The sequence below is a fragment of the Rutidosis leptorrhynchoides genome, chromosome 11, assembly GCF_046630445.1.
Source record: "Rutidosis leptorrhynchoides isolate AG116_Rl617_1_P2 chromosome 11, CSIRO_AGI_Rlap_v1, whole genome shotgun sequence".
NCBI classification, from domain to species: domain Eukaryota; kingdom Viridiplantae; phylum Streptophyta; class Magnoliopsida; order Asterales; family Asteraceae; genus Rutidosis; species Rutidosis leptorrhynchoides.
In genome coordinates this window covers 387,860,101-387,932,189 of record NC_092343.1, presented here as the reverse complement: position 1 = coordinate 387,932,189, position 72,089 = coordinate 387,860,101, and the positions used below count along the sequence as shown (strand labels likewise).

Sequence of the window (72,089 nt, the reverse complement as noted above, 5' to 3'; positions counted from 1 at the left end):
CCAAAGGATAATTATCCTTTACCTGAAATTGACTGGAAGGTTGAATCATTGGCAGGATATCGATTCAAATGTTTCTTAGATGCAGCCAAGGGGTATCATCAAATACCTATGGCCTTAAAAGATGAAGACAAAATGGCTTTTCACACGACGGAAGGCATATTCTGTTACATGAAAATGCCTTTTGGTTTGAAGAATGCAAGAGCAACATATCAACGACTTATTGATATGGCGTTTAAGGATCAAATTGGACGTAATTTGGAAGCTTATATTGATGACATTGTCATCAAAAGTCATACTGAAGAGAAGATGTTGCGAGATATACAAGAGACTTTTGCATCTCTACGAAAAATCAATATGAAATTAAATCCCAAAAAGTGCACGTTTGGTGTGGAAGAGGGAAAATTCTTAGGACATATTGTCACAGAACGTGGTATTAAAGCTAATCCTAAGAAAATTCAAGCAATTGAAGACATGAAGTCACCAACTAGCAAGAAAGATGTTCAACAGTTGCATGGATGTCTAGCAGCATTAACAAGATTCTTGTCCAGAGCAGCTGAAAAGTCGCTTCCATTCATGAGAGTGTTAAAAGGCTGTTTAAATAAAAGGATTTTATGTGGACGGCGGAAACCGAAAATGCATTTCAAGAGGTTAAGCAGTTGCTAAAAACGTTACCTACATTAATAGCACCAAAAGAAGGGGAAACCTTAATTTTGTACTTAGCTGTCTCAAAAGAAGCGATAAGTTCTATCTTAATCGCATAACGAAACGGCGTGCAAATGCCTATTTATTTTGTTAGCAAAGTGTTGCAGCTTAGTGAAACAAATTATCCACCACTTCACCGCATGGTTTATGCCCTTGTGCATACTGCACGGCGTTTACGAAGATATTTTCAAGGTCATCCTATCTTAGTGTTAACAGATCAACCGTTGAAGCAAATACTCTGGCGTCCAGAGTCATCTGGCCATTTAGCAAAATGGGCCATCGAGTTGGGGGAGTATGAAATCAATTTTGCTCCCCGGAATGCAGTTAAAGGACAAATTTTGGCAGATTTCCTCTTAGAAACAAATGAAAAAGTAGAGTATGACAACAAAATGGCACCACAACAGCATGTGTGGGAGTTACACACTGATGGAGCATCCAGTGAAGAGGGAACAGGTGCAGGACTAGTTTTAACAAGTCCAGACGAAGAAGCGTATACCTATGCATTGAAATTTTGTTTTTATACTTCGAACAATGAAGCAGAATATGAGGCATTACTCTCCGACCTCCGCATAGCGGCAGAAATGGGCATAACAAATTTACGAGCATATGTTGATTCTCAAATCATTGCCCAGCAGGTTAATGGAACGTTTGATGCAAGGGATACATCCATGAGACAATATGTAAAGTTGGTGGAGGCAATTTCAAAGAAATTTGATAACCTTGAAGTCGTGCAAATACCTCGAAATAAGAACAAAAAGGCTGATGTCTTGAGCAAGTTAGCTACTTAAACATTTGATCATTTGCACAAACGAGTGTTGGTTGAAGAGCTTAAGGAGAAATCAATACATGAAAAACCAATTATGGCAATAGTTGAAGGTGCTAAGGAAACTTGGATGACTCCATATTTGAGATATTTGCATGACGGATGGTTACCTGTTGATAAGGTGGAAGCAAGAAGAATAAGAGTGACAGCACCAATGTATGAAATTGTTAACGGTGTCCTTTATCGAAGATCTTACAATGGTCTGTTGTTAAGGTGTTTAACCGAAGATGAAGCATTAAAGGTGGTCAAAGAAATGCACGGAGGAGTTTGTTCTCAACACTCCGGCTTCCGTACTGTGGCGTCACGGATCATGCGACAAGGGTATTTTTTGGCCTTCTGTAACATCCCGCGTTTTTCCGTTAAATTTAATTTTAACACCGTCCTTTTTTTTTTAAAACATAATCTTTCGTATTTAAATTAATAGTTTCCGTGAGTAACGTTCATTATATTCCCGCTATTTAATTTTGACATCACCCGTTTACTCGAGCGTTTTAAAAATATTCGATCGGTTAAATCCCGCACCCGCTTTGAAACTCGAGGGACCGGAGTTGCCAAATGGGCAAACTAGTTGACTAGGTCAACTAGTCAACCCATTTCTCCACCATTTCCATCATCTCCCTCTCTCTCTTTCTCTCTAGCAAGAACACACACAAACCCCAACTTCATAGAATCATCATCTAAATTCGGATCGGGAAGCAAACTTCAAAACAAATTACATATTCGTGATCCTCTCATCATCCTCTTCGATTTGGTACCAATTTCATCCATTTTGGGTAACATTTCTAAAACACTAAATTTCTCTAAATTCGTTTTATATACTTGAAATTGTGTTAGTTAGTGTCTATGGCTCGTGTGTAACATGAATATATGTTTTGTTTGCTCGATTTGTGGTTTGGAGTAACTAGTTTGAACATTTGAAATGGGTGTGCTAAATCCTTGATTTTGGATGAGTTAATGTTGATAGATTGTTAAAGTGCATGTTTTAATTGTGTTACTAGTATCTTTAGCTTCGTTTTGATGTATAGGTTGATTAAGGAAACATCAAACTCATGACTATTGATTTTTGTGAATTTTCGTTAGAGTTTGATAGACTTTAAATGAACTTTTGATGATTTGAATGCCATGAAATGTTGTTAGTAAGTGTTTAGTTGTATTACATGTTTCATTACCTTCAAAACGGCATATCATATGTATAAATTGGATTCCCGAAACTTGAATTGCAATTGATGAACTTGAAACCTTGTTTTGGAACGTTTAACGAACTTTCGACGAGATTTTTGTTGTCTAAAATGATAAATTTGATTTAGGAAATGTATCTAGTTGTGTTCCTTGTCGAAAGAGCTTTCCGGTGATATAAAATACATGTCTTGATTGTTTGCGGATCATAAACTAGGATTGATTGAAGTTTGGCTCGTGCCTTGTGTTTTCTGCAAACAGGGTCTGTAAGCCTTTTGGGACGCCGTCCCAACCTCCTAGACGCCGTCCCACCCTTTATATCAGGACGCCGTCCTGGCAATTGGGACGCCGTCCCACTCTTCATATCAGGACGCCGTCCTGGAAATTGGGACGCCGTCCTGATGCACTAAAACTGGCTGTTACTTTGGTCATTTGACATAAAAATGTTTGCTATGCTACGGACCTCCGATTAACATGAAACTTGGCCAACATGCTCATATATGATTATATAACTTAGAAAAATTGTCGGATACCCGACCCCGTTTACTTTTCTGTTGACTTTGACCCGACCAAGTTGACTTTTAATCAAACTTAACCAAATACTTATACAACCTTTCTAACATGCTTTTATACTTGATTCTCGCATGAAACTTGGCAACGTGATTCACATGCTATATTTAATCGAGTCGTAACGAGCCATAGGACTAATTGAACACATTTCACCCGACCTTGTGTCGTAACCGGTTAATTGATATAACTTACTTGTTTAGGTCAAGGCTAAGCAACTTTCATGCACACGTATACTTTGTGAAGTACATTTATACTCGTGCACTCGAGGTGAGATCATAGTCCCACCTTTTCAACAACTTTTATTCTTTTAAATCGTGGGCTGAGAAACATATACATTACATATTTATATACATTTCACATGTATATATACTTTTCATACTTTTATACTTTGAACACAAATACGAATACAAAGATACAGACGAGTTAGAACAAAAGTCCTCAATCCAATTATCATTAGTTCCACTTGCAGGGTGTAAGTGTAAGCGAGTGATTATGTTGTGTGGCCATACGGGTTTAACGAACCCTCATTCAGACGGTTCGCTACCGTTAGTGGATGAAATATAATTTCAACGTGCATAGTGTATGTTCTAACACTATATTCAAAATTCAGAGGGAAGATTCAGTTAAGTTTTGGTAATTGGGTGCTCGTGATACAGACAACATCTTTTGGGATGTATACGCTTGATATTCACTTTATACTAAATCTTGTGGTTTACAAACACATCTTTAGAGATGTATACGCCTTGATACTAAACCTTGTGATTCAAAATATACTTTTACAAATACATTTATGATCTCACCAACGTTTTTCGTTGACAGTTTTCTACATGTTTTTCTCAGGTCTTGCACGATATGTGATACATGCTTCCGCTCATTATTTGATACTTGCATTGGATGTCGAGTATACATGCTTTTCATGGAGCGTCTTTTGACTTTACTTTAAACTGTGTCGCCTAGATTTCAATCGTACTTATAACGTTGTAACTTAACTTTTGGTTGAACAATTCTTGTAAACTTTGAAACAATCTTTATTTTGAAATGAAGGCGACATATTTTGGTCAAACATTATCTTAAAGACTTATAATCAGGTAATGGGACCCACGTAGCCGACGCCGTCACTTGACGATTTTTCGGGGTCGCTACAGTTGGTATCAGAGCCTTGGTTGTAGGGATTTAGAGTTCATTTGTGTCCACCCCGAGTCATAGGGTACATAGGTGAATCTAGACTACAACCGGCATATAGACTGAAGTAGGAATTACTTGACTATTTGTGCATTTATACTCGAACTCTTCTATCATATCTAACTCGTATTCGAACTTGATCTTACGTTGATAAATTTTGTTGATGCGCCACCTTGACTTTATGAAGTAATGTTAAATGCACATGAGAATCAGGGTAATATAATTTCCGGGATTATATTACGGTGATTCACATGGACGTTCCGACATTATGACATAAAGAATTTAGGGCGAGTCAAGGAAAATTTTCTCTCTATCCTTAATCCATACTCCGGTTAGTATTGTTGAAAATACTAACCAACGATATTCTTGTGTCTTGAAGGAACAATGGCTCCTCGTCGCGTACGCCGCAATGAAACTCCCGAACAAGCTCTCGAACGGATGATAGCTACCGCCGTAGATGCGGCCATGGCCGGTCACTCATCCAACAACAATAATAATAACAACCACAACAACAACAACAATGGAGCCGGAAACTCAAACGAGGGGTGCTCCTATAAAGCTTTCATGGGGTGCAAACCTCACACTTTTGATGGAACCGGGGGACCGGTCGTGCTCACCCGATGGTTTGAGCAAACGGAAGCCGTCTTTAGCATAAGCGGTTGTCGGGACCAAGACAAGGTCAAATACTCCACTCACACTTTCTCCGGAATTGCTCTAACATGGTGGAACACCTATGTTCAATCGGTGGGTACCGATGAAGCTCATGCCCTCTCTTGGGCCGATCTAAAGGAAAAGATGATTGTTGAATATTTTCCGCGCGAAGAAACCCGAAAGCTTGAGGGAGAACTAAGAGCTTTGAAAGCGGTCGGAAACGATCTTAAAGCTTATAATCAACGTTTCGCCGAACTATCCTTGATGTGTCCTAATCTTGTTAACCCCGAATCTCAAAGGATTGAACTCTACATGCTCGGTCTTCCAAAAAGCATCAAACAAGGGGTGATTTCATCCAAACCCACTACTCATCAAGCCGCTATGAACATGGCTCGCCAACTAATTGAAACGGTTGACGAAATCGTAGTTCCGGCACCTAAGGCCGAGGATAAATCGGGCGGCAACAAAAGGAAGTGGGAACCCTCTCAATCAAGCAACAACAACTTTGCTAAGAAGCCTTACACCTCCGACGGCAAGAGGGGTTATACCGGACACCTACCGTATTGTAACGAGTGCTACAAACATCATTTAGGCGAATGTGGCAAACCATTTTGCTTGAAGTGTCAAAGAAGTGGCCATGTAGCCCACGATTGTAGGAATACCACTCCCGTCGCTCAAAAGGAGCCCAATGCACCCAAGACGGGTGTTTGTTTTGAATGTGGCCAACCGGGACATTTTAGGAGTGCGTGCCCAAATAAGAAAATCAACCCCAACGCACGCCGTTGAACTTTCAACATCGACACCTAGGATGCCCGAGACGACGATGGACTAGTCACGGGTACGTTTCTTCACAACAAACCGTATATTTCATACTTATTCGATTCGATTACCACTAGATGTTTATTAACCAAGTCTTTGACTCGTGCTCTTTACATTCCACTTTTTCCCCTAGACACTACTTAGGCAATTTAAGTGACCAACGGAAAAATATTGTGTGCCTATAAAAATTTTATTGGAGGATATACGTTAAGACTTTTGACTTGACACCTATAGAACTAGGGAGCTCGAAACCTATTCGTAAAAAAAAAAAAAAAAAAAAAAAAAAAAAAAAAAAATGTTTCCCCATCATCTTGTATAGATTATTGTGAACTGAGTAATTTTCGGTTGGAAACCGATACCCTCTCCCTCGCATCCATGACCTCATGATTTCTTGCATGAATCCCGTGTGTATTCCAAAACGACCTCCGTTCCGGTTATCATCAATTGGGGGTTAAGTGAGACGATGTCTCCTAAGCCATTTCCGAACTCGCAACGTTAGTTGTAAATCTCTCTTAGTACCGTTTGATTTATTTAGGACTCCGTCCGTATTCATGAACCTCCTAAATCACGTATGCAACTTATCTAGACAAATCTGTTATCATATTTATAGATGACGTCTTAACTTATTTAAGTAAAGAAGGAAAACGAACAACATCACCATCTTACGCTCGAACTTTTGAGAAAAGAGCAACTTTATACCAAATTCTCCGAGTGAGAATTTCTGTTGAACGAAGTCCAATTTTCTAGACCAAAATGTTAATGGTCAAGGCATTACAATCAATCTCGAAATCAAGCCACATGTAATCAGGAAACTCTCCCCACTCAGACTTGTATTCGTAAAATCTTAGATCTCGTCTGTTATTACCGAAGATTCATTTCTGACTTTTCTCGTGTTACATGACTTTTAAACTCGTTAACTCACTAAGGAAAACTTTAAACCTCTCCGTGTTCGAGCCTTGAGCGTGATTCTTCACACCAACATTTCTAGTTAAATTCGTTATTTTACACGAAGAAGTCGAATACTAAATTGTGGATCCGATCAATTTTCTCGTCATCACGTACCACACTACATACCTCTGATATTTCACCATTACCGTCTGATATTACTGGAATTTAAGATAACACACAATCCAATGATACTTCACTCTTCTTTGACTTAACGTCCTTGTGTTTCTGATAATCGGCCAACTATTATTCAACCCCGAACTATACAACTACGTGTACTACCTCGTTTCTCTTTCAGACTTCAACTTTTGACAACTAGAGGCACGTTATGGCAACCTCGAGATGTAAGCTCATCCTATTCTAAGTCCTCATTTCACTCCTATCTTTATCGCTCGCATTTTCGTTTAAAGAAACTCCTTGTAACATTTCTCCATGGATAGAGAAACTCCTCATATTTCATAAGTATTCGCCACGAGGGTGAATAGTCCTAACGAACATTTTTCGAACACTAACTAACTTGTTCAAACGTATCTTAAGAGATTCTATTCCAACACGGTGTATCTTTGTCAATTATTCCGTATTGAAATACTCGTTTCACTTCTAATTTTACAAGGAACCTTGGGAACCCGCTTAGACGTGAGTACCGCGTATCTCCCACAACCGATGAACCGAGAAAACGAACGATTTACGTCTTGGAGAGACATGTCACAAGCTCGTATTGTCACCTTTAGTAGATCACTCGCACAACAGTAGTTACCACCCGTGTGCTCACCCGCACTTTCCGAAACCCTATATGACCGCTAATGTCATACCCCTGTTCATTTAACCAAAGCATCAACCACCGAAATCTGAACTCCATCAAGAAACAACAATTGAAATCATTCAAATCCGAGGAGGGCTCGAGACGATCCGTAGTCGCCAAAAGAGTTATACCAAACTTAGATGAAAACCTCACAAATCCCAGTGTGTAACCGCGTAATATTGAGAAACCGCACCTTGGAAAGGTGTAATCCATTTTGGGAAATCGAGAAAGGCTATATTCGCAATATTGAACCTTTTGAAACCTTGGGGCGTATTGGAACCGCTTCCTACCGTTTAGAACTTCCGACTCAATTAAGTTTCCGTTTACCCTACATTTCGTGTAACAAACATAGAAACGTGTCCTGCGAAACAGGAACGTGCAATCCTGCTAGGTACATCAACTATCGATGACAAACTACTCTTCATAGGAAAAACCAGTTGAAACCGGGGATCGTAAAAACCAAACCTTAATACAACGAAATACCCTAACTATCCAAATTCATGAGAACACTCAAGGACGTGCCTTCACTTATTCATAACATTGACAACGTAAAGTCTCGAGTAAGGGATATCGACTACTACTTCCAACTAAATTTCGGGACGAAATTTCTTTTGAGTTGTGGATAATGTAACATCCCGCGTTTTTCCGTTAAATTTAATTTTAACACCGTCCTTTTTTTTTTTAAAACATAATCTTTCGTATTTAAATTAATAGTTTCCGTGAGTAACGTTCATTATATTCCCGCTATTTAATTTTGACATCACCCGTTTACTCGAGCGTTTTAAAAATATTCGATCGGTTAAATCCCGCACCCGCTTTGAAACTCGAGGGACCGGAGTTGCCAAATGGGCAAACTAGTTGACTAGGTCAACTAGTCAACCCATTTCTCCACCATTTCCATCATCTCCCTCTCTCTCTTTCTCTCTAGCAAGAACACACACAAACCCCAACTTCATAGAATCATCATCTAAATTCGGATCGGGAAGCAAACTTCAAAACAAATTACATATTCGTGATCCTCTCATCATCCTCTTCGATTTGGTACCAATTTCATCCATTTTGGGTAACATTTCTAAAACACTAAATTTCTCTAAATTCGTTTTATATACTTGAAATTGTGTTAGTTAGTGTCTATGGCTCGTGTGTAACATGAATATATGTTTTGTTTGCTCGATTTGTGGTTTGGAGTAACTAGTTTGAACATTTGAAATGGGTGTGCTAAATCCTTGATTTTGGATGAGTTAATGTTGATAGATTGTTAAAGTGCATGTTTTAATTGTGTTACTAGTATCTTTAGCTTCGTTTTGATGTATAGGTTGATTAAGGAAACATCAAACTCATGACTATTGATTTTTGTGAATTTTCGTTAGAGTTTGATAGACTTTAAATGAACTTTTGATGATTTGAATGCCATGAAATGTTGTTAGTAAGTGTTTAGTTGTATTACATGTTTCATTACCTTCAAAACGGCATATCATATGTATAAATTGGATTCCCGAAACTTGAATTGCAATTGATGAACTTGAAACCTTGTTTTGGAACGTTTAACGAACTTTCGACGAGATTTTTGTTGTCTAAAATGATAAATTTGATTTAGGAAATGTATCTAGTTGTGTTCCTTGTCGAAAGAGCTTTCCGGTGATATAAAATACATGTCTTGATTGTTTGCGGATCATAAACTAGGATTGATTGAAGTTTGGCTCGTGCCTTGTGTTTTCTGCAAACAGGGTCTGTAAGCCTTTTGGGACGCCGTCCCAACCTCCTAGACGCCGTCCCACCCTTTATATCAGGACGCCGTCCTGGCAATTGGGACGCCGTCCCACTCTTCATATCAGGACGCCGTCCTGGAAATTGGGACGCCGTCCTGATGCACTAAAACTGGCTGTTACTTTGGTCATTTGACATAAAAATGTTTGCTATGCTACGGACCTCCGATTAACATGAAACTTGGCCAACATGCTCATATATGATTATATAACTTAGAAAAATTGTCGGATACCCGACCCGACCCCGTTTACTTTTCTGTTGACTTTGACCCGACCAAGTTGACTTTTAATCAAACTTAACCAAATACTTATACAACCTTTCTAACATGCTTTTATACTTGATTCTCGCATGAAACTTGGCAACGTGATTCACATGCTATATTTAATCGAGTCGTAACGAGCCATAGGACTAATTGAACACATTTCACCCGACCTTGTGTCGTAACCGGTTAATTGATATAACTTACTTGTTTAGGTCAAGGCTAAGCAACTTTCATGCACACGTATACTTTGTGAAGTACATTTATACTCGTGCACTCGAGGTGAGATCATAGTCTCACCTTTTCAACAACTTTTATTCTTTTAAATCGTGGGCTGAGAAACATATACATTACATATTTATATACATTTCACATGTATATATACTTTTCATACTTTTATACTTTGAACACAAATACGAATACAAAGATACAGACGAGTTAGAACAAAAGTCCTCAATCCAATTATCATTAGTTCCACTTGCAGGGTGTAAGTGTAAGCGAGTGATTATGTTGTGTGGCCATACGGGTTTAACGAACCCTCATTCAGACGGTTCGCTACCGTTAGTGGATGAAATATAATTTCAACGTGCATAGTGTATGTTCTAACACTATATTCAAAATTCAGAGGGAAGATTCAGTTAAGTTTTGGTAATTGGGTGCTCGTGATACAGACAACATCTTTTGGGATGTATACGCTTGATATTCACTTTATACTAAATCTTGTGGTTTACAAACACATCTTTAGAGATGTATACGCCTTGATACTAAACCTTGTGATTCAAAATATACTTTTACAAATACATTTATGATCTCACCAACGTTTTTCGTTGACAGTTTTCTACATGTTTTTCTCAGGTCTTGCACGATATGTGATACATGCTTCCGCTCATTATTTGATACTTGCATTGGATGTCGAGTATACATGCTTTTCATGGAGCGTCTTTTGACTTTACTTTAAACTGTGTCGCCTAGATTTCAATCGTACTTATAACGTTGTAACTTAACTTTTGGTTGAACAATTCTTGTAAACTTTGAAACAATCTTTATTTTGAAATGAAGGCGACATATTTTGGTCAAACATTATCTTAAAGACTTATAATCAGGTAATGGGACCCACGTAGCCGACGCCGTCACTTGACGATTTGTCGGGGTCGCTACACCTTCCCTTTATCGAGATGTTGTAGAAATCATAAAAACATGTGAGAATTGTCAGAGGCATGGTACAATTTAGCGTCTCCCAAAGTATGACTTGATACCGGTGTCATCCGCTTGGCCGTTCTGCAAGTGGGCTATTGATATTGTGGGGTCATTCAATAGAAGCACTGGTAATGCTAAGTTCTTGGTGGTAGCAATCGATTTTTTCACGAAATGGGTTGAAGCAAAGGCTTTAGCAAAAATCACAGGAGAAAATGTCAAGAAGTTTATCTGGCATGATATCGTATGCCGTTATGGGGTGCCAAATGAAATAGTCAGTGATAACGGCAAGCAATTTGAAGAAAATCCACTTCGAAGTTGGTGTGAAGAGCTGGGCATAAAGCAAAACTTTACATCTGTTGCTCATCCTCAAGCGAATGGATAAGTAGAAGTTACCAACAAAGAAATCGTTGCTGGCATTAAGGAACGGTTGGGATTGAGTCAAACTGGATGGGTGGATGAGCTGCCAAATGTATTGTGGGCACACCGGACAACGCCAAAGCGGAACACGGGAGAAACACCTTTCAGTCTAGTGTATGGAACAAAGGCAGTGATACCGGCTGAAATATGTGTGCCAACGCAACGCATTATGGCATTTGATGTTGAGGCTAATTCTGAAGCATTAAGGGAGAATCTCAACATGTTGGAGGAAAGAAGGTTGATGGCCGCCATCCGGCAAGAAGTTCACAAGCATAAAATAGCAAAATATTACAACAAGAAAGTGCAGCATGTGTAGTTTGAAGTAGGTGATTTAGTGCTACGAGATAATGAGGCAAGCAGGCAAATCAAATTTGGAAAGCTAGCCCCAAAATGGGAAGGACCTTATAAGGTCACAAAAGTAAATCAGAATGGATCATACATGCTTGCTGCGACTTCCGGCGAGCAATACGAAAGAGCTTGGAATGCAATGAATTTAAAGAAATTTTATGCGTAGCACTATATGCATGGACAGCTTGATCAACTGTCAAATGCATGAGATATAGTCATATATGTAAAAATTTCTTTAAGAATATGAATAATAACAATTATTCTTATGGAAATATTTTTCATAAATTTTATCCGGCCAAGGATTTTTTAGCCAAGGTGTCACATAGCTGTGTGTCATTCCTACCCGAAGAAAGAAAGAAAGCCTTTCGGTGGTAGAAGTACAATCATACTCAAAATGGTTGTATCGATAGTGAGACATGTAGAACTCACTAAAGCATCGAAGCGATGAAACGAATCTACAATAAATGTCAGGACACAACTTATATGCACAAAATGCAGAGCAAAACGGATAACGGACTATGGCGTCCAGCAAAAACTTTAAAGGCGAGAGTAATTCATAACTTTTCCTCACAAGTTTCATGACGGAAAGCGTATAACAGAGAATATAATTTCAATATTTACAAGCATAACGATTGCAAAGTACAATATCAATATCTTGTGCATTGTTCACTACAAAAATCTTACTAAATTACAGCAACTTTCTAATAAATACAACCAAGTACAATATTAAACGTTATGCAAAGCAGATGTATAAAAATGTAGTATTTCATTCATCCTGAGGAGTATAATTCAATACATCGTCTATTGTTACATTTGATCTTTTACAAAGATTTTCAAGATCACCAAATTTCATATTTTCTATCAGTGCACCGGCTGCATCAGCTTCTTTTATGACGTTTTCATTAATCTTCGATGTAATAACAACAGGCATTGGACTTGGCAATTCTGGCAGTTTTCTTTTCATAAAATTGAAAAAATTTAGTCGTTCAGCAGACTTCGCAAGGCGGACAAACTCGCGTATCCTGTGAGACAGAGCTTGACAATTAAAGATACGCTCTACAAGGGCAGGAATCCCAGCTATCATACATCTTTCATTCTCCTCTTTAGCTTTAAGCTATTCTTTCAAAGCGTTATTCTGCTCAAGTATTTTTTTCATTCTCCTTTACTAGTTCATCAATTTTACTTAAGTGCCGCTTTTCTCTGGAGGATAGTTCTTTGACTTGTTCCTTATACTCTGCCCTCTGATTGTTGCTATTATCATAAAGCCTCTTCATCGTCTCATATTCCCTCTTTAAGGACGTAGCTATTTGTTCAGTCCTGGCTACTTTCTCCTTTTCAGCAGATAGCTTCTTATATGTGGTGATTTCATTGCTTTGCAGCTCAGATAGGCGTTGAAGGTCATTTAACCCAGAAGAAATGTTAAGAATGATACTTTGTGCCTTAACCTTCTTGACATCTACATCAGATAGGCTGCTAAAAAATTGGGCTAGTGAAGGACACACCATGGCATTCAAAAAAGTCATGAAATCTTCGTAAGAGTGTGGTGGTCCTTTTAAAAAGGAGGAAAGTATATTTGTGTCAAGATTGGGAAGCGTAATTTGTTGCTGAGAAGAACTAGGGCCAGCTCCTTATTGAGCGGATGACGGAGGAATTTGACCAGTTCTTCTCCTCTTGGCGGAAGGCGGAAGAGTCACTAATGTAGTGTCTTGGTGTGATGCACTAGCTGTTGGAGATAAAGGGAAATTGTTACTTATAAAAGAGTTCCAATATGCTTCACAACATTTCAAGGGTGGCATAAAATATAAGGAAGGGTTTGGATTATAAAATCCACCAGTGCTGGGCATACAAGAAAACAAGTACAGGTTTTGGTATGGTGTTTTACATAATTCAGTGTTATCATTTTCATTACCCGAAGCACGACGTTCTCTAGAGGCAACTCGATTCATACCTATGTCTTCTTCTTCTTCTTCTTCATCCTCCTCCTCCCCCACTTTATCTGTTTCAGGAATGGGGGTATCATCAATAATTTTCTGAGTGGTAAAGGTAAGTTGTGAATAAGACGATGACCGCATGGCGGTAAGCGGAGTAATTTCTGCAAAAGTTTAAAAGTCACAGTGGTTAATTGGATAGATAAAGGAGAGCATCTTATTAAGCATATGTAGCAAAAGTAAACACTTACTCTTCCTCCCAGCAAGAACACAGGCATAACCTTGAGTGATATCCCAATCTTGACTTACGGATGTCAGCGAAAGCATGTGTTCCCCATATTTAATGTCATTGATTTATTCAGCATTAATTTTCTTAAACAAAATGTTTTCCTTGCTCGTTAGTTTTGGAAAGGTAACTGATACGGTATGCAAGTATTTGCGCCAAACTCGAGTAGCTGAGTATTGGTTATCAATTGCATCTTCATTAATAAAGATAAATGAAGCATACCAGTTATCGCCGGGATGATCAAGTGCAGGTTTCAGAAATCCATGAACTTTGTTGAATGTGAACCAACCTTTTTCATGGGGTGCTATACGTACCAAATGGCAAAATATCTGAATAGATGGCTCTATATTCCTTGTGCGACAATACATTTCAAAAATCAGAATCTTTCGAATTGATGCTGGTTCGAATTGACCAACAGCAACACCGTAAAACTTGCAAACTTCTAAGAAGAATGGTGTAAATGGCAGTCGCAAACAAAAATTGAAAATTGAATGGCCATAAATAGCAACCTTGCCAGGGGGCGGTGAGCAAGATCTGGCATTAATTGCAGGAATCATTGGTTCAACACCAGCTAATCTAGAAAAATGTTGCAGTAGCTCGCCCAAATATTTCTCATTTACTCTGCTATGAATAGCTGAAACATCCTTTATGGCTGCCATTAATGTTCTAATGAAACAGGAAGTAAAGAAGGTATTGATGGAAGAAGATGAACACTGTAGAAGGAAGTTGTAAAAGTAAATGATCGGTTAGGGTTTATGGTGGTTAAAAAGCAAAAAGATATAACAGCTGTGATCAGGTGGTGAATTTGGGGGTTTTAATTTCAACCACACACGTGTAAGGACATGATTAAAGAGCGAGTATATCGAAATGTCTTTTTACAGCTAGAGGCGTGTGGGGTATTTGTGGCCATGCAAAAAGCAATCATCACAATGTCAGTAAATTTCGCCTATCATTTAATGCCTGTAATGTTTTTCCGATGCAAATGGGCAATGAACAGGTTGGTTTGGCGTGCGTTATCAAAAGTTTAATAACTTAATCATTTTTCAAATGCTTAAGTCATTAAACTGGGGGGGACTTAATGATGTATCCTATCGTATACACGCATAAAAGGCATAATGATCGCATAAAATTACCATCAGGAAGGCTGGAAACAACAGTTTTGTGGAGTTATCCATTCAGCGTTCTCCGCTGTACAAGCTGCTCCGTCGTGCGTAAGCCCTGAAGGCCGCCTAGCGCGTAAGCCCTGGCCGGAGAACGCAACCTTCAGCGTAAATTTCGGATCACAAGTAACAGAATGTATCATCATCTGACACGTTTTCCCGAGCAATCTGGTGGATCTGACACTATAAATAGACCCCTTGGGTCGTCATTTTACACAATTCAGACATTCTGTCAAACTTGAGAGTTGAGATTTCATCTCTCTCTCTCTAGCACTTTCTCTCACTAGAAGTCATCCGGCTAGCACTTTTACGCTCTGCGGATGACAGATTGATTAAGCCACCCCACAAGTTTCTATACTTGTGAACCGGGTCTGCAGGGATTATTTCCCAAGGGTAAACATCAATCGGCAACACTCCGCCCTCCTAAAGCTAGATTACTTCTAATATTGCGTTGACACACTAGGCCTTACCTTATAAGAAAATATGGGTTAACAGTTATTGTTATATAATATCAGTAGTTTGAAAAGATAATGATGTTGTTAAAGTATAGGTGAAGTACACTTGCCTCAATAATATCAGACGGACGTAATCCACCTACTCACATGATAAAGCGCGCTGGTGGTATTATCCAACCTCCATAAATAATACCGAAGATGTCGATTTTTGCAGTCGATTGGTTTTTTTTTTTTTTTTTTTTTTTTACGGCTCTGTTTCGGGAGCCATCAGCAAGCGTCTACTTATTGGCGACTTGACTGTCGCTTAGAGCCTAAATAGAATCCCAGACAACATTTTAAAACCCATGGAAATTTGTTCCTCCATTTTCATGGCAATGGCATTTACTTTTTACGATTTTTTTTTTTTTTTTTTTGGCCGGAGGTCCGTTGCAAGCAATCTCTTTATCTGTCGAACATAGAGAAGGAGGACTTTCTCTACTCTTGTGAGTGTTTCACTCGGGGTGGTGAAATGACTTCTCTTTGTCCAAGGGTAGAGGAAAGATTGTCTACGTCCCACCTCCCCATACCCTACAAGTGTGGGATTGGGTATTGTTGTTGTTGTTGTTGTGATAAACTATAGATATATGAGAAATAAAATCACGATTATTAAATTGTACGTGGTTGTGAATAGTACAACTTTAATGATGAAAAATTAGTCTAACATTACAAACTTTCTAACTTACAAACTCTCTTTAAAAAAAATGTAGTATAACATTAACGATGAAAATTTGAAATAGACACCATCAAACAACATTACACTTGCTATCTCCAGAATTTAAAAGGTGTACAGACTTTCTAAAACCACCTCTTACTTTAAACATGTTAAAGTCATCAAAGCTAATTATATTTGTATCATCAAATTAGTTATTTACATAATCCCAGCAACATTAAAATTTATCAAAGGCCTGTATCTTTCCATGTCAACACAAATGATCAGACAGTCGCAACACACATTAGATATGTATTTTACTCGATTTTCTGTCCGTTTCGGTTATGTCTCGTATCCTTTTAGGCAATTGTGTTACAAACTCAATTTTTGTCTGACTTTGACCCATTTGATTGTTTAGCATCTGTTTTACAATGCCCAATTTGAGCTATTTACTTTTATTCATGAGTTGCATCTATTCTTCTTCAATACGTAATCTTGTGGACTATCTTCAAAACTCTTGAAACAAATCATTATGCAACTGAAAGATAAAATTGACGTATTATGTCAATAAGTTGCACAATTGTCCCCTAATACGCTGTTTTTTTTTTAATCTGAAATTGTTGACCCGCCCTAAATACTTTATGGCTTGACCCAATGGGTAATTTGACCAATTACCCAATATGACACCTAACAGCGCCATAAAAAATAAATTGAATTCAACACATTCAAGATAAATATTGTATCAAATCTACTGAACAAAAGAAGAAAAATTATTTCTAATGTGCAGTAAATTACTTGATTCATTCGGTCAAAGTGAGGATCGATAACGTCCCATTGTTCATCATGTATTTTCAGTTCCATCACAATCTTACTGGATCTATTATCAATACATTACACCGTCATGTATACTTACCGGAATCTAGCGTATCTGAATCAAAACCTAAAAAATTATTCAAATAATGATTATTTAACAATTTTTAAACCCAAATACATAATCTACGCGAACCATCATTTAATTGGTATGAATAATCGATATAAACCTAGCTTTGCATAATGGTTTTTTCTATTGCTTTATAAGATATAAAAATGTGAGAAACACACACTATAATCAAACGCATTGTCAAAAAAAGAAACACTACTTTTGAACATCTATCATCAAGGCAGCTGATTCATCAAAGTTCATAGAAGAATATCAGAGATCCAAATAAAGGCAAAAAGTTTGTAATCCATTTGTAAGGTGTAATCTACTTTAATAATAGTAAAATTTTGCAGCTAATGTTAAATTTATAAATTAAGAATATGAAATTTATACGATAGCAGATGGAAGTAAAAATACAAGTAATTTCGTAATTAATTGTTGAAATCGGTTACATTCAGAGGTAGCTTAACATTAAAAGAAATGAAGATTCAATCAGTATTTAAAAGATAAATATCAGGGGCAGTGAAAGTTAATTATATTTTGAAAGGGTTTAAACTAAGAACTTATATTCACCAATGTAGATCACATAAAAGTTAAATATGTACGTAGTAATATTGTACGTTACATACTAAGATGACCCACCCAATTTCTCTTTGTTATAACCAATCGACTCTATGTGTGTGTTGCATGGATGAAGTCGAATCTATCAGTCACCTTTTGTTACATTATAAGTGGTCTTTTTACATTTGGGCGGATTTACTTTGATGGTGAAATATTCGTTGGGCGATCCCGCGCTCGGTTGAAGAATTCTCTACAAACCTCAATTTTTATCCAGGACTACACTCCTATATTTGGGAGCACAATCTTTTTGTTGTTATGTTATTAGACCTTAGTGCCTCTACTTCTATCTTGTTCTCATGACCGAGTTGCAATCTCCGTCATTATATCTTTTATCGACCCTTCATTTTTTTGATGAATTGATTTCTTATAATTCTATATTTTTTCGCTGTTAAAAAAAATAAAAGAAAAATACAACATACTCTGTAACTTTTTTCTCCGTGTGGTCATAAATGGTGTGTTTGTGAGGCTGCATTATTGAACCTGTTGATATGACTGTTTAACAGGGTGCCTTCACGTCAACGTGCCAGCTATTAACATTAAGATTAACATTAAGAATTATTTTAAATGAAAAAAAAAAAAGAACAAAGTAAACATTACTGTATAATGTATATATATATATATATATTCAAGGGATAAAGATTTATCCTATTATTCAAACCCATTTTTTCTTACTCGTATTCCCACATTCACATTCAATACACCTTCACGTTCACATTCATTTCAAACCCATTATTTTATCCCATCTTGATTTTCACTTGATTAATCAACATAAATATGTCATCCACTTTAACCATAGAGTTTGTTCACTTGCAAATTCCACTTGAAGACATTCTAAAAGCCACCGACAACTTTTCGGACAAAAATATCATTGGAAAAGGTGGTTTCGGAAACGTGTACAAAGGAAAACTCAAAAACCCTTCCGACAAGTGGATAAAAATCGGTGCTCGAAGGTTAGATCGTAGGCGTGGCCAGGGAGACGTTGAGTTCTGGACCGAGGTCTCGGTTCTTTCAAGTCTCAAGCATAAAAATATAGTCTCTATGATCGGGTTTTGTGACGAAAATGGTGAGAAGATAATCATACACCAACGTTATCCTAAAGGAAGTCTCAACTTGCATCTAACCAACACAAAAATTACTGGGAGTCAAAGACTGAAAATAATAGAAGGTATTACAAGTGCAATAACCTACTTGCATAATATACCCGGTGAGAGTTATCATGTTATACATCGTAACATTAACAGCTCCACAATTTTATTAGATGAGAACTGGGTGCCTAAATTATCTGGATTTGAGTTATCTATTAAACATCCAAAAGACAGAAAGGATCAAGTTTACATATGTGAACCTATTGGCACGAAAGGGTATATTGACCCTGAAACTCACATAACTGGAGGTGTGACGCATAAATCGGATGTTTACGCAATGGGAGTCGTTATTTTTGAAATCATTTTATGTTGGAGGTTTTATTAAATTCTTTCGTGTAGGGTAAAATAATCGATAGCCGGATAAATCACTGAATCGTGGTATCACTTTCCGAAAGTAATTATTCGACCCTTATAGCCTGGGTTACACGAATATCACTTTGGGATAAGACAGAGATTAAATTCTTGTTTTGGCAGAAACAAGAATTCCTTTTGCAGAAGAATATTTTGGTGTTCGTAACTTGTGTATTTTTCTCATGCATATTGGTTAATATATTTATATACACCCTTAATCATGAAAGAGTCTTTTATTAAAATCAATTGGCCGATTGATTAATAAAAGTATCTTCTATAATATTCAAAAGTGGTTACAGGAAGAATATTTCTATAAACAAATATTATCACTTCCATCATTAAAGTAAAAGTTGTTACTTTTACAATAAACAAATATTATATTTTACAACTATCAAAGCATGAGTGATCACTTTATAATAAATAAGTATTATTCCTTCAACCACTAAAGCAAAAGTGGGTGCAAGAATAATTCTTCCGTAATCACTCAAAATTGTGTTAAGTGTTTTCTTACTGCTGTCTCTTAAGAACCAGCACTGCAAAAGGACCAGCAGCGCAAAAGTCAGCATACAGGACCAGCATCGCAAAAGTCAGCATACAGGACCAGCAGCGCAGAGGAACCAGCAAACAGGACCAGCTGCGCAGAACAACCAGCACAGGGACCAGCTGCGCAGAACAACCAGCACAGGGACCAGCTGCGCAGAACAACCAGCACAGGGACCAGCAATGCAGAACAACCAGCACAAGGACCAGCAATGCAGAACAACCAGTACAAGGACCAGCAATGCAGAACAACCAGCACAAAACACTTAGCCAAATTTCAGCTTACTAAGAAAACTTAGTACTGAAAACACTTAGTCAAATTTCAGGTAGACCAAGTCATGATAGTAAATAATGGAAAATCACTTTTGGGTCCAGGTAATCTATCACTTAATGGGTGTACACTCCGTACCTCCAAACCCATTTACAAGTGTAGATTAAAACCCAAAATTACACTAAATTTACAACAATCCTCCCCAATTTAGTGCAATTCGTTTCATGAGAATTAAACAAATTAAAACAAAACTCATGCATAAATGAAAATATCTTGAAGATTGAATTTTCACCTTAGTACATTACACATTCCAAATATTCGAGAATCGGGGTGTTCTAAGAATTGAACCCTTCAACCCATTTGAATAACTGAAAATAACATACACATAAGTTTTCAAATACTCTAAAGCTATCCTGACACTTTACAAGCCATGTGTCCATATCCATTCATGAATGTATCTAAAGCAAAAGTCCAAGCTTTGTTGAAGCGGCAAAACTTCACATTCACATAGGTAGTTCATTTCAGTCATGCACCTGCTATTGCACTTTTTCAAATAAACCATTAAGAAGCTAAACTTCATCCTCACCTTCAACAGGTCCGAGTACATACCTTACCTTGGGATGATACAAAATTTTGTACTCCAAATTTCTAAGTATAAGCCTTCCACATTGAATTCAACTTCTAATTTTCATCAGAAGGGAATTGGGTATCTTATAATTAGAAATTTATGTGGACTTTAAACCCATCCCCACAGCAGACTTGTTCACCAAGTCTCTTGCCAATCCCTTCGTCAAGTGATCAGCTAAATTCTGTTGTGACCTCACGAACACTATAGAAATCACCTCATTCATGATGAGTTCACGAATCATGCTATGTCTGACACCTAAGTGTCTAGACTTTCCATTGTACATCTGGCTATAAGCCTTTGCCAATGTCGCAGCACTATCACAATGGATAGTCATGGGTGCTATAGGTTTAGGCCATAATGGTATCTCATGGATCAAGTTTCTAAGCCATTCTGCTTCTTTACCAGCAGCAGCTAAAGCAACAAACTCAGATTCCATCGTTGAGTTGGTAATACATGTCTGCTTCTTAGAAGCCCATGAAATAGCACCTCCCCCAAGCAAGAACACCCAACCACTCGTTGAAGAATGATCTTCAATATTGGTTATCCAACTCGCATCAGAATATCCTTCTATTACCGAAGGAAACCCATTATAAGATAAACTATAGTCCATAGTTTTCTTCAAGTACTTCAGTACCCGCCTAATTGCTTGCCAGTGATGAGTACTAGGATTACTAGTATATCTACTCAGTTTTCCCACAGCAAAAGCAATATCCGGCCTTGTACAAGTCATGGCGTACATCAAACAGCCAATCACCTGAGAATACTCAAGTTGTGATACAGCTTCACCTTGATTAGGCATAAGCTTCTCACTTGGATCAACAGGGGTACTCACATGATTACATTCAAAGCAATTGAACTTTTTCAACACCTTCTCAATATAATGAGATTGACAAATCAAAATTCCTTTGCTTTCACGTTTGATCCTAATGCCAAGGATAACGTCAGCCTCCCCCATATCTTTCATGGAGAATTTTGATGACAAAAATTCTTTTGTTAAATCAACCTGGCTTTGGTCAGTCCCAAAGATTAACATGTCATCAACATATAGACAAATTATAACTCCTTTACCAGAATCATCAAATTTACTATATACACATTTATCTGCTTGGTTTAATTTAAAACCACTAGATAAAATCACTTCATCAAACTTTTGATGCCATTGCTTAGGTGCTTGTTTCAAACCATATAAGGATTTCACAAGTTTGCACACCTTGCCTTCATTTCCTGGCATGACAAAGCCCTGAGGTTGGTTCATATAAACCTCCTCATCCAATTCACCATTCAAGAATGCTGTCTTCACATCCATCTGGTGAATAACTAGATTGTGAATCGTAGCCAAAGCAATCAGCAGTCTAATGGTAGTGATACGTGCCACGGGAGCATAAGTATCAAAATAGTCAATTCCAGACTTTTGTCTAAAGCCTTGAATGACTAACCTTGCCTTGAAATTTTCAATAGTTCCATCCACCTTCATCTTCTTTTTGAAGATCCATTTGCAACCCAAAGGTTTGCAACCAGGAGGTAGATCAGCTAACACCCAAGTGTTATTGCCCATGATAGAATCCATCTCATCATTAATTGCCTCTTTCCAGAATGCAACATCCTGAGACCTCATTGCTTCATCATATGTTTTAGGATCATCATCAACATTGAAACAATACAAATATTGGGTAGACACATCATCCCTAGAACCTTCAACTAAGTATAGTTGAAAATCTGGTCCAAATGATTTAGGTTTCCTTTTTCTTTTGCTTTTCCGAAGCTCAAGTGACTGATCAACAGCCTTTTCAGAGACTTCATCATTACAATCCTTATTGATTCCATTGTTACTTGGAATCATATCCTTTGGTCTAGGTATAGATGAAAATCGATTTTCATCAAAGATTGCATCCCTTGAATCAATCACAGAATTGATTGAGACAAACTCATTAGGCTCTATTACATAGAACCTATATGCCTTGGAATGTTCAACATATCCAACAAATATGCAATCTATACCTCTTTCACCTAAAATTTTCTTCTTGGGATCAGGTAGTCTTACAACCGCCCTACAACCCCATACCCGAAGATAATTCAAGTTAAGTTTCCTTTTATTCCAAAGTTCATAAGGTGTAATATTGTTTCTCTTGTTAGGAACTCTATTAAGCAAATAACAAGCTGTTAACATAGCTTCCCCCCAAAATCCTTCACTTAAACCCGAATAGGATAACATGGAATTAACCATTTCCTTAAGAACCCTATTCTTCCTTTCAGATATACCATTTTGTTGTGGAGTATAAGGAGCTGTGGTCTCATGGATAATACCAACGGATTGGAAATACGATTGGTCAATGTATTCACCTCCCCTATCCGTTCTAAGTCTTTTAATCAAAGTCTTTTGTTGTAATTCTACTTCAGTTTTAAATATTTTAAATTTATCTAATGCTTCATCCTTAGTATGTAACAAATAAACATAGCAAAATCTAGAAGCATCATCAATAAAAGTCACAAAATATTTCTTGTTCCCTAAAGTAAGAGTAGCATGCAAATCACATAAATCACTATGTATTAATTCCAAAATTTCAGTATCACGATGTACATTTTGAAATGGTTTCTTAGTGATCTTTGTTAACATACACGTTTTACACTTTTCATTGTTCATGTCAAAGGCCGGTATTAATCCATCTTTAGACATATCTTGCATTCTTTTAAAGTGTACATGTCCTAGTCTAGCATGCCAAAGTGTAGAATTATTTATGCTAGAAGTAGATATAAAAGCAAAATTAACATTCAAGTGATTAATGTTAAGTCTAAACATTCTATTGCATAAATAACCAAAACCAACAAACATACCATGTTTTGACAAAACAAACTTATCAGATTCAATCACTTGTTTATAACCACAACAATTTAACACACTACTGGAAACCAAATTTTTTCTTATTTGTGGTACATACAAAACATCAAACAAACAAATAATTTTTCCAGAACTAAAACACAAATCCACACTTCCACGTCCATGAACAGAGGCTGTTGACTCATTTCCCATATGAAGAATTGATCCATCAGTCACGGACTCGTAAGTCTTGAACCAAAATCTATCCTTGCATACATGGGTGGTGGCTCCCGAGTCAACCCACCACGCGACATCATCATCCTGTACAAAATAAGCCTCAGATATATATGAAACATAATAATTCTCATTTGAATTATTAAATATATTCTGACCTTTCGAGTTGTGGTTGTTTAAACCATTTCTCGAACCGCTTGTGCTAGATCCTTTGGCATTATTATTACCAAAAATAACCTTGCAATCCTTTTTCATGTGTTCAGTTTTACCACACTTCCAACAAGTCAATTTAGACTTCTTGTTCGGATTAGCCTTGTTATAACCTTGATGTTTACGTTTGCCCTTTTTGTCATTATTACTAGTGAACTTTTTATGTTCCACCATATTGACAACAGACGTACCAGCAACTTCGTTGCTCTTTGGCTTGTCATTATCCTGCAACCTGAGGGATTCCTCAATACGCAGATGACTACCCAACTCAACAAGAGTTAACTCCTCCTTCTTATGTTTCAAAGAATGTTTAAATTCTTTCCAAGATGGAGGTAGTTTATCAATTATGCTTGAGACTTGAATAGACTCATCCATGTTCATCTTATGTTGTGTGAATTGACCAAGTATACGAATGAGCTCATTGTATTGTTCCAAGACCGGTCTAGAATCGACCATCTTGTAATTATTAAAATTACTCACAAGGAACTTTTTACTAGAAGCATCCTCAGACATATACTTGGTTTCTAAACAGTCCCATAGTTCTTTAGAAGATTCAACATTTAGGTAAATATCAAAAAGGGAATCAGCCATACCATTGAGGATTAAACCTCTAGCGATGTAGTCATCGTTCTCCCACTTGCACCTTTTCCGAATTTGTTCAATAGTGGCATCATCACCATGATCTTCAGGAATTGGTGTGCTGAGTACGTACACCACACTCATGCTGCTCAGAAAGAAGTGCATCTTCTTTTGCCATCTCCTAAAATCAATTCCCTCAAACTTATCAAGTTTGAAGAAATTCGCCGTCATGTGTTTCATCGTAGCCGCCATCGATTATAACAGATAATTACTTTCGATTGTTGGAGGTTTTATTAAATTCTTTCGTGTAGGGTAAAATAATCGATAGCCGGATAAATCACTGAATCGTGGTATCACTTTCCGAAAGTAATTATTCGACCCTTATAGCCTGGGTTACACGAATATCACTTTGGGATAAGACAGAGATTAAATTCTTGTTTTGGCAGAAACAAGAATTCCTTTTGCAGAAGAATATTTTGGTGTTCGTAACTTGTGTATTTTTCTCATGCATATTGGTTAATATATTTATATACACCCTTAATCATGAAAGAGTCTTTTATTAAAATCAATTGGCCGATTGATTAATAAAAGTATTTTCTATAATATTCAAAAGTGGTTACAGGAAGAATATTTCTATAAACAAATATTATCACTTCCATCATTAAAGTAAAAGTTGTTACTTTTACAATAAACAAATATTATATTTTACAACTATCAAAGCATGAGTGATCACTTTATAATAAACAAGTATTATTCCTTCAACCACTAAAGCAAAAGTGGGTGCAAGAATAATTCTTCCGTAATCACTCAAAATTGTGTTAAGTATTTTCTTACTGCTGTCTCTTAAGAACCAGCACTGCAAAAGGACCAGCAGCGCAAAAGTCAGCATACAGGACCAGCAGCGCAAAAGTCAGCATACAGGACCAGCAGCGCAGAGGAACCAGCAAACAGGACCAGCTGCGCAGAACAACCAGCACAGGGACCAGCTGCGCAGAACAACCAGCACAGGGACCAGCTGCGCAGAACAACCAGCACAGGGACCAGCAATGCAGAACAACCAGCACAAGGACCAGCAATGCAGAACAACCAGTACAAGGACCAGCAATGCAGAACAACCAGCACAAAACACTTAGCCAAATTTCAGCTTACTAAGAAAACTTAGTACTGAAAACACTTAGTCAAATTTCAGGTAGACCAAGTCATGATAGTAAATAATGGAAAATCACTTTTGGGTGCAGGTAATCTATCACTTAATGGGTGTACACTCCGTACCTCCAAACCCATTTACAAGTGTAGATTAAAACCCAAAATTACACTAAATTTACAACATTTTAGGGGGACGAGCTTTTATATCACACGATCATGATAATATGGGTCTACTTCAGCTGGCTAGGTTTCATTACAAAATGTATACATTGTCCGAAATAATCCAACACGATCTATGGACTCAAGTTAGCGAAACGTCATTTGTTTCTTTATCACAACAAGCATATCTTTTCACACATGAAGATCGAACAAGTCGCACTGATGCAAAAAGCCTACAGGTATCATTTATTTATTTATCAAATATAATAAGACGACCATTTTATCTTTATTATTGTATGTAAAGATACTTTAATTACTTTCTCCGTTATTTCAAAGTGATGTACTTACTCATCTACTAATATTTAATTGTCCACTAAACAAATCAACACAGAGTTCTGATAAAGTGTCATTTCTTCCGACTTTAATTAATACTTTCTGATTTATACTATATATATATATATATATTATATGTTTCAATTTCAATACACTGAAATATGTTGGCAATCTAATTTTCTTTAATTAATGTAGATTTCACCATGGTGGAACCCTTTCGCGTGTCCTGAAGGGATGCTAGCATCTCACACCGCATTCAAACCCACGAAGGTAACTTTATAAAGACAAATATACTCCACTACAAATTGTAGTCTACAATTAAATTGTGCCCTTTATACCGACACTTCAACAGTGTCAAGGGAAATGTGTTTTTAGTCATATTTTTACCTTCAATTTTATAGAATTTACACAATTACACAATGGCAATTTCTAGAGTGACACTAAAAATGTGCTGCTATTAAGTGTTTATTATCTAACAAGTGTTAGGTCCGATGCGCTTTGCTGCGTCACTTTCGTAGTTGTCAAGCTGTGTTTGGAAGTATATACATGGTAGAAAAGCTAATTAAATGGTCTAATGAGATGTACAGCTACATACATACATACATAGTAGTTACAAAAGCTACATACATACATAGTAGTTACATGTCTACTTTTGTACATCTTACAAATCTAATTACATGTCTAGTGAGATGTACAACAACCAAAACCAAAGGGTAGTCACATATACACATTTACAAAAGCATTTAACAACACATACTAATCTAAATACAGGAAGTGGACTAATTCTGGGTTTATAAGATATGCTAATATGTTTTTTTTTTTTTTTTTTTTTTTTTTTTTTTTTTTTTTAAATTAAGAAATATGATATCTGAACTTCCAATAAGACATTATTTAAGCATCTCTTGATTAAGTCCTTGTTTTTTATTTTTTTGAAAAGCAAGCGAAATTTTATAGAATAATAAGATAGTACAATGTTCGGATGAATATCATCCATAAGCACACGAAGATGATTACACACTACAAAGGTTTGCAAAGATAGCAAACCCGAAACAAAGAATTAAATTGTAAGATACACACTCGGGTTGTTTAACCAATCGAACCAATCTAGTTTCTTTCCTTTCAGTCTATGCGATATCCATTCGAAGGATTTGGATTGTATTTCATTTAGAGCAATCGGAGTATTCCACATTTTACCGCGGAAAACCCTAGTATTACGATTTTTCCAAACGAAATAAACACAAACCCATTCGACGGCTTGCCAAATTAGCCTTCCGAGGTTTGACATTTGGGATGGAGCAATACCACGTAGAATTTCGTTAGTACTAAGGTTTGAGAAATTGCCCAAACCCCACCACTTAAAAATACAGTTCCACACGTCCAAGGAGTGTTTGCAAAAGATTAATGCGTGATCAATGGTCTCTAAGTCGTCATCACAAAGAGGGCATCTAACGCTATGAAGGTCAATGCCCCGTTTTTCGAGCTCGAGTTTGACGGGAATGCGTTTTTTGATAACTCTCCATGTGAAAATTTCCAATTTTTTTGGTACCAAGTTGTTTCGGATTGTTTCATAATTATTGGTTCCAATTGCTAGAAGGGACTCGTCTATGATGCTTGATAATATTTTCACAGTAAATCGCTCGTTTCCAGACATGTTCCACAACCATTTATCTTTGGTTTCGCTACTCAGACTTGTACCTGACAACAACTCAGTTAATGAATCAAGTTCACCCATGGTTCTGCCGCAAGGAGTTCTTATCCAGTTCCAGTTGTACGTCATAGTTGAGTTGCAAATCTGAAGTCGATCGCTAACCATAGCATTCTGCTCACATTCCAGCCTATATAGTCTTGGGTACTTGTCGCAAAGTTTGCTGCTTCCAATCCACACTTCTTTCCAAAAAGCTGTTGAAGATCCATCGCCCAGTGTTTTCACGAAAGAATTGCTAAAGGGAATATTCATCTCATCAATTGCCTTTCCTGCCAAAATAATGTTAGTCCAAGTGCCAAGAGATGAGGAGTGAGTTGAGTCACTTCTCATCAACAAGCCACCACACGAGCCATGAATACTACGGATGATTTTGACCCAAAGTGAGTTGGTTTCAGTTTTGAACCTCCACCACCACTTTCCAAGTAACACAAGATTTTTACTTTTAAGAGAACCAATATTTAACCCCACGTTCCCATAAGCCCCAAAAAAAGGAACGTCCTACACTCTCAAGGTTTTTTAGCACGCTAGGCGGGGCACGAAAGAGAGAGAAGTAATACAATGGAAGACTAGTAAGAACCGATTTAATAAGAACCACCCGTCCACCAAATGAATCTATTTTTAAACTTTTCTATCACCGGAGTCCAATCTTTTGACCGTTTCATTTTACATCCAATAGGCAACCCAAGGTATGTGAATGGTAGTTGCCCCACTTGACATCCCAAATAACTTGCAACGGTGTTAGCCTCATCACTATTGACCCCAATTCCGTACAAACAACTCTACTATCGAGGGTTTGATTAATCGGGTTAGCTTGTGTTTAACTTTATAGGCGCTCGATCGTCACTGTTTTCCTATCTTTCCCGGCTTGAATTTTTTCAAGTTCTTATTCCCTCCTTAGTGTTAATGGTCTTCGTCGGCTACTCTTGTTTACTATAAAATCCTACAAGTTTTGTTTCTCCATTTCATAATTGTATAGATATGTATAGGGCCTTGTACTTTAATATTCCGTTAATAATAATTTGCTTGCTTTTCAAAAAAAAAAAAAAAAAAAAAAACAAACAACTCTTTTGGAAATTCACTTTCAAACCGGATGCTAACTCGAAACATTTAAGGAGGTTTTGGAGGTTAGAAGCATTCGATCGAGACCATTCGCTAAAGAAGATGGTGTCATCCGCATATTGAAGATGGGATAGCAGGACTTTGTCATTTCCTATTTCAATCCCTTTGAAAAGTCCTCTTTCAATCGCCACTTTGGTTAGAATATTCAAGCCTTCCGTCGCAAGAATAAATAAAAAAGGTGATAAAGGATCACCTTGGCGAATACCTCTTTTTATTGAAAATTACCTTTCTTGCCCTCAATGCTTTTTCTAAATGTCTTATCTTGGTTGCCTCTTAATGATAAATCATCAAAATTACTGACAAAACACATGAATCATTTCATGACGGAGAGATTGTTCCGTTAACATATCAACCAATAATGCATAATACAACTACATTTTAACATATAAACAGAAAATTAGGCATTGATGATTAATATAAATGAATAAAGTAAGCAGGAAATCAAATTGTGTAAACACGAAAATATCTATAAGACATCTAAAACAGCCTTAATATCGTATCCATGAATCGAAGTTAATAACTTTATGTTAAATTATTATGTAAACAAATTACAACTCTTAATAATTACTAAGAAAATATTAACATTAACACTCGATAGTAAAACGACTAATAATAATCTAAGTTCAAGAGAGTTACATCTCCTAATAAAACAACTCCTAATAATAATTGAAGTTCAAGAGAATTATTAAATACTCCAATCAATTAACCTGTAAAAGTTTATAAAATGTGTTGATCATAGGGTATTACACAAACCAAGAGGTAGACACTTCTTAAACACATGTTTAAGAAGTGCATATCAGGTATCATCACTATATCACTATACTAATTAAAAAGTTATGTACATACGAATAACTGGTGTAAAAATAATACTCAAGTGATTGAACACATTCTCATTCAAAAAACATTAGCATGGCTAAAAATTGTAAATGGGTCAAAAACTCCCATTTACTATACATTAGCACTTATAACCCAAACTGGTCAAAAAGTCTCTTTCTTAACCAAAATAATAAACACTCATTTAAAAACACCAAATGTTGAAAACTTACATAAGCAGATAGAATGAACATGTTTACGGTAGCAATGATGAAAAGGATCTGATAACCCTAACTTTTTTGTCAACGCTACACAAATCAGATAAAGATCTGATAACCCTAATTGCGAACGTAAATGAAAAAGGAAAGCATACTTTTACCTGTTAGTTCGACGACGACGATTGTTGCGACGGAGATGGTAACATGCGCAGAACATGTAGCTATGTAGTTGTGAAACTGGAAATTGAATACACGACGGCAGATACGATGATGGTAGTTGCGACGACGGTGAGGACAATGGTGACGATGACAGAGATGGAAATAGTGATGGCGATGGAGTCGCTAACAATCGCCAGACAACCATCGCCAGAAGCTTCTGGGAACTGTGGGAGCACGGAGTAAATACAGTAAAATAGGTGGGAGTAAAATTACGAAAATACCCTTTTGTAATTTAAAAATGGTGTGAATAGTATAAGCTAAGTGCTTAAATGATATATAATTAATAATAATAATAATGTTATATTTCAGTAGGCTTATAACTACCTTTAGTGGCCTGGTTCAATATATTCAAATTGAAAGAACCAATAAAAGAGAGATGTGTTGTAGAAGATATAGGAGAGAAAGAGGTTGAAGAGAGGTGTGATGTATTTAATGTATATGTGTGTTTTTGTAACTTACATTATGCACATATATATAGTACAAATTTTACTATCCATATTTGACTAATTACCATCCATATTTGACTACTAAATTTACAACACTCCCCCTTGGATGGAAATTTTTTTAAAGAGCAATTAATACTGCCTCGTTAAAAACCTTGCTAAAGAAAACCCAGTGGGATAAAACTTTAGCTGAGGGAAAAAGAGTGCAGCATAGAGTTGACTCCCCCTCAAGTAGACAACGCTGAGTCGTCACATCTTTTGAACTTGCCTCATGCCAATATTGTGAACGTATGTTTTGAAAACAACGATTGACAGTGCTTTGGTATAAAGATCAGCAGAGTTGTTGATTGAACGTATCTCATTTTAATCTGGTTGTCTTTTACGAGATCTTGAGTATATGAGAAGAATCTGAGGTTTTCATCTGAAACTGTATCATCTAAATCTTTTATGTACAAGTTTGACCCTTGTGATTTGTCTACAGTCTCCTTCATGGTTTGCTCAAACTGTTGTTTCAATTCCTATTCCCTTTCAGTCTTTTTCTGAGCCTTACCAATATACCATTCTTTTCCATCAAACTTATGACCGTTAAGACCGTTTATAGCTTTAGCGCCTCGTCAGCATTTATGTTTTGTTCTGTCATTTTTGATACTCTTCTTTCATTTGTACTATGTAAGCTGTATTATCTTCATAGATAGTTGTTGGGCTTTTATAGCGTTCTAGTCCACAAGAATCAATAATGATTTGTATCATTGATCTTAACTAAAATCATTCCCGAGTAGCTTCATGTAATGCAATCACTTCGGCATGATTTGATGATGTTGCAACAAGTGTTTGTTTTGAGAACGTCATGATATTGCGGTGCCTCCATTTAGGAATACATATCCAGTTTGAGATTTAGCTTTATGTAGATCAGATAAATAATCTGCATCTGTATAACCAAACAAATCTTGTTTCGAGTTGTTAGAATAAAATAATTATAAATCAGTAGTTCCCCGAAGGTATCAAACTATTTGTTTAATCCCATTCCAATGTCTTTTGGTAGGGGCTGAGCTGAACCTTGTCAACAAATTAACTGCAAAAGAAATGTCAGATCTTGTATAATTTGTAAGATACATAAGAGCCCCAATTGCACTAAAATATGGAACTTCTGAACCAAGAAGATCTTCATGATCTTTTAGATGATGAAATGGATTAGTATCAATATTAAGATCTAACAACCATATGAGTACTTAATGGTTTTTGTCTTGTCCATATTAAAATATTTTAAAATATTTTCGGTATAAGTTGTTTGATGTATAAGTAAGTCATTAGTTATATGCTCAATATGTAAATCAACGTAATACTTGATTTTTTTTATTTTAAAATCTTTCTTTAGAAGTTGAATGGCTTCATAGATTTCTTTATTTAAGATAATTGATATAAACAGCTATGATCACATATCCGAACATTGTTTTTATAAAACACACGTGCAAATAAGTTTATATGTATACCCTTTTCTTATCAAGTAGTAATTTAATCGATTATACCACATACGTCCCGATTGTATAAACCCATTTAGAAATCTTTGTGATTTAATGGAATATATTCCCTTGGGTTTTGCATTAGATGCTTATGATACCTTAACCCTTCAGGTATATTCATATATATATATATCACTATTAAGTGATCCATACAGATAAGTAGTAATAACATCCATGAGATGCATTTAAATAACTACCAGGTTGATTAAGTATCTAATAAGTAATTATATTCATTATAGGAGGATACGTTTTTCTCCTAATTCATTTCTGGTCTTTGTGGGAAATCTTGAGTTACAAGTCTAGTTTTGCCTTGTAACTTCATTTGCACATTTCTTTTCGGATAAAAATTCATTTGTATCCCATTATTTCACATCTTTAAAAGTGATAACGATTGATCCAAAAACTTTTCTTTTATTGAGCGATTCTAATTCAGCTCGTATTGCTCCTTTCCGTTGAGTTCAATCACGTCTATTTTGATATTCAATGACAGATTTTGGTTCCAGATCATTATCTTTATTCATGATGTCATTGTAACATTATATGAAAATATCTCATCAAGATTTTTCATTTCATTTCAGTTTCATAATATTGCATAATTTATTGCAATTTATGTATTTACATTTATCAATATCCTCTGCAGAAGGAGTATTGATTTGTGGTTCTTGTTGAACACTTTCTTTTACCTCATTATCAGCTGATTTTCTTTTTCGAGGATTTTTATCTTTGGAACCAATTGGTCTCCCACGTTTCTGCCGTAGCAAAGACTCATGAGTGGCATTATTGCCAGCTTTTGTAATTTCAATTCTAGCTGAAGCATTTACTGCTGGTATATATGATTTAGTCACTTATTTTTTGTATCTTTAAATGAATAAAGTAATTAATTTGCAAGTTCTTGCATATGCATTATATTTGAACTTTCTTTTCGCATTCTTTTGTGCGATGATCAATATTCCTTAATTGATGTTCACACCATGAAACATCATTTTATTTATAATTCATCTCCGCCTAATATAGGGAACAATGTTTCATTAAAGTGACAATCGACAAAACTTGCTGTAAAAACATCACCCGTCATGGGTTCAATATATCTTATAATTGAAGATGTTTCATATCTAACATATATTTCAATCCTTCTTTGAGGAACCATTTGTTGTGGTTGTTCAATTAAAAATACACTGCACAACCAAATGTTCTAAGATGGAAAATATTTGGTCTCCACCAAAATTAAGTTGGTAATGGAGAATATTTATAACTTGCACTTGATTTAATGCGAATTAATGTCACATCATGTAAATTTACATGTCCCCATATAAATATTGAGAGTTTTGTACTCATTTCTAATTGTCTAGTTATTAGCTGTAAGCGTTTATCTATTGATTCAGCTAAACCAATTTTGTGTATGCACATGAGCAACTGGATGTTCAACAACAATCCTTGTAGACATATAATAATCATTAAAAGCTTGAGATGTTAACTCACCAGCATTATCAAGTCTCATCCTTTTAATGGTGTAATCAGAATAATGTGTTCTTAATTTAATAATTTGTGCAAGAAACTTTGCAAATGCCATATTATGGCTTGATAACATACAAACATGAGACCATGCGTTAGATGCGTCTATTAGAAAAATGGTCCACATGATGGATGAATTGGTCCATATATATACCCTTGAATTCTTTCAAGAAACATTGGTGATTATTTCTCAATGTGCTTTTCATTAATCGCCATATGTGATTTTCATTAATCACCATATGTGTTTTTCGTTAATCACTATATGTGCTTTTCATTAATCACTATATGTGCTTTTCATTAATCACCATATGTGATTTTCATTAATCACCATATGTGCTTTTCATCATATATCATTTTCACCATATGCGCTTTTAATCATATGTGCTGCGCTTTTCGTCATATGCACTTTTCATTATATGCGCTTTTAATTATATGCGATGCACTTTTCATCATATGCGCTTTTTATCATATGCGCTTTTAATCCTATGCGCTTTTCGGTGCTACATAGATATTTCTCATTTTCGATTATCAATGACTGATAATCATATCCATTATGATATATATCAGAGAAACTTAACAAATTTCTCTTTGATTTGGGAGAAAATAAGACATTGTTTACCAAAAAATTCGTACCATTTGGTAATATGAAATTTTGCCTTTTTCGTTTCTTATATCAAGTTTGCAAGAGCTTATATAGTATTTATAATTCCTTCATTTGATTTAAATCAATGAAATATTTCTTAGATTTGATCATAGTGTGTATGTTACTACTATCTGCAATACATAGGTCTTTACCATTTAATTGATGTTGTATTTCTGCAGGATTCATACTAAAACTTCAAATAAGATAAGCAAATAATGAGTTATATTTCAGCAAGATAATCAAATTATATTACCTGCAAACAAGTTATAATCTGAAGTACATAAAAGATAACACTTAATAAAACATATGCGTTATGGTCTAAAACCATTTATTTATGAGTGATACATAAAAAAACTAGGCATCTTAGAAAATTCAAACCATTCAAGTCTCAAGGTAGCTCAGGGTTAATTTAATCAAGATTTGTCAACAGATTCACTCTCATTTTCTTTTCTTTTGGGACTTATTTGTAGAGCTAAACAAGATATTCATGTATTCAAGAAATACTAGACTGATGATCCACGTTACCAGATCATTAATAAGAATCTCCGAAATTCTTATAAGAGCGTCTACTAATATCTTTAATTTTATTCTTTCATGGATCACCGTTATTATTATTATTATTTTTTTTTTTGATAATTAATATCGTATCTATCTTTGAGTATTTTTCATAATACACTTGGATTTTCGATCATATAATATGTAGATTCTAAGGACTCGTCAATATGTTTGCTAAGAAAAATACTTACTATTGCTTTCTCTTGTTCGGAATAATTGTTATTTTCATTCAGGGTTTCTAAAATACCGTTTGATTCGAGATGTTTTTCTACATTCATAACCCGTGTTAAGTAGTTGTTCCCACTTGTTCTAAATGAGCAAATTTAAGCCTTTTCAAATTCGACATTTTCTATTATCAAAAAGATGAATAACATAAATCATAATCATAATCAACTTCTATTCATAGACAAATAATAAAATGAAATTAGAATCATTTTAAATTCATAAGTAGCAAACAACAGAATAATGGTATGATTACAAATAATAAAACCACAAGGGCAGGATAGAATATAGGTTCACCCGGTTGTATATTAGCAACAATGATGATAGTTAATATGACCAATACAATAGGAAAAATCATCCTTGTGTGAATCATTTTTACAAAAACTTTTTGAGAGTAGTAATCTGAAAAATGAAGATTGATTTGTGAAAATGTGAAAACGGAGATGTTTATTTTATATTTGAAAAATATAGTTGTTGTAACGTCGTCAGTTGACGTTAACAACCGTTATGTATATATGACCGTTGTAACGTCGTTAGTTGACGTTAACGAATAAAGTCACTATATCAAAACGCGTATGACTAATATAAAGGACAAGATTTTTTTTTTCTTATTTTAACTTTTAAGATTTACTTTTAATAAAAATACAAACTACTTTTTCTTATTTTAACTTTTAAGATTTACTTTTAATAAAAATACAAACTGCTTTTTCTTATTTTAACTTTTAAGATTTACTTTTAATAAAAATACAAACTACTTTTCTTATTTTAACTTTTAAAATTTACTTTTAATAAAAATACAAACTACTTTTCTTATTTTAACTTTTAAGATTTACTTTTAATAAAAATACAAACTACTTTTTCTTATTTTAACTTTTAAGATTTACTTTTAATAAAAATACAAACTACTTTTTCTTATTTTAACTTTTAAGATTTACTTTTAATAAAAAATACAAACTATTTTTTCTTATTTTAACTTTTAAGATTTACTTTTAATAAAAATACAAACTATTTTTTCTTATTTTAACTTTTAAGATTTACTTTTAAGAATAAACATTAGTATGCATGAAATAAATAATGATTAATTGCATAAGTAATCATAAATGTTAGATAACATATAAAGACCCCATCGTATTCGTATTGATCGGAATTAATCTCGACCCATGGTACCGTGTTGTCAAATGACGTGTTGCGTACATAAAGTACCGTGTTGTCAAATGACGTGTTGCGTACAATCATGAGGTCTTATTAACATAAATATAAATGTTAGTGAAGTTAATAAGGGTTAGATTACAGAAAATATAATTCAGGCGGTATAACCGACCATATATAACTTAAATAACATAAATATAAATGTTAGTGAAGTTAATGAAAGTTAGATTACAGAAATATAATTCAGGCGGTATAACCGACCATATATAACTTAAATAACATAAATATAAATGTTAGTGAAGTTAATAAAAGTTAGATTACAGAAATATAATTCAGGCGGTATAACCGACCATATATAACTTAAATAACATAAATATAAATGTTAGTGAAGTTAATAAAAGTTAGATAATTTCTTACCTTGATTAGTGAATTGTGCTTGCTTAGATAAACCTTGATTATACGGAGCACTTCGTGCTGATAACGTGTTATATTTCAGTAGGCTTATAACTACCTTTAGTGGCCTGGTTCAATATATTCAAATTGAAAGAACCAATAAAAGAGAGATGTGTTGTAGAAGATATAGGAGAGAAAGAGGTTGAAGAGAGGTGTGATGTATTTAATGTATATGTGTGTTTTTGTAACTTACATTATGCACATATATATAGTACAAATTTTACTATCCATATTTGATTAATTACCATCCATATTTAACTACTAAATTTACAACAAATAAATATTAATTAATATTAATGTGTAATGGTATTTTCTTAATAAACAAATTGTAACATAGGCCTATTTTTATGGTTCGTAATGATTTTTATTGATGTCAAAAACACACGCAAATCGATAAATAAATTAATGACCCATAAATGATTTACTATACTTTTAAGTTGTTGTCAATCATTTTTTATCATCTATTTTTTATTTTGAGTTTCCCTAATTATCACAATGTTATTTTTAGGTAAAGAAATTAGAACACCTCAGGATTGGACTTGAAGATATAAAGTTGGCCACCTCCGATTATTACGAGGGCAGTTTATATTGTGAAGCTCCTATGACATTCACGGGAAAACTTGAATGTATTGATAGAGAATACCTTTTTGGTTTAAACACGGAAATTAATGATCATTTACCTAAGAGAATCTACACCGTGGAAATAGAATACTACACAAAGGATGAAGGATATATGTTTGATACAGTTTTTGAAATTCTCGCTACTTGTAAGCATCGAAACATACAATCTTTTCTTGGATTTTGTGACGAAGGACTTGGTATGATACTTGTATTCGAGTGTATGTCTCTTGACAAATACAATTCGAGTTACTACTTGGAAAAGGCTGAATTTACATGGGAAAATCGTTTGAAAGTCTGCCTTGATATTGCTCATGGATTATATTACCTTCAGAGTGGGATTAAGGACCAAAAGATGATGGTAATACACCGTAATTTAATAATTGAAAACATTAGAATTGTGGACAACGGTATGGACATGTGGGAGGCGTATATTACTGATTTTCGAGACGCTGTATTACAACCTCGGAATCAACATGACGAAGATCTCCAAGTTGATAATAATCGTGAAATGACATTTTACATGGATCCAGAATATGCTAAGAGTGGTTGCGTAAAAGCAGAATCAGATGTGTTTAGTTTCGGAGTAATTATGTTTGAAATCCTTTGTGGGATGACTGCCGATGACATACTGTCAAAGGAGTCCCGTCAAGATACGCGGTTGAAGCATGTGGTAGGGCGATGGTTAGAAAAGGGAATAATAAAGAATAAGGTGGCTAGTTCCTTGAGGCACGAAAATAGTGAAAATGCATATTTTTTGTATAATGGACTTAACAAAGACTCGCTGGACACATTTATAGCAATCGCGTATCGGTGCTTGGCTGAATTGCAAAATCAACGTCCGACGGTTGAAGTTATTATCGAAGAACTTGAGAAATCGTTATCGTTTCAAGTAAGTCGATAAATGAGTATATTACTCCGTAATTTATTCAATTTTAGTACATTATTCAATTAATTAGTTGTGATAAAAAAAATGTTTTTCAAAAGAAAAAATATATTCTACCCATATGTTAAAAGAAGTTTTTATACTTAAGCACCAATTTTAAGGACACCTTATGGAGGCCAAGTTCAATCCCCTATTAGCTGATGCATTGTCTTTTAAATAAAATTAAAATTAAGAACACCTTATTATCGTGTGATGTGATATTCTTTCTGTAGTTTTCCACGATGGTTAATATTATGTGAAAGGATTTAAAGAGACTAGTTTTTGAGAGAACTGAAAGAACTCGTTTTTTACTTGTGTGACTATGTAGTGCGTGAGTATGAATTTAAGTGATGTGAATCTCTACTATTTCTTTCAATTCTTTCTCAAGATTAATATTCGTACGTGTCGATGCCATAGTTGCCGCATTTTAAATTTTAAAACTTATCGACTATCGTCCACCATACTCACAACATCACAGTTTTATAAGTAAATGAATATATGAACATTAATATATGAATATGAATATGAATATGAATAAACATTGAGTTGTAGCTCAGCTGGTAGTGGGCTGTCTCTCTTAGCGAGATGTCAGGAGTTCGACTCCGCTGGGGTACAACATTGCACTCAATGTTATCCATTGACCTGAAGTAACCCAGCGGGGAGGGGGGGTTTTACCGGCCATGCCCTCAGATAGGTCCGGGTTATGCAACTACGAGAGATGAACGCGGGGGTGGTTAAGTCCCCTGAGTGATCCCAAAATGATGTCCAAAAAAATATATGAATATGAATGAATATATATTATATATTAACTATAATAAATATAATAATAATAATTTAGTACAAACTTTTTACTTGTCTCTTTAAATTAACAGAAAAATTATAAGGTCGGCGCCTTTAGAATGTCATTTGAAGACATTAAAATGGCAACAAATAATTTCAGTCATGCTATTGGCGAAGGAGGCTTTGGTAGTGTATACATAGGAGAAGTTGCACAAAAACATAGTTATGGACATCACACCATTGTTGCCAAGAAGTTAGATACAAGTCATGGTCAAGGGCTTCCACAATATTACAATGAGCTTCAAATTTTTTACAAGTATAACCATGAGAATGTCATAGGTCTCGTAGGGTACAGCGACGAGACAGATGAAAAACTCATTGTTTATGAGCGTGCACCGAAAGGCAGTCTCGATAGGTATCTGAAAGATGTTGAACTTACATGGAGGAAGCGGCTTATGATATGTATTGATATTGCCTCCGGCCTAGATTTCCTTCATGGGGGTATTGAAGGACAAGAGGTGGTGATACATAGGGACATCAAAACTCCAAACATTCTATTGTTCGGCGATTGGAAGGCAAAACTCGGTGATTTTGGACTTTCCTTGATTAGTAGTATAGATAAAGATACAGAGTATACTATTGATCGTGCTTGTGGCACACCGGGTTACGTAGACCCCCTGTACTTGAAAACGGGCTTCTTAACCACGGAATCCGATATCTATTCATTTGGTGTGGTTTTATTCGAGATACTTTGTGGGAAAGCAACTTATAAAATACCTAACCTTGAGGGTCGATCTCTACTTGGTTTCATTCGACAAAATTTTGAAGCAGGACAACAAGAGGAGATTGTGTTTAGAGCTATAAAGGAAGAAATTGTTCCAAAATCATTGACTACATTTATAGACATAGTCTACAAGTGCTTAGATGATGATAGAGGAAAAATACCAACATCAAAAGAAGTTTTGGCACAACTTAAGAAGGCATTGCAATTTCAAGTAAGTTATCATGCCCTTATGTACTAAAGCAAGCTTCCTCAAAAATTTATATATAATAATTTTACTTATTAAAAACAGGATGAAGAAGACCCTATTAAAACCCAAACTGCCCGAAGACTACAAGAAAATGCTCGAGATGTCAAAAACTACCTCAGTCTAATGACTCAAATAAGAGAGGCTGAATTCTGAATGGAACATTAAAATGGTGTTTTTTACACGTGTCTTATCTCTTTCCTAATAATCACTGAACATCAACATTTCTGTATTTGAATTATCATGGTAGTTATAATATGTATAATGTATAATGTATAATGTATAATGTATTATTGACAGTACTTGTGTTTCGACATAGGTGTTGTTAACCTATTAAGAAACAAATGTTTGTTACACCAGTTTGAAACAATTTGATTGCCTACTTCAACAACATACACTATGATCTTGCAATCATAAGAGTTGGGATAAAAAAAACGTATAAGATCTAACGTGCACCGTTAGGCATCTTAAGGTTTCATCAAAAACCTTTCATCAGAAAGAACATCAACAAAGTATCAAACAAAATGCCATACCCATCAATGTATTAACATCTCTCCACAATAGCATAAATCAAGAGACATTTGAATCTAAGCTAGTGATCTTAGGCTATGCCTTTAAACAAGAGCATAAATAGCCAATTTACATATTTCACGCCAAATAAACAAATCATGATAACATTAAATGTTCACCAACGTTTAAGAAATGATTTACCCTATTCTAAACTTCATACTTGCAAAGATCCTCGAATCCCATATATTCATTCCGCTGAATTTTCCCGACCATGTTTGAAATTCCTACTCCACCTGTACAAACATAATTTTACATAAATGTTTATCAACTTGTCGATCATCTACTACAATCATATGATATAGTGTGCAACTATATCTCATGTCTAAAAATCTTAAACTGTATCTTTAAATTTAAAGTATATGACCAAAGATATTGTGTTGATATTCTATATGTTAATTGTTAAACATGTATTTTCTTTTTTCTGTAAATATATTTGATTTATGGAAATTAAGATATTGCTCACCTAATGATATTGCACTAACAAATATAGTGAAGGCGAGAATGAATATAATTAGTGAAGCCCGTCCTAATATCATAATCATCTTTCTTACGACATGTTGCCCTACGAAAGCAGCAATTGTTGCTACAAGCAGAAAGTAAGCAGCTGCCAAAATACAAAAAATAAATAAATAAATAAATAAATAAATAAATAAATAAATAAATAAATAAATAATAATTTAATGAAAATTATTTCAGTTAGTAAACTAACATTATGAATAAAATGTTTTAGGAGGCTTGATGAAATAAAAATAAAATAAAATAAAAAATTTAAGGGACCTTCGACCCATTCAACCCGTTTCATTTTCAGGTTATATATTAGTAGTATATTACCTATTTGGCTCATTGGAGATAAAACATAGCTCGAATCGACCCATACATAGATATATGGGTCAAAAATGTCACCTTTAGTCAGTATATGAATGAATAACGAAAATACTTTCTGGGTCAAAAATGTCACCTCTAGTCATTATATGAATGAATAATGAACTTACCATAAGGAACGGGGAACCGTTTTAGAAGGTAATATTCAACAACAGACATAGATGAAGAAAACGTCATTGCAAACGTAGCTGTGGCACTTGAAACCTACACAACCATATATCAATTCAAACTATCTTTTTTGCATTTTTTTTATAAATAAAAATAAATTAAAAAAAAAGAAATAGAAACTGGCCTGTGGAGGTACACCAAGTTCCAAAAAGAGTGGGCCCATGATAAAACCGCCACCTAAACCAAGTAAGCCTCCAACCATACCAGCTAAAACGCCACACGCGCAATACAAAACTAATTGTCCGATCGTAAGATTGGTTGATTGATCACCTTTTGATGATATAATTCTAGTTCCTCTATATAAGCTAACTGCCTCATACCCCGATACCCCAAAAGAAATAGGAACCTGCACAATTAGTTACAAGTTTTTTATATAATTTAATAGTTATAACTAAAAAAAAGAAAAGAAAAACAAAAGGATGACGAGCATATATGTGCTTTGGGTGAAAAGATACCTGTGATAAGTTCAGCAGCCAATACCATACTGAACAAGTAGAAGTATAATTCTGTCACAAACATATAATAAATAATAAGTTTATAAAAATAAGTATATAAGAAATTGAGAATATAACGAAAGAGAATAATGTTATCAATTACCTTCCCAATTTGCAACGCTAGGAATGAAATCCAAACAAAGACAAGAAGCCCAAGTTCTTTCCAACAAACATTCTCGAGGACCGTCACCTAAGAGGTTTACATATTAAATATTTTAAAACTCTTAAAGTTTCCAAAAAAAAAAATTTTAAAACAGTGCGTTTACCTCTTCTTTCAATGCTCGTTCGGGTTTCGTTTGGTTTCCGTTTCTAGGACCATCGGGTAGAATCTTGTATTCTGCCTCAGCACCATCTGTAGTTTCAATAATAAAGTAGTTAAAGTTAGCAACAACAACAACAACAACAACAACAACAACAACAACAACAACAACAACAACAAAAACAATTATGGTATGAATCGTGAGCTAAATGAACCTACCATTGCCTTCCAATCGCTTAGCAGCCTCCTGAAATGAGAAACAAAAAAAAAAAAAAAAAAAAAACAATTATGGTCAAGGAAAAAAAAAGTGACTAATTGACTAAACTATGTTAAAAGAATGCATCAGCCACAAGAGTGATTGTATCCATTCTATAAGTGGTGTTTACTCCTAAAAAAAAAAAAAAAAAAAAAACATCTTTTCATAAAACATGTATTTTTTGGCCATTGTATTAACAGTTTCTTTACATTATTAGAATGTTCCAAACACTCAAATAATCAACAACTTGAAAAATTATAATGTTTATTACATTTTTCATGATCGTTTCCTTGTTCCAAGTCTCAATTCCTCTGCAAAACGCCTTTGTTGAAGTACCTACAGGTTACCATTTATATATAAAACATCATTTTAACCAAAACCTTTAGGAAGTAACAATAAATAAAATATACAAAAATAAAGAAGCATAACATAACATTACCTATAAAAAGAACAATTAGCAAAACAGTAACCATCCAATCAGCAAATATAACATTAAACGCAACTCCAATACTAATTCCCAACATTAGCATCGGTTGTATAAGTAATGCCAAGTCATAATCAATAATTGGCATATCAAGTGTCGGATGCCTTAATTTGAGATTATAATAAACAGTTGAGGCTGCTGCACCCATTATCATACCTACAAAATAAAAACTTAAGTTATAAAATTAAATTCAATAACAAATTAATTATTAATTATTAATTATTAATTATAAATTATTAAATTATATATATAATGAGAACATAGTTAATGTTACATTTAGAAATGGCGGTTGCAGATTTGGGATCAAAGCCAATAATGAGAGTAAGCATTGGTACAAATATACCGCCACCACCAACTCCACCTACGCTCCCGAACGCGGCCCCACAAAACCCGATGAAGCTACCAAGAACAATTTTCCACCCAAATTCCATTTCCTATTAACCAAGTGACATGATCTCAACGTTAAATTTTATCTATCTATATAACAAATAGAGACCGATGCAATGTATTTGCATGTAAATATGTCACTACTTGACAATGTTTTCTATTTATGGTTAGGCACTTAAGCTAATCACCCTCTAGAAAAAATCATAAAACATGTAACCATTACTAAAGAGAAATATGGTCCAAATTCATTAAATTATCAATTCATTATTCATAATTAGATTTATGATATAATTGACAAGTTGACAACTAAGTACAGAACATGCTATATATGGTAATGTGAAGGGGTCTAAATACCTCATATTAGATATTTTAAATAATTGATTATTTTGAATAATATGTATAACAATAACAATTTAAAACTCGTGGTCAAAATACCTCTTGGGTGATTCATATAGTTTAATAATACCTTTAAGAATCTTATAACTTTATATTAAGTAGCTTAAGTAGACAACAAGTTTACACTATTAGTAAAAAAATGCTATATGCATATACACCTTTACTTCAATAACAATAAACAGATTCGAACATTAAATTGGAATATAATATGTAGATTCGTTGCTAATCCAACTTTTCATCTAGTAAATTTATCAATGGATCCAAGTAAAACTCGTGACAGATGAACATAACAGATAAATACGAATTTGATAACTAGAAAAAGAAACTTTTTTAGATATTTTTTAACAAAGCTTATAGAACAGAATCAAACTGAACACAAAATTGTGATTATTGTAACAGAATCAAATGATTTCATGCCTCATTTTAGTTTTATCTGTCTTCAATTTAACTCAAATCAAATCAACTGAAAGTAGCACAACCTGTATATTCATTTACTTCAAAAGTTTAATTTTGATTTCATGCTTCATTTTTGTTTTCTCTGTCTTTAATTTAACTCAAATCAAATCAATTGAAAGTAGCATAACCTGTAATTTTATTTTACTTCAGAAGATTACTTTTGATTTCATGGCTCATTTTTGTTTTCTCTGTCTTCAATTTAACTCAAATTAAATCAATTAAAAGTAGCAAAACATATAAATCTGTTACTTTATTAAACTTTTTTATGTCATTAAAAAGTGAAATTGAATATACCTGAATTTGCATAAATAGTACTATTTCATAAAACTATAATAATCTTAAGCTATTTTTACAAAATTCATAGTATCAAATATTACATATATATGTATGTATATGTACTTACAGGCCAAGTATGCTGATAACCAGATCCATTTGTTTGAAACAAATAGTTCGCCAACTTCTTAAAATTCCCCAATTTTGATTCATCTTCTTCAATTATTTCGTTTTTTTCTGCAGACACAAACATTGAAGCTACCACAATATTCATCATCATTATCATCACGAATCTCAAATTCCGCCATTTCTTCGCGCCAATTTCTGTCATTCGTTACAGGTACAAAAAACCTAATAACACAGGCGATATATTAAATTTACAATTGAACCACAATTTAGCGGTATTTTGTCGTTATATGTATCCAATTGAATTGAATGCTGAAAGAATTAATGAAGAAAACCTACAATTTGTAGATTTAAGCGATGCAGATGGACTATCAATATGTGTGTGATGTGATTTTGTGTGTGTTTTTTTAGGTGAAAGATGTATGTATTTAAATGTTGTTTTCAGAAGCTGGATAATATGTGGTCAAGAATATAAGGGTATAATGGTGTAAACTGATAATACTGGTATTTAAAAGGGATGAGTTGAAAAAGATTGTAATTTGAGTGTTTAGGTTTATAAGTAAATTAGTGAAATGACACATGAAATTACGGGTTTATTTAGACTATTTCTAACCCTGACTGTAATGTCTGAGGTAAATTGTGTACTTTTTGGTAAAAAAACGAGTTTTTTGACTGTGACTGTATTTGACTCCCATTAACTCAAAATGTCAAGTTTTTGTGTCAAATATTTGAAGGGTGATATGATAAAATCTGATTGAAAATTGGGTGGGTAAAAATAAATAAATAACAAAATGTTATAATTCAGTAGGCTTATAACTACCTTTAGTGGCCTGGTTCTTGACTGTAGACTAATAAATATATAGAGAGAATATGAGAGAAGTATGTATTTTATATATTTGAAGTGTGTATTATGAACTCATAACACACATATTTATACTCAAAAAAATATACTATGCAATATCTATAATAATAATAAAATTAGCATCCAATTATTGACTTTTATAACACTCCTCCTTGGATGACAATTTTATTAGAGAATAACTAGTACTGCCTCGTTAAAAACCTTGCTAAAGAAAACCCTTTGGGATAAAACTTTAGCTAAGAGAAAAAGAGTGCAGCATAGAGTTGACTCCCCCTCAAGTAGGCAACGCCTGAGTTGTTACATCTTCTGAACATGCCTCATGCCAATATTATGAACGTGTGTTCTGAAAATAGCAGTTGGAAGTGCTTTGGTGAAAAGGTCAGCAGAGTTTTTGCTTGACTGAACATATCTCATTTCAATCTGGTTGTCCTTAATGAGATTTTGAGTGTATGAGAAGAATCTAGGAGGTATGTGTTTTGTTCGGTCACTTTTGATATACCCTTCTTTCATCTGTGTTATGTAAGCTACATTATCTTCATAGATAGTTGTTGGACTTTTATCGCGTTCTAGTCCACAAGAATCAGTAATGAGTTGTGTCATTGATCTCAACCAAAAACATTCCCGGGTAGCTTCATGTAATGCAATCACTTCGGCATGATTTGATGATGTTGCAACAAGTGTTTGTTTTTGAGAACGCCATGATATTGCGGTACCTCCATTTAGGAATACATATCCATTTTGAGATTTAGCTTTATGTGGATCAGATAAATAACCTGCATCTGCATAACCAACCAAATCTTGTTTCGATTCGTTAGAATAAAATAATCCTAAATCAGTAGTTCCTCGAAGGTATCGAAATATATGTTTGATCCCATTCCAGTGTCTTTTGGTAGGAGCTGAGCTGAACCTTGCCAACAAATTAACTGCAAAAGAAATGTCAGGTCTTGTACAATTTGTAAGATACATAAGAGCTCCAATTGCACTAAGATATGGTACTTCTGGTCCCAGGATATCTTCATGATCTTCACAGGGACGAAATGGATCAGTGTCAACATTAAGTGATCTAACAACCATATGAGTACTTAATGGTTTTGCCTTGTCCATATTAAAACGTTTTTTAATCTTTTCAGTATATGTTGTTTGATGTACAAGTAAACCATTAGGCATATGTTCAATTTGTAAACCAATGCAATACTTGGTTTTTCCGAGATCTTTCATTTCAAATTCTTTCTTTAGAAGTTGAATGGCTTCATGGTTCTCTTTATTTGTACCTATGATATTAAGATCATCAACATAAACAGCTATGATCACATATCTGGATGTTGTTTTCTTAATGAAAACACATGGGCAAATAAGATTATTGGTATACCCTTTGCTTATCAAGTAATCACTTAATCGTTTATACCACATGCGACCCGATTGTTTCAACCCATATAAAGACCTTTGTAACTTGATTGAGTACATTTCTTTGAGTTTTGCATTGGTTGCTTCTGATACCTTAAATCCTTCAGGTATCTTCATATATATATCACTATCAAGTGATCCATAAAGATAAGCAGTCACAACATCCATGAGATGCATTTCTAAATTTTTAGAAACTGCCAGGTTGATTAAGTATCTAAAAGTAATTGCATCCATAACAGGAGAATAAGTTTCCTCATAATCAATTCCTGGTCTTTGAGAAAAACCTTGAGCTACAAGTCTAGCTTTATACCTTGTAACTTCATTTTTCTCATTTCTTTTTCGCACAAAAACCCATCTATATCCCACAGGTTTCACATCTTTAGGTGTGAGAATGATAGATCCGAAAACTTTTCTTTTATTGAGCGATTCAAATTCAGCTCGTATTACTCCTTTCCAATGATCCCAATCATGTCTATTTTGACATTCCATGACAGATTTTGGTTCTGGATCATCATCATCATTCATGATGTCATATGCAACATTATATGAAAATATCTCATCAAGATTTTTCATTTCATTTCGGTTCCATAATATTTTTGAATGTGCATAATTGATTGAAAATTCCGTATTGACATCATCAATCTCCTCTGCAGAAGGAGTATTGATTTGTAGTTCTTTTTGAACACTTTCTTTTACCTCATTATCAGCTGATTTTCTTTTTCGAGGATTTTTATCTTTAGAACCAATTGGTCTCCCACGTTTCTGGCGTGGCAAAGACTCAAGAATGACATTATTGCCATTTTTTGGAATTTCAATTCGAGCTGGAGCATTTGCTGCTGGTATATATGATTTAGTCACTCTTTTTGTATCTGTAAATACATCAGGCAATTTATTCGCTAGTTCTTGCATATGCATTATTTTTTGAACTTCGGTCTCGCATTCTTTTGTGCGAGGATCAAGATACATTAATTGAGGTTCACACCATGAAACATCATTTTCTTTATTTTTTATTTCTCCCCCCAATCTAGGGAATAATGTTTCATTAAAGTGACAATCATCAAAACGTGCTGTAAAAACATCACCCGTCATGGGTTCAATATATCTTATTATTGAAGATGTTTCATATCCAACATATATTCCCATCCTTCTTTGAGGACCCATTTTAGTGCGTTGTGGTGGTGCGATAGGGACATAAACCGCACAACCAAATGTTCTAAGGTGGGAAATATTTGGCTGATGGCCAAAAGCAAGTTACAAGGGAGAATATGTATGACTTGCGCTTGGTCTAATGCGAATCAATGATGCAGCATGCAAAATTGCATGGCCCCATACAGATACTGGGAGTTTTGTTCGCATTATTTCGCATTATCAATGGTCTAGCTATTAGCTGCAATCGTTTAATTAATGATTCAGCTAAACCATTTTATGTATGCACATGGGCAACGGGATGTTCAACAATAATCCCAATAGACATGCAAAAGTTATTAAATGCTTGAGACGTAAACTCATCGGCATTATCTAGTCTCACCCTTTTAATAGTATAATCAGGGAAATGTGCTCTCAATTTAATAATTTGAGCAAGAAATTTTGCAAATGCCATATTTCGACTTGATAATAGACAAACATGAGACCATCTACTAGATGCGTCTATTAGAACCATAAAATATCTAAATGGTCCACATGGTGGATGAATTGGTCCACATATATCACCTTGAATTCTTTCAAGAAACATTGGTGATTCTTTTTCAACCTTAAGAGGTGATGGTCTTATTATCAACTTTCCAAGTGAGCATGATGTACATGGGATAAGTGCATCATGAGGGATCCTTTGATCCGTCAATGGATGTCCATGTGTATTTTGTATTATTCTTTTCATCATTGTTGATCCTGGGTGGCCTAATCTCTCATGCCGCAAACTGATCATTACAGGATCACATGATTTTTCTTTAACTACCACATTTACTTCAGGTACATTTATATGTGTATAATGTAAACCAGAATGAAGTCTTGGTAGTTTTTCAATTACACGATTCTTATCAGTGATACTTAAATATTTTTCATTTTCTATTGTCACTGACTGATAATCATTTCCATTTTGGTATATGTCAGAGAAACTTAACAAATTTCTCTTTGACATGGGAGAAAATAAGGCATTATTTATCAGAAAATTCGTACCATTTGGTAACATGAATTTTGCCTTTCTCATTCCTTTTATTAAGTCTACAGGACCTGATATAGTATGTATAGTTTCTTCCGTTACTTTCAAGTCTGTGAAATATTTTTTAGATTTGAGTATGGTGTGAGTGGCACCACTGTCTGCAATACAAATATCTCCACCATTTGACTGATTTTTTACTCCAGCAGTATACATCATGAACTTCAAAAAAAAAAAAATATGAGAAACAAATAATGAGTACATAATTCATCAATATATTATATTAAAAACATGTTACAAACGATAGCACATAATAAGAAAATATGTAGTAAACTAGATATGGTGTAGATTGAAAATCTACAACCATTTATTTAACGGGAACATATAATAGGATATCTATATATATAGATATTAGAAATTTATTCATTAAAGTAGTTACAAGTTGGCTCAGTGATTTTTGTATCAAGGTCATCCACAAGATTTGCTTCTTTTCGTTTTCCCTTTAGGGATTCTTGATACCGATTAACAGAATGCTGATTTATTCGGCAGTTTTTAGACCAGTGGCCAATTTTACCACATCGGTAACAAGAATCTTCAACATTCTTTGAAGAGCCTTCTTCAACATTGTGATTTATGGGATTGCATGGTGTTTGGATTTTATAATTTTGTGGATTATTATTTCTTTGTCCACGACCACGACCACCTCGACCACGACCACCACCATGACCATTACCATAAGGGTGATTTCGAACATAGTTATGATTTTTATTATTGTTATGGTAATTTCCATGATGATGGTTTTGGCCAATATGGCCACGACCTTGTCCACACCCTCGTCCATGTGCATTTCTTCTTTTATTATTATTATTGTTAATAGCATTAGCTTCAGGAAATGCTAGCGCACCGGTAGGACGAGATTCTTGATTTTTCATCAGTAATTCTTTATTAACTTCTGCAACTAAGAGATAAGTTTGAAGTTTGGAAAAAATTTTATAATTCTGCAATCTTAAATTTTCTTGCACAGTTATGTTTGCAGAATGCATTGTGGAGAAAGTTTTCTCCATCATATCAGCATCACTTATTTCTTGACCACAGAATTGAAGCTTTGAACGGATCTTGAACATGGCCGAGCTGTATTCACTTACCTTTTTGAAATCTTGGAACCTTAGATTTCTCCATTCTTCCCTCGCAGCTGGGAGTAATATTTCCTTTTGATTATCGAATCTACTCTTGATACTTTTTCATAAAACATGTGGATCTTTGATAGTGAGAAACATATGTTTTAAGGTGGTATCAATATGTTTGCGAATAAAAGCAATTTATCTTGATCGGAACAAGTATTGTTTTCTTTTAAAGTTTCTAGAATACCCAATGATCCAAGATTTATTTCTACGTCCATAACCCATGATGTGTAGTTTGTTCCCGATACGTCTAAGGCATCAAACTCAAGCTTTGATAAGTTTGACATTTTCTATTTTCGGAAAGATGAACAACATAAATCATAATCATAATCATAATCAAAAAAAAAAAATTTCATAGACAAATAACAACATGAAATTAGAATTAGTTTAGATTCATAAGTAGCAAACAAAGGAATAATGGTATGATTACAAATAATAAAACCATAAGGGAAGGATAAAATATAGGTTCATCTAGTGGTGTACAAGCAACAAGGATGATAGCTATTATGACCAATACAGTAGGAAAAATCATCCTTGAGTTAATCATCTTTTAAAAAAAATTTGGAGAGTAGTAATTTGAGAAAATGAAGATTGATTTGTGAAAATGTGAAAACGGGGATGTTTAATTTATATTTGAAATAATAGTCGTTGTAACGTCGTCAATCAACCATTATGTACATATGACCGTTGTAACGTCGTTAATTAATGTTAACGATCGTTATGTTGCCGTTGTATTAAAATAATTTTAATAAAAGAATTTTATTAGTATAAATATGATTACTATAAAATACATTTAGTATAAATACAATGATTAAGAGAATAAACATATTATGCATAAATAATAAATTTAAGAATAAACATTAGCAGTGGCGGATCCAGAAATTTCAATCGTTGGGGGCGTAATTTTTTCTAAAAGATTATAAGATTTTTTTAATTACAACCCTTAGAATTGTCATTAAGAATTAAGTTAATGTAAAAAATGGTGGTACATAAGTTAGTTATTTCTAAATGTAATTGATTTTTGTTAATATATAAGATTTTTTTTCTGTTTAAATTCCTTAATGATATGCGGTTGTTTATATTAAGAATAAAATTAGAACGATCCCACGTTAATAAAGTTGTTTAACTATGAAAACGTTTATTTTTATATATTATGGTGTAGTAGTGCTTAAACCGTCTATTATTCATTTTTGTAATATTAATATTTTGAAGTTTATAGATAAAATGAATATTCAGCTAAACACGGAGGACTGTAAATGACATTTATTATTAAAAATACACTTGATGGGACACACACTTTTCTTCCCCAGCTCTTCCACACGTTGGTTCTTAAAATTTAATCAGTTTCCTCCATTAATGGTTTTTAGAGTTTTTTTTTTTTTTTTTTTTATTTCTACTTTTATAGCATACACAAAATACAAGTAAAAATTTAGGTCTTGAGGCACCGGGGGCATCTGACCCCGGCTGCACCACACTAGATCCGCCCGTGAACATTAGTATGCATGAAATAAATAATGATTAATTGCATAAGTAATCATAAATGTTAGATAACATAAATATAAATGTTAGTGAAGTTAATAAGAGTTAGATTACAGAAAATATAATTCAGGCGGTATAACCGACCATATATAACTTAAATAACATAAATATAAATGTTAGTGAAGTTAATAAAAGTTAGATTACAGAAATACAATTCAGGCGGTATAACCGACCATATATAACTTAAATAACATAAATATAAATGTTAGTGAAGTTAATAAAAGTTAGATTACAGAAATATAATTCAGGCGGTATAACCGACCATATATAACTTAAATAACATAAATATAAATGTTAGTGAAGTTAATAAAAGTTAGATTACAGAAATACAATTTCTTATCTAGATTAGAAACGTGTGCTTGCTTAGATAAACCTTGATTATACGGAGCACTTCGTGCTGATAACGTGTTATAATTTATTAGGCTTATAACTACCTTTAGTGGCCTGGTTCTTGACTGTAGACTAATAAATATATAGAGAGAATATGAGAGAAGTATGTGTTTTATATATTTGAAGTGTGTATTATGAACTCATAACACACATATTTATACTCAAAAAAATATACTATGCAATATCTATAATCTATAATAATAATAAAATTAGCATCCAATTATTGACTTTTATAACACAAAAAATATATTTAATAATAAATCATGATTGGTGGTTAATTTCGTCACCCTTCCATTAAAAATTCGGCGGACGCCCCTTTGTGTCAAACTTTGACGCCCCGTTAATGGCGTCGGGGGCGTCAAAGCCCATTCCACCTCATTTGACGGGTAAAATTGACGCTGCAATGAATAGAGTCTGCAACGAAACACTTTAATTATATGTTTTAGCTATTAAGTGAATGTAAATATTATAAGTGATCATTTAGTTGAATGACCCTGGAATCAAGGATTCTCACTAAGAAACTTGTCGTTGCTTTAAAATGAGACGTGTATTTTGCATACATATGTAACGTAATTAATCCCGTAAAAACACATATTTAAATAATAATAATAATAATAATAATTATTATTATTATAATAGTTATAATTATAATAATAAATAATAATAATAAAGTTTACATAAAAATTGAGTATTTATATTTTTAATATTAGAAATAACAAATGCTTCTTGATTTAAAAAAAAATTAAAATACAATTATTAAATAAAAGTTTTACAATATGCTTCAAAGTTTGTACATGTGTTCATGGGTGTTTGTAAAAGATTGTATAATTTATTTTAAAGTTTGTACATATGATCATTGGGGTGTTTTATCATAAGATTGTACATAATGCTTATAGTCAAGGTTGCAAAATTCGCTATTCGGGGATTAATCGGTCAAGACTTTGGAAGGATTAATCGGTAATTCGTAGATTAATCGGGGATTAATCGGATTGTACTTTATTAATTTTAATAATAAATTTCAAAAATTATATGTGTAAATATAGAAGAAAATCATAAACATAAACATATAATAGTCTAAATTTGTTAATTTTGTTCAAAAACTATAAATTTCTAGTTTAAATACATGTTAAAATGCTGACCAATTTTGACTTTGACCGACTTTGATTACCAAATTCGATTTTGACCCATCAATTGACGTTCGCTGATTAATTAAACGAATTTTGGAAAATCAGAACGGAATGCTCTTAAAAATGATTAATCGGAGATTAATCGGTGAGTAATCGGGTTTTTTGCAACACTGCTTATAGTATTGTACATATCGTCATGTGGGTGTTTTACTATAAGGTTATACATAATGCTTCAAATATTGTACATATGGTTAGGGGAGTTTTATCATAAGGTTGTACATAATGATTCATATATTATACAATTAACATGTTAATATTTTTATTAAATACAATTTTATTTTAATGACATCATTATGTGTGTTTTAGAATTTCTCTTTATTTTTGAATTTTTTTTTTTCAAATTTGGATAATTTTTATTTATAACATCATCATTATAGGGATTTATTAGATACTATAGAAGAGTCGTTAAATTGCATAAATATATAGTTTTTTTTTTACATCAGTTTGGGATCACCCAGTGGACTTAATCACACACGCGTTCATCTCACGTAGTTGTATAACCCGCCCTGCCCGGGAGGAAACCCGGATCAAATCGAGGGCATGGCCGGTAAAAACCCCCTCCCTGCTGCCCCCGCATTAAGCGAAAGGCGACCTGAGTGGATATTTCGGGTCAGGGATAACATTGAGTGCAATATATATATATATATATATATATATATATATATATATATATATATATATATATATATATATATATATATATATATATATATAAACTATAATCTAATTCTTACTTACATTCAATGTTGTAAAAAACCCGATTACTCGCCGATTAATCTCCAATTAATAATTTTTAAGAGCAATCAGTTTCGATTTTCAAAAATCCGTTTAATAAAACGGTCAACGTCAATTGATGGGTTAAAAATCAAATTTGGTAACCAAAGTCGGTCAAAGTCAAAAATAGTTACCATTTTAACATGGATTTAAACTAAAGCTTTATAGTTTTGGAGCAAAATGAACAATTTTAGACAATTATGTTAAAGTTTATTCTTATATTTATGATTTTTTCTATATTTACACATATAATTTTTATATTTCAATGTATAGAGTACAATCCGATTAATCTCCGAATTGCCGATTTATCTTTTCAAAGTCCCGACCGATTAACTCCGAATACCGAATTTTGCAGCCTTGCTTACATTACTTACATATTACTCCGTACATACTAAGAAGGTAAACTTTTATTATATGCTTAATTTATGTATGTAAGAGAAAAGTGATGAGTAATAAATAAAAAACAAAAATGTAAATTAAGAAAAAAGTAAACTGTGATGGTAATACTTCTAATATCGTGTATTATGTGTACAATACTGTAGTTCATTATATCCCAAATTAGTAAATATGTGTAGAAAACGAAATAAGAAAAACAAAATATGGTCTATATAGATTTGCAATCAACAAACTCTAAGCATTTTAACATAAGTTCATTAGTAACCTGATGAAAAATAAGCGTATAACTTTTGAGAATCAAATATTATAATATAAATTAATTAAAATTAAATATTATAATATAATTAATTAAAATTAAAATTAACATAAGTTCATTAGTAACCTGATGAAAAATAAGCGTATAACTTTTGAGAATCAAATATTATAATATATATTAAAATTAATATAAATTAAAATTAAAATTAAAAAAAAAAAAAAAAAAAATTAATATAACCCAATAATCGAATATCACAATCAAAAATCTACAAAACTAAATAAATTAAATGAAATAAAAAGAACTCGGGGTTCTTCCACTCAAATCGATTTTTCATTCATTTATAACTGAAACAATTTAAAGAATCATAACCAAACCAAATGATGCAATGTAGTCACTACTAATACCAATACCAATTCACGTAATGATTTCAAAATTGTATTAACACAAAAATATATACATGCAAGAGATATAGAGATGAAAAATCATAAAATATCATATATCATATATTGTATTATAGCAACAATAAAAAAGTTAAGATGTTGAGCATATATCAAAACATGATAAATATAGAAACAGAATTGGAGTGAAATAATACTCCTTGGGGTGAAATAAGATATTAAAAATCGAATCCTAGGTGTATTTTAAAGGTAAATCTTGAATATCCCACTAATTTGAGAGTTGATTAGCTAATCTCATCTCCAAACTAATTAGGATTCTTTTTATTACCTAGTCAATTAAATGGATGTGATGCCATAAAAATTATTGAGATGCTAATAGAATGACACGTCGGAAAAATGGTGATTTGTCAAATAAAGTGGTATGGCACATAAGGATATGTTAGATAGTCTTTTAACACATAAGGATATGTTAGATAGTCTTTTAATTATATAGGTAGATAATATATAATATAAAAATAAGTGTGTTCAAAACAATGTGTTAAGGTTTACTTCTATCCCATATTACTCTATATAATAACTTTAATTGGTAACATATCTAAGAGCAATCATTTAATGATAAAACTTTGTCTTTTTCATGTAATTGGTAGTAACTAGTTTTTGAACGCTCGCTTCGCGTTGGGGGTTTAGTTTTCAATGTATTTTATTGCGTTTAGTTTGTAAAATTATTTCGTAGCTAACGATGATGTCGTTGAAACGCAACTCGAGTCGAATTAAAAGGTATAATCCGTGAAAGATTTAAATGTTATTTTAAATTAACAATATATGTGCATCTCCGCGTTTCGCTATGGAATTGTCGACTTTTAAAAATTTAACGCAAAATCAACGTGTATGAAAAGTACCCCAAATATTTAGCGTTTTTTTAAAAAGCGTCCGTTTTGCGTATAGTTAGTGACATTGTGTTCCTAAAATTATTTCGAGTTTAACGATGGTGTCAGAAAAATTTAACTCGTTGCGAGCGAGAGGATATGACCCGTTGAATATTTGAGTGGAATTTATTTAAGATTTTTTATGAAAATGGTTATTTGACACTTTATCCCCATGTTTGGGGGGTCGATTTGTTTTTTGAAAAAAGTGGGGGGCTTTGTAAGTGAAATGAAATTTTGGAAAGAAAAAAAAAGAAAAAGGTGAAAAGACAAAAACGCCCCTAGTTACTATTCATAATTTTTGCCTAATAGATAGTACTAGTGGAGGAGCCCTCGCTCCGCGTCGGGACTCCGTTTTGAATATAATTTGTTGTGTTTGGTGCGTAAAATTATTTCATGTTTAATGGTTATGTCGGTTAAACCTATCACAAGTCGTACGAAAATTTAAAAGCGGTTAAAAATTTAGGTGCATTTATTGGGGAGTTTTATGGAAAATAAAGAAATTACGATTTAACCCTTGAACTTTAACTTTAAACCCCTATGGAGTTTACATTTTTTACCCTAGAAACTTACATTTGGCGCCCTAAAGTTTATAATGGTTCTCAATGTTTAGTGTGGTGTCATTGTGGGTACAACCTTTTTGTACGACGTATAAACGATTAAAGCATGTGGAAGAACTATTCATAAAGCCTTTGTCTTTTATATATATATATATATATATATATATATATATATATATATATATATATATATATATATATATATATAATGAGTTATGTAGTTAATTTATAATAAGAAAAAATGTTAAGGAATAATACAGTGAAAAATTATGTAGTTGATTTAATAATAATAATAATAATAATAATAATAATGATAATAATAATAATAATAATAATAATAATAATAATAATAATAATGAATAGTTGTTAGTTAGTAAAAATTATGAGATCGATTTATAGTGAATAAGAAGTGTAATGGTTAAAGTATAAAATGTGAAAACTATGTGGTAAGTTTGTAAAAGTTATAAAGTTAAGTGTTATAAAAGGCGAGATTGAATTGTGAAAATATAAAAAGTTTGAGGGGTGTTTGTGAAATTTTTGAGGGCTACTATTCATTTGCTCTGTATCATTTAGATATTAGTTAGTAAAAATTATGAGATCGATTTATAATGAATGAGAAGTGTAATGGTTAAAGTATAAAATGTGAAAACTATGTGGTAAGTTTGTAAAAGCTATAAAATTAAGTGTTATAAAAGGCGAGATTGAATTGTAAAAATAAAAAAGTTTGAGGGGTGTTTGGGAAATTTGTGAGGACTACTATTCATTTGCTATCTACTATTAGATATACAGAGTAATAGATTTTTGTTTAATAGATAGTATAGTAATTATTTAATTGGTAACACCTTATTTTGTTTTAGAATTTTTCTGGCCATATACTTGAATTTAATAGAAATTATTTACCATTTATTCTCTTGTTGATCTCATAACTCTTTTAAATCCACAATTGATAAACAATATTCTATTAATTTGTGTCCCATTATTAAACATTAGTTAATTAGCAGCAGAGGCGAAAATGATGAAGGGCAGGGGACCGGCGCCCCCGGTGGATTTTTTTTTTCAGTGTAAAAATTTTGGGTTTTTCGACTTTGTCCCCGGTAGATTTTTTTTTTCCCCCAAACCTACATATTTTGCCTCAAAACCTTCAAATTTTGCCCCAAATTCTCCAACTTTTGCCCCAAAATCTTCAAATTTTGCCCCAAAATCTCCAACTTTTGCCCCCAAAATCTTCAAATTGTATCCAAAAAAATTGCTACGGTTTAATTTTTTTTTTGTGCCCCCGGTTAAAAAAATCCTAGTTTCACCTCTGATTAGTAGTAATAATTTATAATTAGTAATTAATCATAGAAAATAAAGAAACTACTAAATCAACTACTCCACTAGAATGAATGCATACATGAATCATGAATGAATGAATGAATAAAATATAAAATAAACAGAATAAAAACAAGATAACATTTTCAATGGTTCACAGTTCCACGTATGAGAAAACAATAAACAAATCAAAAGAGATTTGGAGTTCATAAGAATTGTTTTTTAGAATTGATGTTTTTGTCTTATTCAAGTCAAACCGGTAGCCAATATTACTTATTTACCCCTGTTTTGAGGATCGATTTTAATTTTTGAACAAAGTTTGAGAGGTGTTTGTGGTGAAATGAAAATTAGTTAAAAGGGAAAAAAGTGAACTTTTCATATTTTTGTCTAATAGTTAATATACTATAGACACAAATATGAAAAGTTCACTTTTTTTTTCCCTTTTATCTAATTTCCATTTCACCACAAACACCCTTCAAACTTTGTTCAAAAATTAAAATCGACCCCCAAAACAGGGGGTAAAGTATAAAAACAACATTTTCATAAAAAATCTTAAATAAACTCCACTCAAATATTCAACGGGTTATATCTTCTCGCTCGCAACGCGTTAAATTTTTCCGACACCATCGTTAAACTCGAAATAAATTTACGAATACAATATCACTAACTATACGCAAAACGGACACTTTTTAAAAAACGCTAAATATTTAGAATACTTTTCATATACGTTGATTTTTCACACACATGCTCCATAACTATTTTCATTTAACGCCCTTAAACGATAATTTTTTTTTCTTTCTATTTTTAAAATAAGGTGACCACCCAGACCCAGTGATATGCCGCGGCGCGACCGTACAAAGGATCTCAGACCAGCTTTTCAGCTCTCCTGAAATCAAAACATGTGTTATGTCGCAGCGCGGCAAATAGGGTCGCGGCGCGACCTTAGGCTATAGCTGGTACAAACTTTAGCCTGTTTTAGAAAATCACAATTTCACCACTTTATCCTTACCCAACACCATTGCAACAACATAATACAAAAACAAATTTAATTAAAACAGTTTCTTACATCATTAAACCTTACAAACATCATTGAATCATGAACGATACGTTTACACATTTTAAACATACTATTTGGTCCCAATTCTCAAAAGAAAATTAGTAGTGAGTACAAAAGACTTAGCGTTGCTAAGCGGTATCATTTGAGCTATATTCAAAATAGGGACTTGCACTACCACTTACTAGAAGACCAATGCTCTGCTTTCTTACATAGGCTCCTTACCTTCACGGTGTCCTTTCGCTCCTATAAAAAAAATAAAACAACATGGGGGTAAGCTTTCATGCTTAGTGAGTTATAGGCGAATATAAGAACACGTGATGTTGGGCATAAACAATGCATCACAATGCATCACATAACCTTTACCAACCCAAATGGTTGCTTACTTACTTTCGGATCCGACTCCTTTCCTTACCATAGACATAACTTACTAAGGCAATTCCTAGTAATTATGTCTAAGCTAAACATAACCATAGGCATACACATATGCCTAAGCTACCTTAATCACATTGCATACATACTTACATAGACACCCAAGACGTCTAAGCTATGTCATTTCATAGACAAGATCATTTAAGCAAGCTTAATGATCTTGCCTAAGCTAATCATCAACCATAGATACAATTATTAGGCATGCCTAATAATTCTATCTAAGCTATCCATCTAGTGCACTTAGTCGTTATCCTCTTGCACGGGTGCAATCCGAAAACACTAAGTCACTCTTGACCCGCCCAAATTACCCCCTATAAACTCACCTTGATTAAACGAGAATCCTTGATCACTTGGAACTCCTTTGCCTTGATTCGCACCTATACATGAGCTAATCTCGTCATTAACATAATTCAACGAAATTACATCTTTAAAAGGCTTACAACACTTTCATATACCTACACATTTGGCTTAATCCCCTTTTTACCTCATCGTTCACATGAACACCCACATATATGACATTCTTAACTTATCTTTTCACTTTTCCATTATAACAAACATTATCATACAAGCATCATTTCCCTAATTACACAATTTCTCTAGTTTATCTCTTATAAACATGAACTTGTAATTCTTTCAAGCATTTCATCAAACATTTGATGTGAATAAACTCATTTCAACTACTAGCAACCTTAAAATCATCATACATTCAAAATACCATTACTTGCAAACAATATCAACAATTCACACATAAACTTTCTTCTTTACAAACTAACTAAATCTCATAAACATTTTCATTGAGGCATTTCATCAAACACCTAGTGTGCATGACTTGATTCTAAGCTTTAAATAACATCAAGTTCATCATATTCACAACACACACTCAATTTGCAAGTTCATACATGAACTTACTTTCAATATCAATTACAAATTCGTTTTTAATCAAACAAATATGCACACTCACAACATACAACAACTTTTAAGCTTGAGATTCATCTAAAACACCCAATTCTAGTGATACTTAGACATAAAAGTCCATACCTTGTCTTTAGGGATATAAGAACCCTAATTGTGCACAATGGAGAAGAAATTGAGAGAGTGCAACTTGCTACAATGATTAAAGCACACTAGATTTCATTAATTTTTTACTTGCATGCACAAAATTATTCCAATTTAAGGTTCCTTCTTCTCTTCTTGTTTGGGTCGCCACACACACACACACACACACTAACACTCTGTATAATTTTTTTGCAACTAATAAAGAAATTTCAGCATTTGACATGTTTTATTAATTAACTTTTCAATAATTGCACTTTCTACCCTCCCACCAAATCCATAATATAGGAGGTCCTTAGACTAACTTTGCATCTCCGGTCCCTTTAAACTTAACTAACAAACTTTAAATATTAACCACTTGTATTATATAAAATAATACCAACAATATATATATCGATATTAAATTACATAAAAATATTACCTCAATTAATTGGGATGTTACAACTCTCCCCCCGTTGGATTGTTCGCCTCCTCGCGAACCACTCTTGGTGCAACGATGGATAATACTTCACAAGCCATTCCTCGGGTTCCCACGTACATTCAGAACCCTTTCTAAATTGCCATAATACTTTCAACAATGTCATTGACTTATTTCTTAATTTCTTAACCTTTTGATCCAAAATCTTTATTGGCTTTTCCGCATATCTTAACTTATCGTCAACCTCAATCTCATTTAATGGAACATATGTTGATTCATCCGCCAAACATTTCCTTAATTTTGACACGTGAAACGTGTCATGTATGTTACTCAATTCATCTGGCAAAGCCAAACGATAAGCTACCTTCTCGACTTTCGCGACTATCTCAAATGGTTCCACGAATCTTGGACCCAATTTTTCCCTTTTTCTAAAATGAATTATACCCTTCCACGGGAAAACTTTAAGCATTACCTTTTCACCCACTTGAAATTCTACCGGCTTCCTTATTTTATCCGCATATGACTTTTGTCGATCTTGTGCCGCTTTCATTCTTTCACGAATTTGATCAATCATTTCGGTTGTTTGTTGCACCACTTTCGTGCTTCCTAATTCCCTTTGACCCATTTCACCCCAACATATTGGGGTTCTACACTTCCTCCCATACAACATCTCATAAGGTGCCATTTCGATGGTAGAATGATAACTGTTGTTGTACGAGAATTTAACTAAAGGTAGGTGAGTATCCCAACTACCACCAAAATCGATGATACATGCCCTTAACATATCCTCTAAAGTTTGGATGGTTCGCTCACTTTGACCATCCGTTTGTGGGTGAAACGCGGTGCTTATATGCAACTTGGTGCCCATCTCTTCTTGAAACTTCCTCCAATATCGTGAGGTAAATCGGGTGTCACGGTCCGAAACAATGGAAACCGGCACTCCATGCCTTGCAACAACCTCCTTCATATATAGATTAGACATTGCTTCCGACTATGAAGCTTCCCTTATTGCCAAAAATAACGCACTCTTAGTCAATCTATCAACAATAACCCAAATGGCGTCGTGTTGCCGAGGGGTCTTCGGCAACTTAGTCACTAAATCCATTGTGATATGCTCCCACTTTCATACCGGTACCACTAGTGGTTGAAGTTTACCATATGGCATTTGATGATCGGCTTTTACTTGGAGGCAAGTAAGATACTTATGAACATACTTTACTATATCTCTCTTCATTCCTGGCCACCAATAGTCTTTCCTAAGGTCCCTATACATTTTCGTAGCACCGGGGTGAATCGAATACTTAGATTTGTGAGCTGTAACGACTCAACCCGTTATCCAACCGAACACGCAAAGTTTTTTTTTTTTTTTTTTTTTTTTTTTTTTTTTTTTTTTTACAGAAGGGTGCGCGGCGCGCAACCCTTTATGTGCGCGGCGCGCACAAGGCCTGACAGCCTCTGTCCGGATTTTTTAAATTTTGATTAAAGATCTCCCGCTTCCCGACACTTTTAGACGAAGCGGTTTTCACAACACATTATAATAGTTAAAACTAACACGTTCCAATATTAAAACGAGTTTTACGACACCGGGCCCACATCGGCCGTTTTACGACTTTCGTACAAAATTCAAGTTTCAATCCCAATTTACATTTAGACGAGTTAGGACTCTATAACCCAACCCGATACCAAGAGCATAATCCTGGGGACTACCAAATCCCTGATCCGCGTCCGTATATCCAAAAGCTACCCCATCGAGCCCAAGCGCTCCTACGCAACTAGTCTAACAACTAGCTAGCCTCATAACACAATACCTGAAAAGGTAAACAACAAGAGGGGTAAGCCAATGCTTAGTGAATGCAATAATTATACTCATACATATATAATATACCTACTTGCAAACACTTACACACATACCGCATACAAACTAGCAATATAATTAGCATACCATCTCAAGTACAAAGTTAATAATCTCTAAAACCGCAACTAGCATAAAAATAGCATATAATCGACATAATACAATATGCTACAATACAATACACAACCATGGTTAACCATACTCGCGTCATGGTGCTACCGGCTCTTTGGTTCACACCATACGCATCGGTTATGACGCTACCGGCTCTTTGGTTCACATCACAACCCGAGTCATACTTGCGCTAAAGTGCTACCGCCTCTTTGGTTCACACTCTAACAACTCATGCCGTAGTGCTACCGGCTCTTTGGTTCACACTACAACACACGTACTATGACGCTACCGGCTCTTTGGTTCACATCATAGCACGCTCGCACATATTATGGCACTACCGGCTCTTTGGTTCATACCATAGCATACAAATAAATACATTATATGCATACGCATATAATTATTCCACTCACCTTGGAATGCCCGCACAAGTCATGTGTAACATGATCTCCGTCCTCAAATCCGAGCAAGTAACCACCTATATCACAAATAGGTACAATATACACATAAATAGCCATTCTCTAAAAGAGAACCCGATAAACATCCCTTAGCCGAGGGATCACACCTTGCTTGCCAAAAACCCGCCCATTTAATACTTAATGGGCACAAACCAATTACCACTTCGGGTGGTAATTCAAGCCCACTCAACAAAGTACAATTTAACCCAAATGGTACTCGACACCAATTAGACCAAACCTAGGTCTTAACACTAAATTACTACTTAGGTAGTAATCATTTCAACGTCATTTAACACTTAACAAAAGTGTTTAACATCCATTTAACCAAAACTAGTGTCGTTACCAAATTCAACCCAATCAAAGTCAACCCATTTTGACCTAAGTCCCAAAACGCCCAAAATCACTAACGACTAGTGATTATATTTCCAAAACATCAATTAACACCTAAATCAAGTATTTACATACTTGATTTACCATAACTTGACTCAAAACTTATTTTGACACCAAATCAAGGTTAACACCCATTTGACCAACAAACATGTTCTTATGAACATCTAAAATACCAACACACTTACAATCTAGTGAATTAACACCCAAACCATGATGAATACTTCCAAATTCGTCATCAAACCCTAAACCCACAATAATCGGGTTTACTTACACTAGCAATACAACAAAAACCCCAATTTCATGAGAAATGGGGTTTAGAACCCCAACAAGCTCAAACCCTAAACATAAACAAGAATCTTATAATTAAATTCGGAGTTAGAGCTTACCACCACAACCAAAACGTAGCTGTGAACGAGGTGAACATCCTTAACTCTCGAGCTTTAGATCGATTCAAGCTTCTTCTTCTCCAAAACCCCAAATCTCTCTCTAGAACTCTCTCTCTCTAAGATAGATGAGGGTGTTTGTGGATGTGAAAGTGATCCAAAATTGGATCCAAGTCTGATAATAAGGCTACAGATCCATCCTCAAGTGAAAAGATCAAAAAGCCCCTCATTTAACTTAAAATAGAAAAAGGCAGAAAACTGTCCCAGGTGGGGTGTGCGGCGTGCACCCTTGAATGTGCGCGGCACGTACAAGGGTCTAAACAGATTCTGAAGTTCAGGGACTGATTCTGACTAATCCTGATTCTGATGTAAATTCTGAAAATACATAAGTGTTAGGTAGACCTTTTGTGGCGCTTTCTGGTGCACACATTTTCTGACACTTTCAGGAACATTTCCTGACGCACAAAATTCAGAGTGTTACAACTCTCCTCCACTTAGATTGGATCACGTCTTCGTGATTCGCACCGAATACTAGAAGTTAAGCACTTCCCCTTTGAACATTCTTGCCTCCAAATGCAGAGTCACACATTTAGTAATCACGTATCCGACGAAACACAATCAAGGCCGACATCCGATAACATCTTACGTAAATTCTAAGATCTCACCACACGCTAATAATCACTAGCGTGCACTACCACAACAAGCGATATACACTCAACGTCAAAATACGAAAAACACCATTAACCCTGCAAGTTCTCTCGACTAAAACTAGCAACAAGCTACATCCATAACTACATCACCTAACGTGATCTACTAGGTCCACTACGCGTGAACCAAGTCTTTCATTAATCCCAATCGAGAAAGATTCATGCCGCGTCGAAACTCAGTACTTTCAACGGTCCATAATCGTACCACTCAATGATCGCACATCCGCCTATGTGCAAACATTTGTTTTCCACTCCAGAAAACCCGTGATTCGCAATTTTACAAGTCGATGCCAATGGGACAATCGACACGCTCCTCCGACTAGTACTTCTTACAGTTACCACAACCGGGTTATTCCTTCAACGAATAAATCTCGGTACACCAAAATAATCCGTTTAGGAACACCACTTTCCCATCAATCGATCCGCACACGACCATCCATCGCTGGATTAATCCAGGACGACAATAATACACCACGTGCTAAACAATACATCAACGCTTGACACATGGATTCTCCTCCAAACCCTACTACACAATTACACAAGACGACCCCCTAGTACTAGCATGGAAACTATTCGTGTACTAGAATCCCGTCAACAACGGATTATTTTCACAACAAATTTTGCAATTCGCCACACGACCCACAAAATATTCACCAAAGCCGGGTGAATCCTCCTACCTAGACCGTCCATTAAGGATGGCCTCGACATTCGAATGCAACCTACGGGTCACATCACTAGGGTACACACTCTCGCAACCTAACAACATCCGTGTGTCTCTACGCGAGACAATCGGAATCTACACTCTTCGCCTCACAATCATCCATAAAGTTTAATAGTCCACTGACGATCTCCACGATTATGTTTTTCGACTGGGAAAATACAGTATACTTCGCAATAACGAACACTTACCGATCCAATAATACTATCCGAGTTCACGATGTCCCAAATTTCCACTATGAGAGTACCCGCAATGACATCTTCATTCTCTCACTCAGGAATCTCAAAACTTCACATTCGGTCTCATACTGCACATTGGTACTACACAACACCTTACATAAGAAGACTTACACTGTAGTGACCCGAACTTTTCCATGTTTATATATATATTAAATGAAATTGTTATTTACATGATTAAGTGTTTCCAACATGTTAAGCAATCAAACTTGTTAAGACTTGATTAATTGAAATAGGTTTCATATAGACAATTGACCACCCAAGTTGACCGGTGATTCACGAACGTTAAAACTTGTAAAAACTATACGATGACATATATATGGTTATATATATAGTTAACATGATTTTATTATAAGTATGTATCTCATTAGGTATTTTAACAATGAGTTATATACATAAAAATGAGACTATTAATTTAAGAATAACAACGTCTTACTAGGTACATATGAATCATATTAAGATATTGATACACTTGGTTAATTATGTTAAATGATAAGTAAATATATTATTAAGTGTATTAACAATGAAATACATATGTAAAAATAAGACTACTAACTTAATGATTTCGAAACGAGACATATATGTAACGATTATCGTTGTAACGGCATTTAACTGTATATATATCATACTAAGATATATTATATATCATAATATCATGATAATATAACAATTTAATATCTCATTTGTTATAATAAACAATGGGTTAACAATATTCAACAAGATCGTTAACCTAAAGGTTTCAAAACAACATTTACATGTAACGACTAACGATGACTTAACGACTCAGTTAAAATGTATATACATGTAGTGTTTTAATATGTATTCATACACTTTTGAAAGACTTCAAGACACTTATCAAAATATTTCTACTTAACAAAAATGCTTACAATTACATCCTCGTTCAGTTTCATCAACAATTCTACTCGTATGCACCCGTATTCGTACTCGTACAATACACAACTTTTAGATGTATGTACTATTGGTATATACACTCCAATGATCAGCTCTTAGCAGCCCATGTGAGTCACCTAACACATGTGGGAACCATCATTTGGCAACTAGCATGAAATATCTCATAAAATTACAAAAATATGAGTAATCATTCATGACTTATTTACATGAAAACAAAATTACATATCCTTTATATCTAATCCATACACCAACGACCAAAAACACCTACAAACACTTTCATTCTTCAATTTTCTTCACCTAATTGATCTCTCTCAAGTTCTATCTTCAAGTCCTAAGTGTTCTTCATAAATTCCAAAAGTTCTAGTTTCATAAAATCAAGAATACTTCCAAGATTGCAAGTTTACTTCCAAGTTTTCTAAATCCATTCCAAGTAATCATCCAAGATCAAGAAACCTTTATTACTTACAGTAGGTTATCTTTCTAATACAAGGTAATAATCATATTCAAACTTTAATTCAATTTCTATAACTATAACAATCTTATTTCGAGTAGAAATCTTACTTGAAATTGTTTTCGTGTCATGATTCTGCTTCAAGAACTTTCAAGCCATCCAAGGATCATTTGAAGCTAAATCTATTTTTCTCATTTCCAGTAGGTTTATCCAAGGAACTTGAGGTAGTAATGATGTTCATAACATCATTCGATTCATACATATAAAGCTATCTTATTCGAAGGTTTAAACTTGTAATCACTAGAACATAGTTTAGTTAATTCTAAACTTGTTCGCAAATAAAAGTTAATCCTTCTAACTTGACTTTTAAAATCAGCTAAATACATTTTCTATATCTATATGATATGCTAACTCAATGATTTAAAACCTGAAAACACAAAAAACACCGTAAAACCGAATTTACGCCGTCGTAGTAAAACCGCGGGCTATTTTGGGTTAGTTAATTAAAAACTATGATAAACTTTGATTTAAAAGTTTTTATTCTGGAAAAATGATTTTTATTATGAACATGAAACTATATCTAAAAATTATGGTTGAACTCAAAGTGGAAGTATGTTTTCTAAAATGGTCATCTAGACGTCGTTCTTTCGACTGAAATGACTACCTTTACAAAAATGACTTGTAACTTATTTTTACAACTATAAACCTATACTTTTTCTGTTTAGATTCATAAAATAGAGTTCAATATGAAACCATATCAATTTTATTCACTCAAAACGGGTTTAAAATGAAGAAGTTATGGGTAAAACAAGATTGGATAATTTTTCTCATTTTAGCTACGTGAAAATTGGTAACAAATCTATTCCAACCATAACTTAATCAACTTGTATTGTATATTATGTAATCTTGAGATACCATAGACACGTATACAATGTTTCGACCTATCATGTCGACACATCTATATATATTTCGGAACAACCATAGACACTCTATATGTGAATGTTGGAGTTAGCTATACAGGGTTGAGGTTGATTCCAAAATATATGTAGTTTGAGTTGTGATCAATACTGAGATACGTATACACTGGGTCGTGGATTGATTCAAGATAATATTTATCGATTTATTTTTGTACATCTAACTGTGGACAACTAGTTGTAGGTTACTAACGAGGACAGCTGACTTAATAAACTTAAAACATCAAAATATATTAAAAGTGTTGTAAATATATTTTGAACATACTTTGATATATATGTATATATTGTTATAGATTCGTGAATCAACCAGTGGCCAAGTCTTACTTCCCGACGAAGTAAAAATCTGTGAAAGTGAGTTATAGTCCCACTTTTAAAATCTAATATTTTTGGGATGAGAATACATGCAGGTTTTATAAATGATTTACAAAATAGACACAAGTACTTGAAACTACATTCTATGGTTGAATTATCAAAATCGAATATTGTGATGACCCGAAAAATTTCGACTAATTTAAACCAATTCTCTATACGATTTATTATTTTGGCACGTTAAACAAAGTCTGTTAGAGTGAGTCTCAAAATTTTAGAACTGTTTCATATATACAATTACCTTTGACTACTCTCAACGATTCATGAACAATTATATGTATGTATATATATATATATATATGTACAAGTAAAAACGACTTTCCTACAGTAAAACCCTAGTTGCTACAGTAAAAATTACTTTGCTACAGTAAAACACTATTTGCTACAGTAAAACACTATTTGCTACAGTGAAACCGTATTTTGCTACAGTGCTACAGTGATTTGCTACAGTAACACACTATTTGCTACAGTAAAACACTATTTGCTACAGTAAACACTATTTGCTACAGTAAACACTATTTGATGTCGACGAACTAGCAAACAAAAACAGAAAAGGCGGCCATGCGATCGCATGGCAAAAACAATGAAAACTCATGCGATCGCATGAGCTACAGTAAATCGAAAAGTACTATAAAAGGTCAGTTTTGCTCGACGAAATATTTCATAAATATATATGTACGTTATTTTATAATTATAATTATAATTATAATTTTAAGTTTAATAATAATAAAGTATATTCGAGGGTATTTTTAATTCGGGTTTCAAACCGTTTTAAAATAAGGAAATATTGGGTATTGTTCGGGGTATTGTTCTTGAATCCAAGACCAACCATACAGTCGTCTACCATCATTACGTCTACGCAATTTGCCTACAATATTGAATCGCAATATTGAACTGTGAGTTATAGTCTCCCTTTTTAAATACTTTAAATATTTTTGGGCTGAGAATACATGCAATTTATTTTAAACGCAATAAGACACAAGTACATACAAAATTCTACACTGAGTTAAACCGAAAATCCCTTAGCTTTGGTAACTAGTAGCTGCCAGTACATAGGATATGGACTGGTGGGCGCGAATAATTGTATATGGATCCATAGGGCTTGACATCCCCGTCCGAGCTAGAGCGCTAGCCTTTCAACGGACGTATGTTATTTGAGTTTAAGACACGTTGGTTTGCGTGTATTAAAACGAATGGGGTAATTATCACTATAGCGTTAAGTTTAGTTACCAGGGTGCTCTGTTACGTAGAATCTATTGATAAACTTTTGATGAAATCTTGTGGTCTATCTTTATATATGTTTATGACTCGAGCAATTAAACCTATAACTCACCAACATCCGTGTTGACTTTTTAGCATGTTTTATTCTCAGGTCCTTAGAATGCTTCCGCTGTGATGTGCTTGTTGCCTGCATGGAGTCTCTCATGCTTTGTACAAAGTTTATTGCATTCAAAATAAAACTGCGCTGTGTAATAAATAATTGGACTGTGATGTCAACCTGTAAATTAAAGACTTATGTATTTTGGGGTTTTGCTTATACCTAAGCACTCGCCCACATGTTTATAACTTTCTATGTTTAGAAAGTCACTTATTTTAATGAATGCAATATTTTATCAAAACGTATCATATAGAGGTCAAAACCTCACTGTGGAATCAATGATTAACGTGCCGCGTCAATAGCGATTTTGACGGGTCGTTACAGTTGGTATCCGAGCTTGAGGTCATAGGGAACCAGAAATTACATTAGTGTGTTTAACTGGTAATTGTTAGGATGCATTAGTGAGTCTGGACTATGACCATATCTGTTGTTACTGATTTTTGCTTATTATTTGGTCAAAAACATTATATGTGATATATTTATATGCTAACGTAATTGTTGTTTCAATTATGTGATAGATGACTTCCTCTAATCCTATCATTTTGTACGACTCGGAATCGGACACTGAATCTATTCTATCCACAACTGAAAAGGGCGTTCCAATACCTATTAAAGAAGAAATTGTGTTAGCCGGGGAATCTCAACTCCCGGTAAACCCAGAGGAGGTTCCAGCTCCACCCAGCTTTAGTTTTCCGGAGCCACAGTATCGTTGGCATGGACCCATAATCCCTGGAGTAAACGAGGATCGTCCATTTCTAAACAAATATGGACATTGGTCCAGATATACCGCCGACGGGCGGGTTGTGCCGATTACGCCTGGCAGATTTCGGTTCATGACCACCGGTACATATTCTTGCAGTTCGTCATCATATTCTCCTACACATGACTCAGACAGTTCATCATCAGACGAGATCAGTAAGGAGGAGGATTTCGCTAATGAAATAAAAGAGATCACTAAGGAGAAATTCCAACTTGCTATAGATAATAAAAATAAGCACAATAATAAAATGTCCTTAATTATTAAAAAAGAACAGGACCATTCGATCCGTAACCACCCTTATTGTATTAAACCCACTGAGGCAACGGGTACCTCAAAACCCCAACTAAAAATAAAATACACTGCCAGGATGTCTGTCGGACCATGTGCACACAAACAATTGGCAGAGAGAACCAAATGGGAAGAAGTTTCTGATAGTTCTGAATGAACGACCTCGCAACTATAAATCTTCCATGCGCTATTTTATTGCTTATGTGTGCTACTCTATCTTGTTATGTAAAATAAGCATATGTAAAATATCAGTATTGTATGGTATTGTATTATTTTGGTTTATTAATAATAAATGCATGGAATGATTATTTGTATTATTACTACTTATTATTATTATTATTACATAATAATGTAGTAACTCGCTATAATTTTCATAGTGGAATATTATTAGGATTTTAGTGGTTAATTCCTTGTACTAGCTATTATGTATTAACTTAACGGGTAGGTAATACCCTAGAAATAATTATAAAATGCTAATAAGAAGAAAAGGCTTTTATAATAATCGGTTCATATTATTAATATGCTACGATTAACTATTGACAACTCATTTTTCCTATAATATTCTATATGATTAAATTATATCTGTTGTGTTTATTGAAGAAACATGTCTCAAATGTCGGATGCTGAGTTTGAGCAACTAGTCGAGAAACGTGTGAATGAAAGAATTGCTGCAACCGAAGCAGCAAAAGCAACAACCGAAGCAGCAGCTAAAGCAGCAGCCGTAAACACAAATTCACGAAATGGATGCTCATACAAAACTTTTCAAGGATGCAAACCACAGACGTTTAGTGGAACTGAGGGACCATTCGGTCTAACCCGATGGTTTGAAAAGATGGAGTCCGTTTTCAAAATCAGTAATTGTGCGAACGGAGACAAGTCAAAGTATGCTTCGTGCACGTTGCAAGATAGTGCACTTACTTGGTGGAACAATTATGCTAAAGCAGAAGGAATAGATACGGCATATGATATCTCTTGGGAAGAACTGAAAAAGATGCTAATCGAGGAGTACTGTC

The 72,089-nt window shown here is 34.1% G+C and overlaps 4 protein-coding genes across 4 annotated transcripts; 2 read left to right on the top strand and 2 right to left on the bottom strand.

Annotated features, from left to right (window-relative positions):
• The first annotated feature begins 18,489 nt into the window (after nt 1-18,489).
• Nucleotides 18,490-19,185, top strand: LOC139876030 (receptor-like protein kinase ANXUR1). The gene has a single exon (XM_071863328.1). The coding sequence runs from the start codon at nt 18,490-18,492 to the stop codon at nt 19,183-19,185; it is 696 nt and encodes a 231-aa protein (XP_071719429.1).
• A 7,998-nt stretch (nt 19,186-27,183) lies between these two features.
• On the bottom strand, nt 27,184-28,161 carry LOC139876029 (uncharacterized). Its single transcript, XM_071863327.1, has one exon. It carries the CDS (start codon nt 28,159-28,161, stop codon nt 27,184-27,186), a length of 978 nt encoding a protein of 325 aa, XP_071719428.1.
• Nucleotides 28,162-30,117: 1,956 nt separating this feature from the next.
• On the top strand, nt 30,118-40,204 carry LOC139876028 (uncharacterized). The gene is made up of 4 exons (XM_071863326.1): nt 30,118-30,180; nt 37,206-38,207; nt 39,113-40,015; nt 40,094-40,204. Exons 1-4 carry the CDS (start codon nt 30,118-30,120, stop codon nt 40,202-40,204), a joined length of 2,079 nt encoding a protein of 692 aa, XP_071719427.1.
• A 561-nt stretch (nt 40,205-40,765) lies between these two features.
• Nucleotides 40,766-45,214, bottom strand: LOC139877024 (sulfite exporter TauE/SafE family protein 3-like). Its single transcript, XM_071864431.1, has 12 exons — nt 44,804-45,214; nt 43,436-43,595; nt 43,117-43,317; nt 42,949-43,013; nt 42,641-42,668; nt 42,429-42,514; nt 42,266-42,352; nt 42,124-42,174; nt 41,793-42,014; nt 41,611-41,704; nt 41,082-41,222; nt 40,766-40,851 (listed from the first exon to the last, which is right to left on the bottom strand). The coding sequence occupies exons 1-12, from the start codon at nt 45,002-45,004 to the stop codon at nt 40,766-40,768; spliced, it is 1,422 nt and encodes a 473-aa protein (XP_071720532.1). The 5' UTR covers nt 45,005-45,214.
• Nucleotides 45,215-72,089: the final 26,875 nt, after the last annotated feature.

Excerpts from the sequence above, each read along its gene's own strand:
- LOC139876028 (XM_071863326.1), top strand. The coding sequence starts at position 30,118 with ATGAAAAAGGAAAGCATACTTTTACCTGTTAGTTCGACGACGACGATT. Across the intron at positions 30,181-37,205 it reads CGATTGTTGCGACGGAGATG|GTAAAGAAATTAGAACACCT; the intron begins GTAACATGCGCA and ends TGTTATTTTTAG. Across the intron at positions 40,016-40,093 it reads AGAAGGCATTGCAATTTCAA|GATGAAGAAGACCCTATTAA; the intron begins GTAAGTTATCAT and ends TATTAAAAACAG.
- LOC139876030 (XM_071863328.1), top strand. The coding sequence starts at position 18,490 with ATGTCATCCACTTTAACCATAGAGTTTGTTCACTTGCAAATTCCACTT.
- LOC139876029 (XM_071863327.1), bottom strand. The coding sequence starts at position 28,161 with ATGAGAAGTGACTCAACTCACTCCTCATCTCTTGGCACTTGGACTAAC.
- LOC139877024 (XM_071864431.1), bottom strand. The coding sequence starts at position 45,004 with ATGACAGAAATTGGCGCGAAGAAATGGCGGAATTTGAGATTCGTGATG. Across the intron at positions 42,669-42,948 it reads AGGAAACGATCATGAAAAAT|GAGGCTGCTAAGCGATTGGA; the intron begins GTAATAAACATT and ends TTCTCATTTCAG. Across the intron at positions 41,705-41,792 it reads AACTTGGTGTACCTCCACAG|GTTTCAAGTGCCACAGCTAC; the intron begins GCCAGTTTCTAT and ends ATGGTTGTGTAG.